The sequence below is a fragment of the Aegilops tauschii genome, chromosome 7 (genome assembly GCF_002575655.3).
Source record: "Aegilops tauschii subsp. strangulata cultivar AL8/78 chromosome 7, Aet v6.0, whole genome shotgun sequence".
NCBI lineage: Eukaryota > Viridiplantae > Streptophyta > Magnoliopsida > Poales > Poaceae > Aegilops > Aegilops tauschii.
In genome coordinates this window covers 116,792,599-116,864,687 of record NC_053041.3, presented here as the reverse complement: position 1 = coordinate 116,864,687, position 72,089 = coordinate 116,792,599, and the positions used below count along the sequence as shown (strand labels likewise).

The following is a 72,089-nucleotide window of genomic DNA, read 5'->3' as shown; positions in this document are numbered from 1 at the left end:
CCTCCATGTTGTTACCCAGGGTTCCCTCAATACCCTAGTTGCTAAACCAGATCTCGAGGACAGCATCAAAAGGCTACAGAAGTATGACTCTGAAGCCCACAAGATTAAGCGCTACCTCGCAGAAGGAAAGCCCTCATTCTTCACCATTGCTGAAGATGGCACCTTATACTTCAAGGGCCGCCTAGTGGTGCCATGTGCAGAGAAAAACCTGGATATGACACAGGAAGTTATGAAAGAAGCTCATGATACGCCTCTATGTATCCACCCTGGTAGTACAAAGATGTACCAAGACATCCGTCAGAGATTCTGGTGGTCTAATATGAAGCAAGCCATTGCTCGTTATGTTGCTGAGTGTGACGTTTGCCGTCGTATCAAAGCAGAACATCAAAGGCCTGCTGGAACTCTGCAACCTATCTCTATTCCTGAATGGAAATGGGACCATGTTGAGATGGACTTCGTCACTGGATTTCCCAAATCACAGAAAGGTAATGATGCTATTCTTGTCGTCATTGACCGGCTTTCCAAAGTTGCACATTTCCTGGCAGTCAAAGAAACGATCACTGCTAGCCAGTTGGCAACGCTCTATATGTCCAGGATTGTTTCACTCCACGGTATTCCATTGGTTATCAGTTCAGACCGTGGTAGCTTATTCACTTCAAGATTCTGGGCAAGATTCCAAGAAGCAATGGGAACTCATCTGTCATTCAGTACTGCGTTTCATCCTCAATCGCAAGGACAAGTTGAACGCGTCAATCAAGTTCTCGAAGACATGCTTTGAGCTTGTGTTATTTCCTTCGGCAAGAAATGGGAGGAATCTCTCCCGTATGCTGAGTTCTCTTATAATAATAGCTATCAAGCTAGTCTGAAGATGGCCCCCTTCGAAGTGTTATATGGACGAAAGTGCCGAACCCCTCTGAACTAGTCAGAAACTGGGGAACGTCCACTCTTCGGTCCGGATATTATCCAAGATGCCGAAGAACAAGTCCGCATTATTCGTGAGAATCTCAAGACTGCTCAGTCACGTCAGAAGAGTCAGTATGACCGTCATCATAAAGACATGGTCTATCAACCTGGCGAAAAGGCTTATCTTCGAGTCACACCTATGAAGGGTGCTCACCGCTTCGGGATCAAGGGCAAACTAGCTCCTCGCTATATTGTCCCATTCACTATTCTCGAAAGGCGTGGAAAAGTGGCATACCAACTGGAGCTACCGCCGAACCTTTCTCAGGTTCACGATGTGTTCCATGTGTCACAGCTCCGCCGTTGCTTCAAGGATCCAATCCGAGCTATGGATCATGAAGTGCTCGAATTGCAGCAAGACCTCTCCTATAAGGAACATCCGATCCGCATTCTCGACCAAGCTGAACGCCGCACACGTCAGAAGGCGATCAAGTTTCTCAAAGTCCAGTGGTCGCACCATTCGGAAGATGAGGCCACTTGGGAACGAGAGGATCGTCTGCGCGAAGAATACCCCGCACTGTTTCCTTCTACCTCCTAAATCACGGGACGAGATTTCTTGTAGTGGAGGAGATGTGTAACACCCTGAGGATCATGCTACAATAACCCTATGTGATTAAGCTAATCATGTTGCTAAACAGGGCTTGATCACATTTGGAACACATTTCTTTTCAAACTCCTAATTCAAACTTCAATTAAATTTAAAGTGGAAAATAAAAGTTTTCAAAAATTTAAACAAAAATGTTCGGGCACTGCCAGAAATTGCACTGATAATTGTTGTGGAGAAAACACATTTTTATAAAATACCTAAATACTTTTAAATGAAATAAAACAGAAAAGAAAATAAGCAAATAAAAAGAAAAAAAAAGAAAAAACAGGAGAAGGCCCTTCCCCCCCACTGGACCCCCGGCCCAAACTAGGCCGCCACCCCCGACCCCCCCGGCCCAGCCCACCTCTCCCCCGCGTCCCCTTCCCTGTTCCCCCGACCGGGGTCGGAACAGGGGCCGTCCCCGCCGCACCCCCTCGCCGGCGACGGGGAGGATAAGGGCGCCAGCACCCCCGCCTCCTCGGGCCTCTCTCCCACTCACCCCCGCTCTCCCTCTCGGCCTCTGCGCCTTCCCCCGCCAGATCCACCTCCCTCTCCCCTTCGATCCCCTCTGCCCGAGTGTGCTCGCCGCCGTTCACCGTCGTTCCCGCGGCCACCGTGCCCCGATTGCCCCAACGACGTGCCCGAACGGCTCCCCGCCGTCGACTACGTCGACTACGCCATCGGGAACGAGCCGAGCGCCTCTACACCGACCTCCTCGAGCTCGTCTTCAACCTTCGGGTCGCCGGCGTTCGTCGCCGATTCCGGCTACCCCGCGCCCTCCCCGAGCTCACTGCCACTCCCTACGGCTCCGCTGTGAGCTCCCGCTTCTCCTCCCCCTCTCCGTTAGCTCGCCCGCGTACCGTAGCCGCTGTTTCCACGCGCGCCCGAACGCCGCGCCGTGGAGCTCGCCGCCGGCGGGTCTCTGGTGACCAAATGGTCACGGGCGTAGGCCCGCTACTTCGACCGCATCGTGCCGCACCCGCCTAGCTAGATAGTTCGGCCGCTCGCGCGCTCTAACGCCGCACCCGCCCCAGCCCGTAGCACCTCGCCGCCGGCGAGCTCGTAGCGCTCGCCCCCGCCCGTTCCAGCCCCTCCGGCCACCACCGTTGGACGCGCGGCGCCGAGCCGCGTCGAACGCGCCCAGCCACGCCCCCGCAAACCCCCTGTGCGTGAAACCCGCACCCCTCCCGAGCCGCGCCGCCGCGTTTGGCTCGCCAGAGTTGCTCCGGCCGCCCTACTGACCTGCCGCCGACGTGGCTGGCCTGGGGCCACCCCAGTGCCCCTGCCAGTGGGCCCCGTGGGCCCCGTTGACTGGGTCAACGTGCTGACTGGGCAGGCCCAGTCACTGACATGCGGGCCCCGCCGCAAAAATTAAAAAAGAAAAAGAAAAAGAAAAATGTTTTATAAATAAAAATAATTAGATTAACTAATCACTCACTGACATATGGGGCCCACCCCTCTAATTAGACTGCTAGTTTAGTTTAAATTAATATTAGACTAACAGCGGCTGACATGTGGGTCCCACTGGACCCACCTGTCTGGTTTGACTGGTCAGCCGACCTGTTGACCTGCTGACGTCAGCATTGCCTCATGCTGATGTCATAATTCATTTTTGCTTAATTTAAATAATTCCAGAAATTCAAATAAACTTTGAAAATTCATATCTTTTAAACCGTAACTCGGATGAAAATGTTTTCTATATGAAAGTTGCTCAGAACGACGAGACGAATCCGAATACGCAGTCCGTTCGTCCACCACAACCCCCTAACCTATCGAACTAGCAACTTTCCCCCTCCGGTTCGTCTGTCCGAAAACGCGAAACATTGGGAATACCTCCCGGATGTTCCCCCCTTCGCCGGTACCACCTACTGTCGCGTTAGGGCACACCTAGCACCACTCATTATCATGTCACGCATCGTCATGCTTATGTTTGCATTGTATTTACTGTTTCTTCCCCCCTCTTCTCTCCGGTAGACTACGAGACCGACACTGCTGCTGTCCAGTTCGACTACGGAGTTGACGACCCCTCCTACTTGCCAGAGCAACCAGGCAAGCCCCCCCCCTTGATCACCAGATATCGCCTACTCTTCTCTATTCTACTTGCATTAGAGTAGTGTAGCATGTTACTGTTTTTCGATATCCTATCCTGATGCATAGCCTATCCTTGCTACTACTGTTGTTACCTTTACCTGCAATCCTACATGCTTAGTATAGGATGCTAGATTTCCATCAGTGGCCCTACATTCTTGTCCGTCTGCTGTGCTATACTATCGGGCCGTGATCACCTGGGCGGTGATCACGGGTATATACTTATATACTTTATACATGACACATGTGATGACTAAAGTCGGGTCGGCTCGTAGGAGTACCCGCAAGTGGATCTTTGTGGCGGAGCGACAGGGCAGGTTGAGACCACCCAGGTGAGAGGTGGGCCTGGCCCTGGTCGGCGTTCGCGGTTACTTAACACGCTTAACGAGATCTTGGTATTTGATCTGAGTCTGGACATTTGGTCTATACGCACTAGCCATCTACGCGGGAGTAGTTATGGGTATCCCGGCGTCGTGGTATCAGCCGAAGCCTTCTTGACGTCAGCGACTGAGTGGCGCGCGCCGGATTGGACTGGAACACCACTAGGCTAGGTCTGCTTCCGGCCGCGTATGCAACGTGCAGGTGCGCATAGGGCGACGGGCCCAGACCCCTGCGCGCTTAGGATTAGACCGGCGTGCTGACCGCTCTGTTGTGCTTAGGTGGGGCTGCGACGCGTTGATCTTACGAGGCCGGGCATGACCCAGAAAAGTGTGTCCGGCCAAATGGGATCGAGCGTGTTGGGTTATGTGGTGCACCCCTGCAGGGAAGTTTATCTATTCGAATAGCCGTGTCCCTCGGTAAAAGGACGACCCGGAGTTGTACCTTGACCTTATGACAACTAGAACTGGATACTGAATAAAATACACCCTTCCAAGTGCCAGATACAACCCGGTGATCGCTCTCTAACAGGGCGACGAGGAGGGGATCGCCGGGTAGGATTATGCTATGCGATGCTACTTGGAGGACTTCAATCTACTCTCTTCTTCATGCTGCAAGATGGAGGTGGCCAGAAGCGTAGTCTTCGACAGGACTAGCTATCCCCCTTTTATTTTGGCATTCTGCAGTTCAGTCCACTGATATGTCCCTTTACACATATACCCATGCATATGTAGTGTAGCTCCTTGCTTGCGAGTACTTTGGATGAGTACTCACGGTTGCTTCTCTCCCTCTTTTCCCCCTTTCCTTTCTATCTGGTTGTCGCAACCAGATGTTGGAGTCCAGGAGTCAGACGCCACCGTCGACGACGACACTTACGACACTGGAGGTGCCTACTACTACGTGCAGCCCGCTGACGACGATCAGGAGTAGTTAGGAGGATCCCAGGCAGGAGGCCTGCGCCTCGTTCGATCTGTATCCCAGTTTGTGCTAGCCTTCTTAAGGCAAACTTGTTTAACTTATGTCTGTACTCAGATATTGTTGCTTCCGCTGACGCTACTGTGATCGAGCACTTGTATTCGAGCCCTCGAGGCCCCTGGCTTGTATTATGATGCTTGTATGACTTATTTATGTTTTAGAGTTGTGTTGTGATATCTTCCCGTGAATCCCTGATCTTGGTCGTACACATTTGCGTGCCTGATTAGTGTACGGTCAAATCGGGGGCGTCACACATAAGTTAAACAAGTTTGCCTTAAGAAGACTAGCACAAAAGTAGCAACGATCGAAAAGGCAAGGCCTCCTGCCTGGGACCTCCTAACTACTCCTCGAAGCCGAACTCCATGTAGAATCATCCTCGGGATCTCTAGCTCCTGGACTCCAGCATCTGGTTGCGACAATCAGGTATAGGAAGGGGAAAAGAGGGAGAAAAGCAACCGTGAGTACTCATCCAAAGTACTCGCAAGCAAGGAGCTACACTACATATGCATGGATATATGTGTAAAGGGCCATATCAGTGGACTGAACTGCAGAATGCCAGAATAAGAGGGGGATAGCTAATCCTGTCGAAGAATACGCTTCTGGCCATCTCCATCTTGCAGCATGTAGAAGAGAGTAGGTTGAAGTCCTCCAAGTAGCATCGCATAGCATAATCCTACCCGGCGATCCCCTCCTCGTCGCCCTGTTAGAGAGCGATCACCGGGTTGTATCTGGCACTTGGAAGGGTGTATTTTATTCAGTATCCAATTCTAGTTGTCATAAGGTCAAGGTACAACTCCGGGTCGTCCTTTTACCGAGGGACACGGCTATTCGAATAGATAAACTTCCCTGCAGGGGTGCACCACATAACCCAACACGCTCGATCCCATTTGGCTGGACACACTTTTCTGGGTCATGCCCGGCCTCGTAAGATCAACGTGTCGTAGCCCCACCTGGGCTCAACCGAGAGGTCAACACGCCGGTCTAACCCTATGCGCGCAGGGGTCTGGGCCCATCGCCCTATGCACACCTGCACGTTGCGAGGGCGGCCGGAAGCAGACCTAGCCTAGCAGGCGTTCCAGTCCAATCCGGCGCGCGCCGCTCCGTCGCTGACGTCAAGAAGAACTTCGGCTGATACCACGACGCCGGGATGCCCATAACTACTCCCGCGTAGATGGTTAGTGCGTATAGACCAAATGGCCAGACTCAGATCAAATACCAAGAACTCGTTAAGCGTGTTATGTATCCGCGAACGCCGACCAGGGCCAGGCCCACCTCTCTCCTAGGTGGTCTCAACCTGCCCTGTCGCTCCGCCATAAAGTAACAGTCAGGGGCCGTCAGGAACCCAGGCCCACCTCTACCGGGATGGAGCCACCTGTCCTTTCAGCCCCCTCATCAGAATCACTTGCGGGTACTCAACGAGCCGACCCGACTTTAGTCACCACATGTGTCATGTATATAAAGTATATAGTATATACCCGTGATCACCTCCCGAAGTGATCACGGCCCAGTAGTATAGCATGGCAGACGGACAAGAGTGTAGGGCCACTGATGGAATACTAGCATCCTATACTAAGCATTTAGGATTGCAGGTAAGGGTAACAACTATAGCAACAATGACAGGCTATGCATCAGAATAGGATTAACCGAAAGAAGTAACATGCTACACTACTCTAATGCAAGCAGTATAGAGAAGAATAGGTAATATCTGGTGATCAAGGGGGGGGCTTGCCTGGTTGCTCAGACAACAGAGAGGGTTCGTCGGTGACGTAGTCGACCACAGGGGCATCAACATCGTCACGGGGTCTACCAAAGAGAAGAGGGGGGAGAAACAGTAAATACATAGCAAGAAAGTGCATAACAGGACAACAGGCAGAGCTAGACGTGTTCTAACGCGGTATGAGGTGATACCGGTGAAGGGGGGAGACATCCTGGAAAGTATCCCCGGTGTTTCACGTTTTCGGACAGATGAACCGGAGGTGAAATGTTGCAGGTTCACTATGCTAGGGACGCGTGGCGGACGAACGGACTGCGTATTCGGATTCGGCTCGTCGTTCTGAGCAACTTTCATGTAGAAAGTATTTTCATCTGAGCTACGGTTTAAAAGATATGATTTTCTAAAAATTTACTAATTTCTGGAATTTAATTAATCATTTAATTTAATTCGAAATCGTATTTACGACATCAGCATGATGTCATGCTGACATCAGCAGTCAACAGGGGTTGACTAAGTCAAACTGACATGTGGGTCCAGTGGGACCCACCTGTCATTCTCTGTTTAGGTTAATTAGGGTTTAGCTAATTAATTACTGTTTAATTAAATTAACTAATTAATTAGATTAACTTAAACAGGGTTAATTAACTTAATTAATTAACTAATTACTTTTATCCTTATTATTATTTTATTTATTTATTTATTTATTTATTAATTAAGTTATTATTATTATTATTATTATTTTTAATTATTTTTTTCTTTCGTTCTGTGGGCTGGGGCCTCCTAGTCAGTGGCTCCGGGGGAGGCTCACGGGCGCCGGGCATGCGGGTTTCGGGCATCGCCCGAACGACGCAGGCGCACGGTGCTGGCCCCAGGCGCGGACGCGCGGCCAGGCGGCGGAGCTCGGCCAGTCGGGCGGGGCTGGCGGCAGGGAGGCGGTGGCGCACAGCGGTTGATGCGGGGCGGTGAGGTCCGGCTGGCGAGCAGGGCAGCGGGCGTGGGGACATGCGCGCGCGGGCAGTGAACGGCGCCGACGACAGAGATCGAGGGGAAGAGGCCGATGGCCTCACCAGCGTTGAAGAGAAGCGTGGCGGCGAGGCTCGGGGGCGACCCGTGGGGAGGAGATGAGGAGGCCACGGTGAGGTCGATCCGGCGCAGGGCGGCGGCGGTGGGGCAGCACAGGCGAGGAGGCGCCTGGCGCCGGCGATGACGACGGGCGGCGTCGGGCTTGGCGAGGCGTCGGCGGGGAGGGTTCTGGCGCGGACGGTGTCGTGGTGGTGGCGACGTAGCTCGAGGGGGGGGGCAGCGGGGAAGAAGCGATGGGGCGGCGCCGGCGAGGTCCAGCGAGCGCCTGGCGTCGCCGGGGCGGCGGGGTAGGTAGCGGGGCGCCGCGGTCGTTGCCCCGATCCAGATGGGATCGGGGAGTGGGGGAGCGAGGGAGTGGGGAGGTGGGGGTTAGGGTTTCTGTCGGGGTGGGGATAAGGGGAGTGGGGTGGCCGGTTGGGCCTGGTGGGCCGGTCGGGTGGCCGTGCGGCCTGGAGGCCTGCTGGGCCGGTTGGTCCAGCGTGGTGGGGGGGGGGTTTGTTTCCTTTTTCTTTTCTTTTTTATTTATCTTTTCTTTTTTGGTTCTATTTAATTTTGTTTTACAAATTATAAATATTGCACTATAATTAGTGGTTTAAAATATGTCACTACCACAAAAGTTTGGCAACTTTAATTAAATTAGTTAGAATATTTTTCTATTAAAAAGGTATTTAAATAATAGTTTAAGCCTCTGATTTAATTGCTTTTGTGTATTCAAATTCTTTATAAAAAAATGATTTCTCCAACAATATTACTTATGAATTATTTGTCATAGTTTGTACTTTTTAGTTTTGATTTTTGAAAACTTTAAATTTTGACTTTGATTTAAATTTGAATATGAACCGGCTTTGACTCGAGTGAGATTAGTAACAGTAATGATGGTGACCTGGCATCATTAGCAGGGGATTACGGTAGCTTAATTATCCGGGCGTCACACTTACTTCTCGAGCATTTGAGTCATGTCCGCATAGTCCTGGGGATCTTTTCGTCTCGAGTCTAAGACGGTTACTACTCCCTGCTCAAGCTTAATCTCTAGGAGAATATAGTGAAAGCTGCACACGCATGCATAAGTCATCAAGTACATTACTATAACCAGGACTAATAAGGGAAACTGAATATGCACAAGACAGTAACACTCACTTGAAGTTGTAAGAGAAGAGTATTATATCTTTGTTTTCATTTATTACCAACGATCGTAGCAAGTTGGCCTCGGTATTTTCGGTATGATATTTAACCTCAGTTGCATATATGAGATTTGTGTTAATGAACCCATATCACCGATTTATCTTTTCTTCAATTCGGCGATCTTCAATCTGCATAATATAGTGAGGATAATTATAAATACATGCAATGAAAGATCTGACCTATATAGAGAGACTTAATGACAGAAGTAGTACTACTTATAGGCAGTAGCAAGTGACTGTTGATTTATCGAGGGCCTCTTGATTGAAAAACTGGAAGAAGTCCTCAAATGGAACATTCAACAGTTCAATTCCAACGAGGTCATGCTCCGGTTTAACTCTCAGCGTCAAAGTATCCCTCCCCCCAGACTCTCTGCAGGTTTTCATGTACCAATCATGTAATCTTCGCATCATCGTTTTTAGAGATCTTTCATCTTTGACGAGAGGCTTCCCGTAATGGTATTTGTGTTCGTCCACCTCCAAGATATCATAATGTACATTGTCGGGCAGGTAATCTCCAAGATTGCTATAACCGGGCACCATCCTCGGATCATTAGCGACGATGTCGCTAGACACCTTGAGCGGGGGGCACGATTGGTTCGCTTGTTCGCCGAGTTGGGCAATTTTTTTCCCAACTCGTCGTTCTTTTAACCTTTGATCACTGACAGTACTTCTCGACCTCTCCGCTTCGGCAAATGTCTTTGCAATAATGCGCTCATAGTTGCCTTTCGGCGGAGACTTTGGTGGTTTTGTCAGGGCAGCCAGAGTGCGCTTCGCTTTCACCGGATCTACCTTCTCCTCTGGAGGTGGATGTTTATTTGCTTTCACCCCTTCAAAGAAGTTCGTCACTTCGGCTCGCACGATCTTCCTGGTTTCCTCCTCGGTCCTCTCATATGGTAACTTCTCTGGAGTTTTCAGAGAAGGACCGAATCTGTATTGCCTCCCGCCTCTGGCTGTACTACTAGAGGCCGGCAGAGCAGACGGAGCGGCTGCGGCTGTCTTCTTTCCTTGCTTACGAGGCGGAGGAGAAGGACTACGACGCGCCGGAGCAGCCGGAGAGGCGGCGGGTCTCTTCCGCCCTTGCTGACGAGGCGGAGAAGGAGGAGGCTGGCTGCTCTGGTGCGCCGGCGCAGGCGGAGAAGGAGGCGGAGTGCCGCCACGCGCCGGAGAAGGAGGCTGAGTGCCCTGATCACTCGCAGAAGGAGGAGGTGGAGGAGGAGGCGGAGTGCCGCCATGCGCCGGAGAAGGAGGCTGAGTGCCCTGATCACTCGCCGGAGGAGGAGGCGGAGTGCCCTTACTCGCCGGAGGCGTCCAGTTCGGAAGGTTGATGAGCTCCTTCCGCCATAGGCATGGAGTCTTCCGAGCAGAACCCAGCCGAGTCTCCCCTTCACCGGTAGGGTGGTCAAGCCGGAGGTCCTCAAATCCCTCCATTATTTCATCCACCATCACCCTAGCATATCCTTCTGGAATCGACCGGCAGTGGTAGGTTGCGCCGGGTTCAGGAGGTAAAACAGAGCCAACAGCCGCCTTGACTTTGAAGTTCTGCCATTGCGTCATAAGGTGGCAATGTTGAGACTCCGTGATAGCATCCACGGGGTAGCTAGTAGGAGCTGTCAAGACATGCTCCGGCTGAAGCAGCTCGGTGGAAGCCACGCTGCTTCTCCGCTGAGATGGCGGGGTAGCTTCGGGGGTAGTTTCGGCATGTCGATTGGCGTCTCGTTCCTCTAGCGCTTGAACCCTTTCGTGCAGCTTCTGAATTTGGGTCTGCTCCACTTTTTTCCTCCTCTCCTGGCTTTTGTAACCGCATGCGTCCGGAAAACCAGCCTTCCATGGAACAGAGCCTGGGCGTGCCTCGTGTCCGTCCAGGGTGCTCAGGATTCCCGAGGGCCATTGTGAGCTCGTCGTTCTCTCTGTCTGGAACGAACGTCCCTTGCTGCGCTGCATCGATATAGTGCTGAAGCCTCTTGACTGGTATTCTCAAAAGCTCGTCCGTCCAAACGCACCTCCCTGATACAGGGTCCAATTTTCCGCCAGCCCCGAAGAACCAAGTCCGGCAACGGTCTGGCCAGTTCATTGTCTCTGGTTCGATCCCTTTATCAAGCAGATCATTCTCAGCCTTGGCCCACTTAGGCCGGGCTTTGAGGTAGCCACCTGACCCCGTGCGATGGTGAAGCTTCTTCTTCACAGCATTCTTCTTGTTTGTCGCTGACATCTTCTTACTCTTTTCTGATGTCTTGTGGGCCACAAATGCGAGCCAGTGATCTCTGATCTTCTCATACCGGCCGATGAATTCTGGTGTCTCTTCTTTGTCGACAAACATTTTCAGCTCATTCTTCCACCTTTTGAATAGGTCTTCCATCTTCTTAAGAGCATGAGACTTGATTAATTGCTCTTTAACTGGCTTCTCCGGATCCTCCTCTGGCGGTAGGGTGAAATTTGCCTCCAGCTCAGTCCAAAGATTATCTTTCTGCATATCATTGGCATAAAACACCTCAGGGTCTTCCTTCTTAGGCTTATACCATTGGTGGATGCTGATCGGGATCTTGTCCCTAACAAGAACCCCGCACTGAGCAGCAAATGCTTCCTTTGTCCGGATGGGTTCAATCGGTTGGCCGTCGCGCGCGATTGCTGTGATCTCAAACCTTTCATCCGAGCGCAACTTTCTCTTCGGGCCTCGTCTCTTTACCGAAGTTGTGCTCGATCTAGAGGGCTAGAAAAAAGAAGAAAGACAAGAGTTAATTAATATGTGTACATACCAAAACAATGAATGCATCAATTAGCTAGTCAGCACAGGCTTAACTAATATATTTACCTGGCCGGACTCTGTTTGGTCACCGGAGCCGTCACCACGGGCTCCTTCTTGCACCAGCATTGGGTCACCGGAGCCATCATAATCATGTCTTTCCTCCTCCACTCTTCGATCACCGTAGCCTGCTTCTTCACCCTGTTCTTCCGGACCATCATTGTCGTTAAGATACGACAAGATATCACCTCCGGCTAAGATTATGTCCCCCAACACCTCTTCTGCTTCCTCGTTTCGTCCGTGCTCCATTGTTTCTGCAAATATTACAACATGGCAATTATTACACAAACATGACAGCAGGTGTATATATTAGTGCAAACGTAGACCTAGCTTATTCCGGGTTTGGGGTGGCCTCGGCAACGCTTCAAGGGTAGGGGCGCGGCGGGAGGGGGTAGGAGACCGATATCTTTTTTTCTAGGGTTTGGGTGTCCTCGAGAGTTTTGGTCGAGCGAGAGGGCCGGGGGGTGCTCCCGTGGTATAAGTTATCACGGTCGAAGTTATCCGGGAGGGGGTTATATCGACAACGACATATCCGATAAAAAATAAGAAGACGAAGAAGAAATAAAAAGAGGAGAAGAAGATATTAATAGAGGAGAAGATTGAAGAAAAAGAAGAAGAAAAAAAAGAGGAGGAGAAGAAAGGAATAGAGGAGAAGATCGAAGAAAAAAAGAAGAAAAAGAAGAGGAGAAGAAGAAAGGAATAGAGGAGAAAAAGAAAAAATAGATTTTCCTCTTCTTTTTTATTTCTCCTCTTCTTCCTCTCCTCTTCTTCTCCTTTCTTCCTCTTCTTATTTTCGTTTTTCCTCTCCTTCTTTTTCTTCTTCTTCCTTTCCTAGCTAGATATATAAAACTTTTCTAAAAATGTAACTTTTGCATATATAAAACTTTTCCATGGATCATCATTTCTCATATATATCCATCTATAGCCACATACATATATAAATGGAAAAAAATGCTATGAACAAAAATACATATATACTTGGTAAATATTCTATGAACATCGTTTCTCATATATATCAATGCATACATCCATGGATCATCATTGCTCATATATCCATAGTCATATATAAAAACTTTCTGTATATGAACAAAAAACTTTCTATGAACAAAAAAATATTTTTGACATATTTAGCACATTCTAAATTTTCCTAACTCTTTTACAACCACAAAAATTAACATCATTAACTCTTTTACAACCACAAAAATCTAACCATCATTTTTGACATTTTTGACATATTTAGCACATTCTAAATTTTCCTAACTTTGATGTATTTTTTACAAACTTTTCTAAAAATCTAACTTTTGCATATATGTATTTTTAAAACATCATTACAATTGAAAAAATACATACATACATACATACATACATACAAAAAACATGTAAAAAATACATACATACATATATGAACATACATAAAAAAATACATATATCTAAAAATTACATCGGGCGAGGGCGCGGCGACGACGACGGGCGCGGGCGACGGGTGAGGGCGACGGGCGCGGCGAGGGCGAGGGCGTGGGCGACGGCGACGACGGGCGCGGGCGACGACGACGGCCGAGGGCGCGGCGACGGCGAGGGTGCGGGGCAGGGCGGCGCGCGTCGGGGCAGGGACGGCGCGCGGCGACGACGTCAGGCGAGGGCACGGCGACGGCGAGGGCGCGGGCGACGGCGACGGCGGGGGCGGCGGGCGGCGTCGGGGCAGCCTGGCGGCGTCGATGTCGTCGAGGGGTCGTCAGGGGCAACTGCGAGATGAAGATGAAAATTTTCACAAGTGTTGGTTATATACCCAGAGCTTTGGTCCCGGTTCATGGCACCAACCGGGACCAATGCCCCCTTTAGTCCCGGTTGGTGCCACCAACCGGGACCAAAGGTCTCTTTTCAGCAGCCCAAAGGGCAGGAAGCGAAGGCCTTTGGTCCCGGTTGGTGGCACCAACCGGGACTAAAGGGGGGGCATTGGTACCGGTTAGTGCCACCAACCGGTACCAAAGGTGTGCATTGGTCCCGGTTCGTGGCACCAACCAGGACCAATGTCCTGCGCCTGCCAAAGCCGTGGATGTTTAGTCCCACCTCGCTAGCCGAGGAGCGGCAGGACCTGTTTATAAGCCCTGCTCCGCCATCTTCATTGAACTCCTCTGAACTGCAGGCCTCTGGGCCTAATCTTGCACTGCTATGCCTGTGGGCCTGCTAGGCCTTCAGCGGGCCTGAATCCTGGCCCATGGATGGGTTTCTAGTCGTATTCAGGCCGTGGTGGCCCAGTAGGTGGCATTTTTTTCCCAGTTTTTTTGTTTTCTTTTTTGCTTTATTTTATTTTATTTTGTTTCTACTTACAACAAAATACTTATTTATTTTATTTTGTTTCTAATTACTTATTTATTTTACTTTATGATAATTCTTTTTGCTATTAAAGTTTCTATCAAAAAAGTTCTTTATGAAAATTCTTTTTGCTTTTAATGATTTTGAACAGAAAATACTTTGATAATTTTAGTTGCATCAATTATATATGATTTTAGTTTCAATAATACTAGAAGTTTCTTATAATGTTTTGAACAGAAAATACTTTGTTAATTCTAGTTTCATAAATTTTATTAAAGTTTATTTTATTTTGTTTCTACTCATATATTTTAATAAAGTTTATATTATTTTGTTTCTAATTACTTATTTATTTTATTTGTTATTTTTCATGCACCATTTTTCATGCATTTACTAATTATTTTGAGCTATAAGACCCTAAAATTGAAAAGCATTTCAAATGAACTCTGAAAAGGTTGAAAGTTGGCATGGTATCATCATTTCATCGACATAGCATGTGCAAGAAAGTTGAGAGGGTTACGACAAAAACTAGATGCACTTCGTGTACAAAACGGACAATGGTATCATACTCGTCTGTTACAAAGTTGGCATGGTATCATCATAATAGTTGCGGGATAAAGTTTTCACTTTTTCTTCGCTTGTGTCATTTGCTTATTGCGCCGTAACCATGGATAATCTTCATCGTTTATCAGGATGCTTGGGTCAGCCTTAACTTTGAAGGGAGGAATTTCATGAAACTTTTCATAATCTTCAGACATGTCTGTCTTGCCCTCCACTCCCACAATGTCCCTTTTTCCTGAAAGAACTATATGGCGCTTTGGCTCATCGTATGATGTATTCGCTTCCTTATCTTTTATTTTTCTCGGTCTGGTAGACATGTCCTTCACATAGATAACCTGTGCCACATCATTGGCTAGGACGAACGGTTCGTCAGTGTACCCAAGATTGTTCAGATCCACTGTTGTCATTCCGTACTATAGGTCTACCTGTACCCCGCCTCCTGACAGATTGACCCATTTGCACTTAAACAAAGGGACCTTAAAATCATGTCCGTAGTCAAGTTCCCATATGTCCATTATGTAACCATAATATGTGTCCTTTCCCCTCTCGGTTGCTGCATCAAAGCGGACACCGCTGTTTTGGTTGGTGCTCTTTTGATCTTGGGCGATCGTGTAAAATGTATTCCCATTTATCTCGTATCCTTTGTAAGTCAATACAGTCGAAGATGGTCCCCTGGACAACGAGTACAACTCATCACAAACAGTGGTGTCACCTCTGAGACGTGTTTCCAACCAACTGCTGAAAGTCTTGATGTGTTCACATGTAATCCAGTCGTCACACTGCTCCGGGTGTTTGGAGCGCAGACTGTTCTTGTGTTCATCGACATACGGGGTCACCAAGGTAGAGTTCTGTAGAACTGTGTAGTGTGCTTGAGACCAAGAATGCCCGTCCCTGCATATTATTGAGTCCGCTCCTAGCGTGCCTTTTCCAGTCAGTCTCCCCTCATACCGCGATTTAGGGAGACCTATCTTCTTAAGGTCAGGAATGAAGTCAACATAAAACCCAATGACATCCTCTGTTTGATGGCCCATGGAGATGCTTCCTTCTGTCCTAGCGCGGTTACGGACATATTTCTTTAGGACTCCCATGAACCTCTCAAAGGGGAACATATTGTGTAGAAATACGGGCCCCAGAATGACAATCTCGTCGACTAGATGAACTAGGACGTGCGTCATGATATTGAAGAAGGATGGTGGGAACACCAGCTCGAAACTGACAAGACATTGCGCCACATCACTCCTTAGCCTTGGTACGATTTTTGGATCGATCACCTTCTGAGAGATTGCATTGAGGAATGCACATAGCTTCACAATGGCTAATCGGACGTTTTCCGGTAGAAGCCCCCTCAATGCAACCGGAAGCAGTTGCGTCATAATCACGTGGCAGTCATGAGACTTTAGGTTCTGAAAATTTTTCTTTGCCATATTTATTATTTCCTTTATATTCGACGAGAAGCCAGTCGGGACCTTCATACTGAGCATGCATTCAAAGAAGATTTCTTTCTCTTTTTTCGTAAGAGCGTAGCTGGCAGGACCTTCATACTTCTTCGGAGGCATGCCGTCTTTTTCGTGCAAACATTGCAGGTCCTCCCGTGCCTCAGGTGTATCTTTTGTCTTCCCATACACGCCCAAGAAGCCTAGCAGGTTCACGCAAAGGTTCTTCGTCATGTGCATCACGTCGATTGAAAAGTGGACCTCTAGGTCTTTCCAGTAGGGTAGGTCCCAAAATATAGATTTCTTCTTCCACATGGGTGCGTGTCCCTCAGCGTCATTCGGAACAGCTAGTCCGCCGGGACCCTTTCCAAAGATTACGTGTAAATCATCGACCATAGAAAGTACGTGATCAGCGGTACGCATGGCGGGCTTCTTCCGGTGATCTGCCTCGCCTTTGAAATGCTTGCCTTTCTTTCGACATTGATGGTTGGTCGGAAGAAATCGACGATGGCCCAGGTACACATTCTTCCTGCATTTGTCCAGGTATATACTTTCAGTATCATCTAAACAGTGCGTGCATGCGTGGTATCCCTTGTTTGTCTGTCCTGAAAGGTTACTGAGAGCGGGCCAATCGTTGATGGTTACAAACAGCAACGCGTGCAGGTTAAATTCCTCCTGTTTGTGCTCATCCCACGTACGTACACCGTTTCCATTCCACAACTGTAAAAGTTCTTCAACTAATGGCCTTAGGTACACATCAATGTCGTTGCCGGGTTGCTTAGGGCCTTGGATGAGAACTGGCATCATAATGAACTTCCGCTTCATGCACATCCAAGGAGGAAGGTTATACATACATAGAGTCACGGGCCAGGTGCTGTGATTGCTGCTCTGCTCACCGAAAGGATTAATGCCATCCGCACTTAAACCAAATCATACGTTCCTTGGGTCAGCTGCAAACTCAGCCCAGTACTTTCTCTCGATTTTTCTCCACTGCGACCCATCAGCGGGTGCTCTCAACTTCCCGTCTTTCTTACGGTCCTCACTGTGCCATCGCATCAACTTGGCATGCTCTTCGTTTCTGAATAGACGTTTCAACCGTGGTATTATAGGAGCATACCACATCACCTTCGCAGGAACCCTCTTCCTGGGGGGCTCGCCGTCAACATCACGAGGGTCATCTCGTCTGATCTTATACCGCAATGCACCGCATACCGGGCATGCATTCAGATCCTTGTACGTACCGCGGTAGAGGATGCAGTCATTAGGGCATGCATGTATCTTCTGCACCTCCAATCCTAGAGGGCATACGACCTTCTTTGTTGCGTATGTACTGTCGGGCAATTCGTTATCCTTTGGAAGCTTCTTCTTCAATATTTTCAATAGCTTCTCAAATCCTTTGTCAGGCACAGCATTCTCTGCCTTCCACTGCAGCAATTCCAGTACGGTACCGAGCTTTGTGTCGCCATCTTCGCAATTGGGGTACAACCCTTTTTTGTGATCCTCTAACGTGTGATCGAACTTCAGCTTCTCCTTTTGACTTTTGCATTGCGTCCTTGCATTGACAATGACCCGGCGGAGATCATCATCATCGGGCACTGGTTCCTCTTGATCTTCAGCAGCTTCCCCCGTTGCAACATCATTGGGCACATCGTCTGGTTCCTCTTGATCTTCAGCAGCTTCCCCCGTTGCAGCATCACCGTATTCAGGGGGCACATAGTTGTCATCGTCCTCTTCTTCTTCGCCGTCTTCCATCATAACTCCTATTTCTCCGTGCCTCGTCCAAACATTATAGTGTGGCATGAAACCCTTATAAAGCAGGTGGGTGTGAAGGATTTTCCGGTCAGAGTAAGACTTCGTATTCCCACATGTAGGGCATGGACAACACATAAAACCATTCTGCTTGTTTGCCTCAGCCACTTCGAGAAAATCATGCACGCCCTTAATGTACTCGGAGGTGTGTCTGTCACCGTACATCCATTGCCGGTTCATCTGCATGCATTATATATAATTAAGTGTGTCAAAAACCATTACCGAACATCATGAATAGATAATTAAGTGACCAAATTAATAGAAGTTCATTATCACATTAAAACCAAAGTACATACATAGTTCTCATCTAACAACATATAGCTCTCCAGAGCATCTAATTAATTAAACCATACATTGAAACTATGTAAAACATTTCAATGCGAAAACAAATGCGATCATAATCGCAACCAAGGTAAGAATTGATCCAACGGCATAATGATACCAAGCCTCGGTATGAATGGCATATTTTCTAATCTTTCTAATCTTCAAGCGCATTGCATCCATCTTGATCTTGTGATCATCGACGACATCTGCAACATGCAACTCCAATATCATCTTCTCCTCCTCAATTTTTTTTATTTTTTCCTTCAAGTAATTGTTTTCTTCTTCAGCTAAATTTAACCTCTCGACAATAGGGTCGGTTGGAATTTCCGGTTCAACCATCTCCTAGATAAATAAAATCTATGACACGTTGGTCGGCATAATTGTCATAAACAATAAATGAACCAAATAGTATAAAAAGATAATATATACCACGTCCAAATCATAGACAAGACGAGGGCCGACGGGGGCGGATACCAAAACCATCGCACCATATAATAAGAAGGAATAATAAAAGTAACAAAATTAGACAAGTATCTATCTGAAGTAAGAATTTTTTTTCTTTCAGAAAAAAGATAAGAACAAGAGGGTCACCACAATGGTGCTGGCGACGAGATCGGCGCAGGTGATCGACGGCGGTGAAGACGGGGACAAGAAGTGACGGACCGCTAAACCTAGACAAATCTCGGGGAAAATGGAGCTCGGAGGTCGAGTTTCGAGAGGAGAAAGATTAACTACTGTGGCTCAGACATTTCATCGAACACCTCATGTGCATAGGAGGTGAGATAGAGCACCCAAATGCCCTCCCCTCGACGGCCAGAAAAAATAGAGCACTATGGAGTGCTCTGCTGCGGCGATGGGGTATATATAGGCAGCTCATTTGTCCAGGTTCGTGGCTAGAACCGGTACTAAATCCGGGCCTTCTGTCCTGGTTCATGCCAAGAACCAGGATCAATGGTTGTGGGTCAGGAGCGAGGCCTATTAGTCCCGGTTCGTGCCTCGAATCGGGACAAATGGTTCCATACGAACCGGGACCAATACCCACGAGGCCCCGGCCGGCCCCCTGGGCTCACGAACCGGGACGAATGCCCCATGGGTCCCGGTTCGTGACTGAATGGGCTTGCCATGCCCGAACGAAAGCCCTATTTTCTACTAGTGCATGTGAATGCTTAAGCTTGTCCCACACCTTAAGGTCACCATTAGGATCAATTTCCTTAGTTTGGGTGGACATACAAGAGTTGTCATGTCCAATCTCTACGAACCTTCTTGCGACGACGATTGTCAAACGGCTTGAGGCACGGGAGACGGCGGTGAGTAGCTATAGTGCCTAGCTTGATGGAGCTCGAGTGGAAGAGAAAATATGAAGCAAACATAAATTGAACATAAAGAGACTAGAGCAAGGGCGAAGGGAGTGCCCTGACTAAAGATTGAAGCATTTGATTTATTTTCTAAGTCGGATCGAGATCCTTGTATTAGTAGAAGATGAAAAATACATAAGTACGTACAGGGACTTCCACTCATAGGACTTCACTGAGATCCGGTATGCCTTGGTATACTGTCACCGGAAGAAACTAAAAAGTCCAGGTAAAATCTTCACCCGTGCACTACAAACTAAGTACTCCCAGTCAATCCCGTCATTGCTTGTCTCCCTTTCCCACTCAGAAGAACCGGGACTGGTACTTCGCGATATCTTGATGTAGCGATTCGTGTAGACTATAAAATCTCAAGAGGTACATCAGTAGACTAGTCATTGAGGAGTTAATTAGGATAACCCGAGCCGCCTCTTGGAGATCAATCTCCCTTGCCACGACTCCACCCAATATTGGACCTTGGTAACCGTTGGTCGGAGGTCCTTTTCTAGAATGCGGGTGTCACTAATGGGCATGCCCAGGTAAGACGTTGGAAAGTTCCTAGCCGGCAGCTAAGCCGGTTTGCTATCAGACATCTCTCCTCGTCAGAGTATACTAACACCATCACCTCACTCTTGGTGAAGTTAATCGTTAGGCCAGACATCTAATGTCCTCTTCAGACCCCTCAACCATCAAAATCATATCATCGGCATATTGGAGGTGGGTAATCCCGCCACCGCCGAGGAGGTGAGAACAAACACCCCTGATATGCCCCACCCTCTTTGCCAAATCCAAAATGGCGACAACAAGGTTAAATAGGAAGGGGGAGAGAGGGTCTCCTTGACGCACCCCTTGCGCCGTTTGGAAATAAGGGCCCACCTCCCCATTGATGTTAATAGCCGACCGCCCGCCCATCGCAAGTTGCATCACCCTCGCAATCCATTGAGGATCAAAGCCCTTCCTTGCTAACCTTCCCGAAGGAAGGACCAATGCACCGTATCATAAGCTTTGTGAAAGTCAATCTTGAAGAAGACAACTTTGAGGTGCTTCTTCTTGACTTCATGAATAATCTCGTGGAGCACAAGGATTCGATCCAAAATATACCGACCCTTAATGAAATCGGTCTGGTTCGGATGAGTAATCAGAGGAGCAAAGAAGGCTTCCCTATTGGCGTACCACTTGGCGAGGATCTGGAATATCACATTGATAACAGTGATAGGCCGGAATTGCCGATATCTGAAGCCCCCGGCACCTTGGGGATTAGCGACATAATCCCGTAGTTGAGCCGGGAGAGATCTAGCATACTTTGAGAGAATTCCCGAAACAACGCCAGGATTTTGCTCTTTATGGAATTCCAGAATACCTAGAAGAAACGGACCGGGAGGCCATCTGGGCCCGGGGTCGATGAGGGATTCATCCCCTATATTATGCTCGGTACCTCTTCTTCATCAAACACGGCCAGAAGCATGTTATTTTGAGATCTGCAAGTCCAAGGACCAAGGTGGCCTTGGCATTATCTCATCCGGATTAGCTTATGTTGCTTCGTGTTCTATTTTGGGGATTTTTTGTGCTATTCCCCCAGCAAATCTTCTATGTTGGCATTTTCGTACTTGTACTTGGACCATGTTTGAGCCCTGGTGGGGGTGTGTGAACCTTGCTACTGTTGTATTGTGCTCGTTGCTTTATAATGTAAAGTGGGGAAACCCTTTTACGTCTCAACCCCGTCATTTTATCAGTTGCCTAAAAATCTAGCTTGCGCCAGTCAATTCCGCATAGAGGAGCAGCGATGCATTCCCGAGGCCAAGACGGAGGTGACGCGGCGGCTGTGGCGTGCTGGCGAGGCTGAAGCATGATGTTGCGAGAGATGGGGTCGCGATATCGCTGGCGCAGGCGAGGACAAGATTTCAAAGGTGTGGATGCTTGGATGGTGGCCCTTTATCGAAAAAGGCTTTCGCCCCGTTTTATATATAAAGCATCAAACCACAAGCATCCAATATAACCACACGCCACGCCACCGCAACACACGCACATACCCAAGACAGGATACAAAGGCGCTGAGCGTAGCAACACCACTCCTAGCACTACCGCCCCGAAGATGAAGCTACATATGACGAACCATGCGCTCAAAGGCGGCGCCTTCAGGAAGGATACGACGCCGGAGCGCCGCCACCGCCCGATCCAAGGATTAGAGTTTTCCCCGGAGCCGCATGACGGGCAATGAAAGCCGCGACGACGCCTTCAAGAAGGGAACGATCTTCACCGCCGCCGGTCCGTCCGAAGATAGAGCAGGTTTTCACCTCGGCCAACAATCACCGCCACCGAACGCCACACCCCGGCAACCATGCCGCCCACACGACCATGGTGACTGGGCAGCACCAAGGCACGGGCTTTGTCCAAGAGCACCGCGCAACCACCACCACCAGGGCCGCCGCCCCAGCATCCAAGACCTCGACACCACCTCACCCGTGACCCGCCGCACCCCAACGAAAGAGACGAGCAGAAAGGTCCCACCTTTTGCGCCCCTGGGCGACCCCCAGCGTCGAGATCCAATAGGTCGGCCAGAACTGGCATCCACCGACCCATCCTGCTGCCCCAAGCGCAAGATGAGCTCGGTCCTGCAGCAACGAGAGGGGGACGAGGTCAGTCCTGCTGCATCGTGCGCGAGACGAGCTCGGTCCTGCTGCATCGTGCGCGAGACGAGCTCTGTCCTGCGGCATCGGGCGCGAGACGAGCGGTGGACTGCAGCTGGGAGAGGACCAACCCTTTGATGGGAGGAGCGCCCGGGAGACGAGGAGATGGGGTGAAGGTCGAGACGGCCTAAACGCAGACAAACCGACGCCGGAGAAGCTGGCCGTTGCCGCGGACAGATCCATCGAGCCACCGTGAAGCCGCCACGACACCGGTAGGCCACCGAGACCTACCCATGCCGTCGCCCACGGCCAGAGCAGCAGCCACGCCCGGCCGCTGCCCATCCGCGTCGCCCGGCGAGCTCCAAGCGTCGGAGCCGCCGGGCACGCACCACCGGAGCCACCGCCACTGCGCCGCCACCCCGACCAGCCGAGGGGGCCTCGGTCAGGGCCGCCCCCGCAGCCCTAGACGTCGTGGCCCGCACCGCCGAGAGGCCAGATCCGGAAGAGCCGCCACGGCCACCGTCTCCAACCTCCAGCCCGCACCACCACCACCAACTGCCGCGGTGCCACCACCACCACCCGCGGCCACGGCAGAGGTGGCCACCGGCAGCCCGCGCCGCCCGCAGCCCGTGCCGCCATGGGCCAGATCTGGCCGCGCAGGAGACGCCGCCGTCTCGGGCACATGCGCGCCACCCGCCTAGCCGCCCGCCGCGGGGGGAGGAAGGGACGACGGGGAGCCGCCCCAGCCCGCCGCGCCGCCATGGAGCCCGGCCGCAGCGCCACGACCCGGCCCGGGGCGCCGGCCCGCGCCAGCACCGCCCGAGCAGGGAGACAAAGGGGCCCCGCCGCCGCTGGCAGCAGCAGGGCTTCGCCCGGCCGTGCCCCTGGGCGGCAGCGAGGGAGGAGGAGGGGGGAGGAGGGAGCGGCGGCGAGGGTTGGGGATGGCCTCCGGGCCGCCTCGCGGGAGACGACCATGGTGGCCCTTTTGCCGGGAGAAAAAAAAAGGCGTGCGAGTTGTTGGATTGAAATCCAAGGTTCGAGCCAATTATCTAACGCATAAGTGCTCCCATTAAAAGTAAGTTTTAGCACCTTACATGTGCAGGGTTGAACAGAGTATAACTTTTCATCCATTTGCTTTGTCAGTTCAATGGAAAACGTGTTCCACAAAATGATGCATTCTGCTTGGCGGCGGGGTTAATCCCCTATACGCACAAATTGTACTATGTTTCTCTTGCGTCTACATATTATTAGCTGAAACATTATCACTGTTAAAATTTTCTACAAATCTTAATACATAAATCCACATTGAAAAGCTAGTCATTGACGTCCAATGGTTTGACGTTGAACTCTTGGTTTAGAATAAGTTATGTTCACTAATTCACTGGAGCAAAGTCCAGTAAACCAACCAGTCATGTGACTGCAGATTTCTACTAGGATTTGAGGACGTGCGCTGAACAAATTTAAAGTACAGCGTGATTCAATATAACAGCATATGGTTGCTCCAGACGCAAACCATGTGGCGACAGTCTCTTCATGGCTGCAAACCAGGACTAAATTAAAGAGGTTACTCACTCTCGGTTCTTCATATAAGTGCTAGGAGAGAAATGAGAGATTCAATGGGAGTAAGTGAAAGTAACCATAGAGATATATATAAAATATCAACATCTAGTGGTGCACAAGCAAGCTGGTGATCTGTCTGGTAGTCAAATTTGACACCACTATGAAATGGTGCACATTGTAGCATTAGGATTGTGAGATATCAAGAAACACAGCAATGCAATTTGGGCGGGCTTATCTCTGTGAAGTCCACAATTTTCTCTACCTATCCAGAATTGCTTTGACTAGCGTTGTCGGAGGAGGTCCTAGCGCAGTACGGTACAAAAAAAACTGGAATGGTGCCATTGTATAACACGAGGACAGCCAATTGGACGGGAGCGACTAGTATAGAATTTGGGATTGTGGTAGAAAAATAGAAAAAATTAATCCGGGCCATCAGATCAACCATGGATGGTACAGATTCCAGTGGAGGCTTCTCAGTCCCCTTAATGTACATTTTATGAAAACCCCCTTGATACTAGTTAGATATAAACCTAGACTTTTGCAGTAAACACCTCGACTTTCTTATATTCAATTGTTTTGTCATTGGTAATGAGATTAATTTTCAAACCTCACTACACTGATATCTCCTCTTCACAAATCAACTTACTCTGACCGTGTCCATGCAATATGTTCATGAGTGACCGAATTCCATCTCTTTCTTTGATTAAACGAATACTCACTCCGTCCAGAATTACTTGTTGCACAAATGGAAAAGTGGATGTATCTAGAACTAAAATATGTCTAGATACATCCAATTCTCCGACAAGTATTTCCGTACAGAGGGAGTACATCTTAATCTCATCCGAACTAACACGAGTGAAAAAAAAGGAAGTACACATCAACAAGTATTATCATTTGAATTCTGCATCTAGTTTGCTTGTGCATTTGGAGGTCATCGTTCACAATTTATATCATAAAGGTAATAAAGTTATATTTTTTTTTTTGCATCCATGAGAGAGCCAGTATCTCTACCTGACACACCAGACAAACAAACCTAAAATCATAACTCAGAACACCCATTACAGAGACAGGTCAAAACAGGAGCTCCGCACAACTCGGAAACGCCCAACTTGAATTGTAAAATGAGGCTATTATGAAGCACTTTTTAAGCGTGAATAGGAACACCAGCTACACTGAAAATCCAGCAGTATGTTTTTTCGCAGATGAAGCTTCCTTCAGTTCGCCGCTTTCGATAAGTCAAAGTACTGAAATGAACAGGAAAGTCAATAGCAGAAGCTATCCAATACATCTGTCCTTCTGCTGCTATGTCATTTGTAACTATTTAAGCCTGGGCATCCATTTGTAAAATCTACCTGCACCAAAATAAAAGCAGATGCTTGAGATAACTTCGCAAAGTAAAAACGAGAGAACAGAAATGTACAACATGGGTTTCTCTCAGGAACATGGGTGCTTTGCATCCAAATGTTCCTCACGACTTAGTATTTTTGCCACAACAAAGCTCTTTGATGAAAAGAAAATACTGCTATGGTTTAAGCTGATTTCAGGTTCCTGAGACTACTAGCTTGATGTATTGGAAGATATAAATAGTTGGTTTCTTGCATAATTAGATAAATCTGAAATAGATGGTTATCATGGATGAGCTAGCGGCACGGAATTATTTTCCACTACATAAAAAGGAAGCACGTTCATGTAAAGAAGCAATGCCTTCTCCAGCCTACATTGGTTAATTAGGACCTCTTACAATTCCAAACCTGGATCTTCTTTTCTAGACACCAAACCTGGATCTTCTTTTCTAGACACCAAACCTGGAACATCGAAGAGCAAACGATTTAGTCAATGGACGAACCTACAGGAGAGCAACATGCATCCAGTGTTTATGAACCTAGTACCTGGTACAAAATATTAAATGGAGTTGCTCAGTGACAAATTGAATTCACAAAGGGCACCAATTAAAAGGTGATGTTGCAAGTTGATATGGGTTGCTTCAAATAGTGTCTCGGAGAAGCAGAAGAAGACATGAACTGTATTTAGTATAGGAACTGAAGCTTCATATCAAATACCAGAAAAGCAAAATATGGACAGGAACTGTAGCTTCATATAAACTCCTTGTCTTTAATTTTTTTTGTACATTCCTGTTATAGCTTTTTAATTCTAACATTTTTCTAAATTGATACCCTAAGGTAATATTGGAAAAACACTACTTTAACATAGTTGGCCAAACACTACTGTATGTTCGATCAAAAGGTCCACTTGTCAGCCCATAGAGCAGCTTTCAATAGAGAGTAATGGACACACTGACAAATGAAAAGGATATACCAAATGATTAGATTGCGAGAAGTGTAGCGTACCAAATATCGTTTCTCTATCCTGGTCTGAACTATCCATCGTGCCAGAGCAGAAAGTGCATTCTACACCAAAATCCCGATAGCTGAATTTCAGTCGCCTAAAACATAACAAAGCATAATATGTGGTTCGGCATAAAATGCAACCATGGTACCAACCAATGCCAACTGAAAACAACAATGATATGCTCACTCTCAAAGTCCTACTTGTCTTACAACGACAACAACTCCCTCCGTTCCTAAATATTTGTCTTTCTAGAGATTTCAACAAGTGACTACATACGGAGCAAAATGAGTGAATCTACACTCTAAAATATGTCTATATATATCCGTATGTGGTAACCATTTAAAACCTCTAGAAAGACAAATATTTAGGAACGGAGGGAGTATATCTCAGTCAATGAACATAGAAATGAAAAATGGAGACAGGCGAATATCTATTGCTCCTCCATGATTTACTGAACTTGTTCAACAACACATCACCTACAAGTGTATTTATGGAGAATCAGCTAGTATAGTTGCAACAAGTAGAAATTATTTCATCCCATACAGAAAATGAAAGAGAGTTGGATAGGTGCATTGTTGTAATTAGAGATAAAAAAAGTCATGCGAATTATCTAATTAAAGAGGTGAACGCTAATTGAGATTGATGTAAATTTGAGTCTGATGAAAGGGGTTGTGATTGCCTAATAAAGTTCAAGTGGCAACTATGACTCTGGAATTAATATCCAGAAAATAGGAATCCGACGAACTAAACGTCATCCAGGAACGAATCCCTCACCGTCCGGGTCAAGGAAGAAGACCTAGGGCGTGCGGCGGTCGGGATGCGTATTCCCGAAAAAGTGCGTGCAGCAGGTCTTCAGCTCGGTCGCGAAGCCGTCGGAGTTCGGCACGAAGAAGGCCATTGGTGCCTCCTGGGCAGCTGCGCGGTTTGGATGCCCGCAGCCACCGGGAAGGACGAGACCATGGTGGCGCCGGCGGGGTCCAGGTCGATGATGCGCAGCGCGACATCGGGGATGTCTGGGAGGAGGCATGGAGCAGCAGCACCGGATCTAGACTGGCCGCCACCATCGACGAATGATAGGGAGATGGGCCGCCACCGGATCTGTCTCCAGAAGCAGGGGGTGTCGTCTGAAGGACAAGGACCTGGGGCAAATTAATGAGGAGCAATGGGACGTTTTAGCACAGAATTGTGTAACTATGAGTACGAAACCCTCCAACTGGATCTGCATCGTTCATTTCTATTCCCACGGTCCAGATTCGGTTTTTCTATTTTTGCAACAGATGCTCAGATTCTATGCTAGTCGCTCCCCAATTGGACCAATTTATTTTTAGGGGCTTGCTGCTTTGATATTCTATAGACCCCATGAAGATTTGAATCATGTCAGATTTACCTTCACTAGTAGAAAACGGCACATTCGTCCCGGTTCCAGAGGGCCTTTAGTCCCGGTTCTGGAAGCGGGACAAAAAGGTCGGGACTAAAGCCCAAACCCTTTAGTCCCGGTTCGCTTACGAACCGGGACAAAAGGGGCTCCATGTGGCCCCTGCGGGGCGCCCAGGCAGGAGGACCTTTAGTCCCGGTTGATAACACCAACCGGGACCAAAAGGCATCCACGCGTCAACAGCTGACAGGAGCTGAGGTTTTTGTTTTTTTAAAGGGGGTGGGTTTTGGAGGTTTTAGGGGGTTAATTTAGGGTGTTAGCTAGCTAATAGAGAGAAGTGTCCTCTCTTATCTCCGTGCTTGGTCGACGCTAGCTACTATACGTATAGAAAAAACTCGACACACTAGCTAGTAAGCAAATGAAGAAACCATTAATTACAAGATCATCATGAACATATACAGAGAGGAGTGACCTCTCATTCTCCGAGAGATTGGTCGAACAATAAGTTTCCGTATATCTATCCGACGCTACTAGGTACATATATACAATATAAGATCTCTTACAATCCCTAACATCTCATGTCTATCTCAATTTTCACATGGTATTCTTCGGCTTTATTGATGACGTGGTCCAGAAAAAATCCCGCCAATTCCTCTTGAATTGCATTTATGCGATCATGTGGTAGGAGTTCATCCTGCATCTGCCAGACCTAATTTGAAGAAGGGGGTCAATACATGTATATGAATGAAACTCAACACAAATGATGGTAATAAAATAAAATTGTGAATATTTTTGCTTACGCACATCGGGCCAGTTCTTTTGGGCGATTCTCCCAGAATCGCCCCCCTCCCCAGCTTCCCCAGAATCACCACTTCATATTTTTTGTAGAATCCTAGCTAATTAGACCTTAACTAGATAGGATTGTAAAAATAATAATATGGTGTGACGGTTCCGAGAGAAGCTGGGTAGGGGGGCGATTCTGGGAGAATCGCCCAAAAGAACTAGCCCATCATATTGTTTTTTAGAGTAGCCCCGCTTATTAGAGATCATCGCGTTGTAGATGTACTCGCAAATGTAGTATCCACAAAAATCATTCCCGGCTTCCTGCCACAACCACTTTACGAGAAATAGAGTTCAATCAAACTGATAATCAAGCATAATAAATGGTATTGATGAAACTAGAATCAATGGGAGATGCGCGAAACTAGGTAGTAGTACTTACTTTCGGATGTGTAAATCGCAGCTCCTTCGACAGTGCCGGAACAATTACAGTGAACTCTTTTTAAACCCTGCCAGACAAAGAAAATAATCATTTGATATCAGGATCAAATGAACAAAGTTGCCGATATGGTGCGATAATGATCGATTGAACTTACTTCTGGAGCATTGCAGTCATGTTTGCATAGTCCTGGGGATCTTTTCGTCTCGAGTCAAGACGGTTACTACTCTCCACTCAAGCTGAATCTCTAGCAGAATAAAGTGAAAGCTGCACACGCATGCATAACGTTAATTGTTGCTTTCAGCCATAGTACAGTTGGAGAAATCGATCAAATAAACGCCGACATTACATTGTTTAAAGAAGGTTGGTGAAACGAGATAGGCAAATACCCCTATATATTGCTAGTAGTGATCTAGCATCACCGCTAGTCGTTGTGTTGTTTCTTTGGCACTGACAGACTGAATCCCGGTGCCGTTCGAAAGAAGAGCTTTGCGCACCAATAGCCTAACTAGGAATGGAAGGCATTAGGGAATGCAGCAATGAGACAATTGTTTCTAGCTCATGTATCTCCATCGGCCATATCCACGGTGGATTTGATTGATCTGCTGAACGTTTGCTGCAGTGATCAAGCACGGACCACAAGAGCCTCCTCCAAATTTGATGCGTTACGTCACTTCATTGTCGACCTTCTTTCTGTTCGTTTTTTGCCTTAATTTTGCCGTGCGCTAGCGCATGGACACGGTGATGCTAAAATGGCAGAATCAGATTTAGTAGGATACTAAATAGTCACATTATGGTGCCAACTTGTTCTCGAAAAGGAATATTATGGTTGAAGTTGGATCATTGGTTGTCCTAGTACATACTCGAGTGTTACATACTGCGAAATAGTATTTCTGCACAAATTTTTCCATATTTTTCTTAACCTGAATTCTTAATCGCGCAGCTGCGCCGGATGGATGTCGTGAGCGCACACGCGAGCCGTCCGATGCTTGCGCACCTGCTACGCGACAAAACTGCTAAGAAAACGGCATCCTTCCTCCTCGCAATGTACCTGGCGTTGTCAGGTGGTGGATGGTCACTGAAGATTACCTGCATGCATGTGCTGAAGTCATCCCACTTTATTCCGTCTCAAGTTTTTAAAAGCTATAACTTTTGAACCGAGTGTCGAAATGAAAATCCGTTTTCATCATTAGGTTTCTCGCGACGAGATCTTCAAAACTAGATCCCATATGTATATGTTTCGATGAATTTTTTTAAAGCAACTTGGTCTAGTCGAGGCAATTTTAGTAATAAACAGAAGCAACTTCCTTGCATCATGTGTACTAGTGAATTTACCTATCATGTATATCGTAGACAACATAAAAACCATGTGGGACAAATTTTCATCGTATGTAGGCAACTGAGTATCATTCGTAGGCAACTTTAAAATTACATGGAGGCAACCTTCAGCAGTAAAGAAGCAACTTGCGTTCAACATATATTATGCATACATTGTCCTATTATCGCCTATCCATATTTTGCACAAGGAGGTAAAACATTTCTCCCTAGTTGCCAACCATTGTTATGAAGTTTCCTGTTATGAAAAAACCACGGGCCTTGCCCAGATGCATGTCATTTTTGTTTGAATTAGTGGGACAATTTTTTGCAATCAATAGATTGGCAACTATGTGAATTATGGGGACAAATAAGTCGCTTGGATTTGCTAGAAGAGTTGCATCGTGTCGTGATGCAATTGCTTGGTTCGGTTAGGGAAGTTGCTTGGTTTTTGCTTGGACAGTTTTGCACGGTGTTTTTTGGTAATGCAATTGCTTGGATTTTCTAGGACAGTTGCTTGGTTTTGCTAGGACAGTTGCTTAGAATAGTTTTGCATTGTGTTTTGGAATTACAACTACTTGGATTTGCTAGGATAGTTGCTTGAATTTTTATTAGGGATAGTTGCTTTGAATCTTGCTAGAACAGTTGTTGAATTTTGCTAGGGGGACAGTTGCATTGTGAATTTTTCGAAAGCAACTTCGATGCTAGATGAGGCAATTTTAGTGCTAAACAGGAGCAACTTTGATGCTAGATGAATTGCATCGTGTGTATTTGTGAATTCACCTAGTAGCCTATTAATAGTTTTGTGCAATATTCTAATAGATGGTTACCATGGTTGCTAAGTTGCATACATCGAAAACTAATTTGTAGATAGTTTAGTTGCCAATGATACTATGAATGTTGTTTACCATAGAGTGGAAAGTTGTCTGACATGGCTTCTAAGTTGCCTGCCACAGAAATCAAGTTGCCTATATTGCTATGAAGTTGCCTACGGATGATCACCAACTGCCTAAAATACTATGGAAGTTGCTTATCAAGGGATATAAGTTGCCTACAATGTCGAAAAGTTTTTGTGGGATATAAGTTGTCTATCATGATTCCAAATTAGGAAACTATGTGGGGATGAATGGTATGAGAGCCTTTTTCTTTCCTTTTCTAGGGTAGACTGCCCCCCTACGCAAATGAGCGTGTGTGTGTTGGCTAGCTAGTTTGCGGGTGTTGGCTAGTTGAGAAAGTGGGGATAGATGAGAAGTTGCATAGGGGGCGATGAGAATTTCATAGGGGGTGGATCAGATAGTTGCCCGTAAATTACACAAGTTGTTCATAATTTTGGCACGAGTTGCCAGCAAAAATAATTTGAATCTCTAGATATAATGATGGAAAACACACATGAGTTGCTTGTTGAATACACTGGAGTTGCACAAAAACACCCTAAAAGTTGCTAACTTTTTTGTGTGATACTCGTGTGCATAACGATCTTAAAGTTATTGTTCTTGTTTTGCCTCCAATAGCCCCATCAATGGTGAACTTAGACTTTTCCACATGTGGTTGCTTTTTTCTAGATACCAACTCAGAGTGCACATGAGTTGTCTGGTGAGTGCACTATAGTTGTATAAACACACCCCAAAAGTTGCTAACTTTTTTTGTGTACCGCTTGAGTGCATAACAATCTCAAAGTTTTCTACCACAACCACCAAGTATATTCTACCATAACTAGCTTCATCTCCAAATTGATAGTGCTATAGGAAACTTACTTTCCGAGGTAGCCTATCCTAAGTTGCCTGCCATGATTAGTGAGTAGTCTAATCTTATCCTATGTTGCATAGAATACCTTTTCGATATGGTAAACAACTTAGTTTCATATAATGGCAACTTAACAACATTGACAGACAACTTTTTAATATATTTTAGGCAACTGAAATAGTAATGGCAGTCAACTGAGCATCCCTGATAGGCAACTTCATAGTGTTTTTAAGCAACTTAGAAAAATAATAATGATAAGCAACTTCATAATATTATAGTGAACTATTACAAAGTTAGACAACTGAGCAGCAATGGTAGGTAACTAATTACCAATAGCAGGTAACTGGACATCAATGGTAGGCCAGTTTCATAGTATTGTAGGCAACTGGACATCAATGATAGCCAACTAAACATCTAGGGTAGGCAACTGAGCAGCTATGGTAGCCAAGTTGCGATAATGTTAGCAAAATTCATTGATACACGTAGTGCAATGAAGTTGCTTATATGTAGCACTAAAGGTGCCTCATATTTTGTGTGATTTTCTCATTTTTACACTAACCAACCTAATAGGTAGTCCTACTAGGAAGAAAAATGAAGTTGCCTTCCTATAGCACTAAAGTTGCCTCCATCGGACCTAAAGTTGCCTTGAAAAAAAGTTCGACGAAACCTATCGATATGAGATCTAGTTTTGAAGAAATCGCCGCGAGAAACCCAAATGTGAAAACAAAACTAAATTTCGACGCTTCAATCAAAAGTTACAGTTTTTTAAACTTTTTGAACACCCAAATAAATGAGCGTGCAGACAAGATTCCTTTTTTTGGTGGATGACATCAGACGCGTCGGCTGCTCCTTCCATATTTGGAAGAGCGCTTGATCCCACCAGCGGGCGCTCGGGCGCCCGCTAGCCACGTCCTTTTTTAAACTATATTTTGTTTCTTCTTTTAGGGTAATGCCAATACCCTCATTTGATTTTTCTTTAGGAAAACTTCAGTTTTCATTTTTCTCTTAGTTTTCTTATTTTGTACTTGAACTACTCAAACCTCTTATATTTAGAAACGAAGGGAGTAGTTTATGTTTTTGTTTATGGAAAAGCAAAAGACCAGTTGAGTGATCGGTAAAAAAATGCCATTTGTCCAACTGAGGCTCCCTTTTGAGAAACCATAGAGAAATGATATGTCCTTGCTTCCATTGAGATTTACTGGTGAAATTATGGTTTGACACAGTCGCCGTCTATGGTTGCAGGCACTCTAACCATTTGAGTAGAGAAGCAATCAATCAAATCAAAGCATGCAGTTATCGAACAACTTTACTGGTGGCGAAACCCAAAGGAGCCCTCTCACTCTCAGGATGCGTATTTGCCAACAGGCTTATGATATTTTATTTCAATATAAAAGGTGGATTTTATTGACTAAAAAATGAAGCATCAAGTCGATGTAAACACAATGAACACACATCTTATCTGTGCATAGCTATGTGAGTTGCACACAGCCAATACCAACACACACAAAGAAAAAATAAACATGCCGGCAAAGAGCGTCACGTAAGACCAAAGTTATTCCTAAGCGACAAAAAAGAGCAAACAAAATAGCGATTGGCAAACTACACTAGTAGAAAACAGGGCTTTAGTTGGGGCCTGGCCAGCCCATTAGTCCCGGTTCTGTCACGAACCGGGACCCATGGGGGCATACGTCCCGGTTCGTGCGCCCACGGGGCCGGGCGGGCCTTGGAAGGCATTTGTCCCGGTTCGTGTGGACCATTTGTCCCGGTTCTAGGCACGAACCGGGACCAATGGTCCTCGCTCCTGGCCCATAGCCATTGGTCCCGGTTCGTGCCTAGAACTGGGACAGAAGGGTGGCCTTTAGTCCCGGTTCCAGCCACGAACCGGGACCAATGAGTTGCCTATATATACCCTATCGCCCCAGCAGAGCACTCCACAGTGCTCTATTTTTTTCTGGCCGGCGAGGGGAGAGCTTTGTGGTGCTCTAGCTCACCTCCTATGCACATGAGGTGTTCGATGAAATGCCCGAGCCACACTAGTTAAGCTTTCTCCTCTCGAAGCTCGACCTCCAAGCTCCATTTTCCCCGAGATTTGTCTAGGTTTAGAGGTCTGTCACGTCCCGTCCCCATCTTCACCGCCGTCGATCGCCCGCGCCGATCTCGTCGCCGGCACCCCGTGGTGAGCCTCTTGTTCTTATCTTCTTTCTGAAAGAAAAAAAAATTCTTACTTTAGATAGATACTTGTCTAATTTTCTTACTTTTATTATTGCTTGTTATTATATAGTGCGATGGTTTTGGTATCCGCCCCCGTCGGCCCTCGTCCTGTCTATGATTCAGATGTGGTATATATTATCTTTTATAACTATTTGGTTCATTTATTGTTTATAACAATTATGCCGACCAACGTGACATAGATTTTATTTATCTAGGAGGTATGTGAACCAGAAATTCCAACCGACCCTATTGTCGAGAGGTTAAATTTAGTTGAAGGAGAAAACAATTACTTGAAGGAAAGAATAAAAAAATTGAGGAGGAGAAGATGATATTGGAGTTGCATGTTGCGGATGTCGTCGATGATCAAAAGATCAAGATGGACGCAATGCGTTTGAAGATTAGAAAGATTAGAAAATATACCATTCATACCGAGGCTTGGTATCCTTATGCCGTTGGATCAATTGTTACCTTGGTTGCGATTATGATCGCATTTGTTGTTGCATTGAAATGTTTTACATAGTTTCAATGTATGGTTTAATTAGATGCTCTGGATAGCTATATGTTGTTCAATGAGAACTATGTATGTACTTTGCTTTTAATATGTGATGATGAACTTCTATTAATTTGGTCACTCACTACAGGAATCAACTACTTTGTTGTCTACCACGGCAGACGGCAAAGGCAAGGATGGCGGACGGCAAAGGCCTTTGCCGTCTGCCGCGGACGGCAAAAGGCTCTGGCAAAGTAGGCTACGGTAAAGAGCTTCTTTGCCGTCTGCTTTCTGAAACGGACGGCAAAGGGGCCTTTGCCATCAGCGGCTGACGGCAAAGAAAGCCGACGGCAATAAATGTGCTGTTAGTCCGTTAGGCGGCTAACGGCAGCCTTTGCCGTCCGCCGCTGATGGCAAAGACTGCAGGCTCTTTGCCATCTGCTGGCAGATGGCAAAGAGACCAAATAGGCATTAATTCTGTTTCTTCTTATATCCATACATTTTCATAGAAAATCAAACACACACACACACACACACACACACACACACACACACACACACACATATATATATATATATATATATATATATATATATATATATATATATATATATATATGACCAATATAGGATATCCAACACATGTTACCAATAGTAGCAAGTTTCATCCATACATATACATAGTTTCATCAATATTACACAGTTTCATCCATAGGTACCAAGTTTCACAAAGTCAAAACAAAAACTAAAGACAAGCACTCCATATCTGAAATTACAAGAAATGACCTAAAACTAAATATCTACTTTAATAAAAACTATCTTATTACTAAGATCTTCTCTGGATCTTCTTCTTTTCTTCCAACCTGCATAACAAAAACACTAAGAAAAGGAGAATGGGTTAGGAGTAGAAATGTAGCATTTCACTTGGAGAAAATTTCATTTCAGAAACATTATTACTAATTAAAAGTCAGTATAAGTCTTCATAATTTGTCTACGATAATTGTATCAGTCAAACATGCAACAAATTACTGGGAGGGGCGCTATAGCAAGGAAATCAGACACCACCATCATTATCGGTATTTTTCTACAAAATTTTAGTACGTGTATTTAGGAAATAAATGTTAAATATAGATATATACCAACCCTTATTATAAACAGAATCACATGCACGCGGATCAAAATAGGTTGCACTCTAACTTTAAATTTCCAGCTTACTGTCCATTAGCTGTACTTGAACTTTCACCTCGCACAAATAAGTTCAATATTCCATCGTCCAACCAGGCATATGCAACATATATATAGAAAGTGAGTACATATTTTTCAAATGAAAATAGTTGCACATCATGAAAAATTGTCTACTCAGCATTTCAAGTTACAGCAAGAAATCAATGGAAATATCACCATAAGATACAAATCTAATTTATCTAATTAATTATTTCGTGAATGTTTTGAATATTCTATGTATCCTAGAATTGGCAGTGGCGGGTTCCCATAGCATATATTAATATAAAAATCACAACTTCTTCATGTACCTATACATGTTATTACATAATATTGCTAGTCTGACATAAGATTGATACTAAGCACAAACTCTCCAAGGGAAATTGAGAAACTCCACTATGTCATGTTGATATATCAGTGGAGATGGTAAAATTAGTAGTGATGAAAAAATTGGGATCTCCCTCATGCATCACCGGTCCTTAAGATTACAGTATGTGTATCTAGGAAATAACAAAAAAACATAACATAGGAGAAGTCTAGATGGATCAGTAGAAATTATGTATGAATTAGCTACCGTGTGTCGAGGCACCAACTATCAGTACGTTGTTTTTTTGGGTGCAGTATTGAGTGTTCTAACAGTAAGCGCAGTAATTTGACAAACATGTAAAACACATCTAAAACCTCATAATCAGATAAATGTGTTTACTGTGAAGTAATAGGCTGCTGCTGTTACAGGGAAAGCTGTAGACGTACATATTAGTAAGAAAAAAATTATCTAGCTACCATTACAGAATGTCTTCAAGGGCTGTAGACGTACTTTAAATCAGAGAAACAAATACAGGCAGTTCACAACCCAAACTCTAATGGACTAAAGAACACACAGTGGGATAGCTCTGCTCAGGATACACCTACGCACCAACTGTCAGATCAAAAACCATGCACAATTAAGCCCCATGGGTGGTGATGCATCCTAGCCGGCCGCCATTCGGTGCAGGAAAGACATCTTTGTTCATGGCGGCCATTGACCCAGATGCCATTTTTTTGGTTTCTGAATCTAGGGGATGAGTGACGATGTACCTTTTTTTTCGAGGCAACTGTCGTGCTCGCGGCAGCACGCATCGAGGTCGTCGTAGGGGTCCTCCCCTTGCACCCGCTCCACCCCCACGCCGCAGAACTTGCCGTACCGGATCCCCACCGCTGCCACCCATCCATGGTCAGAGCATGCTCAGATCAGAAAGAAATCGACCAGATCAGGGGAGGACGAGGAAAGGAGGCTCACAGTCGCAGTTGAGCATCGCGCACGACCGGCTGCACGGCGGCGGCGGCAGCTTGGCCGCGCACGCGGAGCCCCCGGCGAGCAGGAGGAGCACGACCAAGACCGAAACCCTAGCAAGACATAACTGAAGGGGGCGACCACAAGGAGCAGAGGAAAACAAATCGATGCGGAGGAATAGACAGAGCTCATCGAGGAGCAGCCGTAGGTGTGCTGGGCGGCGCTAGAGCTCACCGGAGCGGCCGGAATCGGCCAGCGTCTGTGGCGGCGGCGCAAGGGGATCGAGAGGACCAGACATGAGCGAGAGAGATGGGCGCGTGCGTTTGTTCTGGTCTAGCCCAGCCAGCGTACGTGTGTGATTTATGTGTTAGGCTAAGTCCTACCTGCAAAAAAAAGATAGCCTCACCTCTTTGCCGTCTGCCAGCAGATGGCAAAGAATCTTTGCCGTCTGCTGGCAGACGGCAAAGAGGTGGGGCTGGTGCACCGTTACACCACTGGACCCCTCCCACCTCTTTGTCGTCTGCCAGCTGATGGCAAAGATTCTTTGCCATCTGCTGGCAGACGGCAAAGAATTGGCTGATGGCAACCAGGTTCTTTGCCGTCTGTCAGTTCTTTGCCATCTGTTTTTTGTAAGCAGACGACAAAGACCTTCTTTGCCGTCCGCTAGCAGACGACGAAGAGTTGACAGACGGCAAAATCTCTGATTCCAGTAGTGACTTATCTATCCATGATGTTCTGTAATGGTTTTTGACACACTTAATTGTATATAATACACGTAGATGAACCGACAATGGATGTACGGTGACAGACACACCTCCGATTACGTTAAGGGCGTGCATAATTTTCTCGAAGTGGCTGAGGCAAACAAGCAGAATGGTTTTATGTGTTGTCCATGCCCTATATGTGGGAATACGAAGTCTTACTCTGACCAGAAAATTCTTCACACCCACCTGCTTTATAAGGGTTTCATGCCACAGTATAATGTTTGGACCAGGCACGGAGAAATAGGGGTTATGATGGAAGACAGCGAAGAAGAAGAGGACGATGACAACTATGTGCCCCCGGAATACGGTGGTGCTGCAACGGGGGAAGCTGCTGAAGATCAAGAGGAACCAGACGATATTGTGCACGATGATGATCTCCGCCGGGTCATTGTTGATGCAAGGAGACAATGCGAAAATCAAAAGGAGAAGCTGAAGTTTGATCGCATGTTAGAGGATCACAAAAAGAGTTGTACCCCAATTGCGACGATGGCAACACAAAGCTCGGTACCGTACTGGAATTGCTGCAGTGGAAGGCAGAGAATGCTGAGCTTGACAAAGGATTTAAGAAGCTACTGAAAATATTGAAGAAGAAGCTTCCAAAGGATAACGAATTGCCCGACAGTACGTACGCAGCAAAGAAGGTCGTATGCCCTCTAGGATTGGAGGTGCAAAAGGTACATGCATGCCCTAATGACTGCATCCTCTACCGCGGTGCGTATGAGGATTTGAACGCATGCCGGTATGCGATGCATTGCGGTATAAGATCAGACAAGATGACCCTGGTGATGTTGACGGCGAGCCCCCCAGGAAGAGGGTTCCTGCCAAGGTGATGTGGTATGCTCCTATAATACCACGGTTGAAATTTCTGTTCAGAAACGAAGAGCATGCCAAGTTGATGCAATGGCACAGAGAGGACCATAAGAAAGACAGGAAGTTGAGAGCACCCACTGACGGGTCGCAGTGGAGAAAAATCGAGAGAAAGTACAGGGCTGAGTTTGCAGGTGACCGAAGGAACGTATGGTTTGGTTTAAGCGCTGATGGCATTAATCCTTTCAGGGAGCAGAGCAGCAATCACAGCACCTGGCCCGTGACTCTATGTATGTATAACCTTCCTCCTTGGATGTGCATGAAGCGGAAGTTCATTATGATGCCAGTTCTCATCCAAGGCCCTAAGCAACCCGGCAACGACATTGATGTGTACCTAAGGCCATTAGTTCAAGAACTTTTACAACTGTGGAATGGAAACGGTGTACGTGTGTGGGATGAGCACAAACAGGAGGAATTTAACCTGCATGCATTGCTGTTTGTAACCATCAATGATTGGCCTGCTCTCAGTAACCTTTCAGGACAGGCAAACAAGGGATACCACACATGCACGCACTGTTTAGCTGACACCGAAAGTATATACCTGGACAAATGCAGGAAGAATGTGTACCTGGGGCATCGTCGATTTCTTTCGACCAAGCATCAATGTCGGAAGAAAGGCAAGCATTTCAAAGGCGAGGCAGATCACCGGAAGAAGCCCGCCATGCGTACCGGTGATCACATACTTGCTATGGTCAATGATTTACAAATAATCTTTGGAAAGGGTCCCGACGGACTATCTATTCCGAATGAAGCTGAGGGACGCGCACCCATGTGGAAGACGAAATCTATATTTTGGGATCTACCATACTGGAAAGACCTAGGGGTCCGCTCTTCAATCGACGTGATGCACGTGACGAAGAACCTTTGCGTGAACCTGCTAGGTTTCTTGGGCGTGTATGGGAAGACAAAAGATACACCGGAGGCACGGGAGGACCTGCAACATTTGCACGAAAAAGACGGCTTGCCTCCAAAGCAGTATGAAGGTCCTGCCAGCTACGCTCTTACCAAAGAATAGAAGGAAATCTTCTTTGCATGCCTGCTCACTATGAAGGTCCCGTCTGGCTTCTCGTCGAATATAAAGGGAATAATAAATATGCCAGAGAAAAAGTTCCAGAACCTAAAGTCTCATGACTGCCACGTGATTATGACGCAACTGCTTCCGGTTGCATTGAGGGGGCTTCTACCGGAAAACGTCTGATTAGCAATTGTGAAGCTATGTGCATTCCTCAATGCAATCTCTCAGAAGGTGATCGATCCAGAAATCATACCAAGGCTAAGAAGTGATGTGGCGCAATGTCGTGTCAGTTTCGAGCTGGTGTTCCCACCATCCTTCTTCAATATCATGAAACACGTCCTAGTTCATCTAGATGATGAGATTGTCATTCTGGGCCTCGTATTTCTGCACAATATGTTCCCCTTTGAGAGGTTCATGGGAGTCCTAAAGAAATATGTCCGTAACCGCGCTAGGCCAGAAGGAAGCATCTCCATGGGCCATCAAACAGAGGATGTCATTGGGTTTTGTGTTGACTTCATTCCTGGCCTTAAGAAGATTGGTCTCCCTAAATCACGGTTTGAGGGGAGACTGACTGGAAAAGGCACGCTTGGAGGGGACTCAATAATATGCAGGGACGGGCATTCTTGGTCTCAAGCACACTACACAATTCTACAGAACTCTACCTTGGTGACCCCGTATGTCGATGAACACAAGAACAGTCTGCGCTCCAAACACCCAGAGCAGTGTGCTGACTGGATTACATGTGAACACATCAGGACTTTCGGCAGTTGGTTGGAAACACGTCTCAGAGGTGACAACACTGTTTGTGATGAGCTGTACTCGTTGTCCAGGGGACCATCTTCGACTGTATTGACTGATACGTCTCCAACGTATCTATAATTTTTGATTGTTCCATGCTATTATATATTCTATTTTGGACGTTTAATGGTCTTTATTATACACTTTTATATTATTTTGGGACTAACCTATTAACCGGAGGCCCAACCCAAATTGCTGTTTTTTTGCCTATTTCAGTGTTTCGAAGGAAAAGGATATCAAACGGAGTCCAAATGGAATGAAACCTGTGGGAACGTGATTTTCGGAACAAACGTGATCCAGAGGACTTGGAGTGGACGTCAAGCAATCAACGAGGAGGCCACGAGGAAGGGAGGCGCGCTCCCCAATCTCGTGGGCCCCTCGTAGCTCCACCGACCTACTTCCTCCTCCTATATATACCTACGTACCCCGAGAACATCAGAGGCAGAGCCAAAACCCTATTTACACCGCCGCAACCTTCTGTACCCGTGAGGTCCCATCTTGGGGCCTTTTCCGGCGCTCCGTCCGAGGGGGCATCGATCACGGAGGGCTTCTACATCAACACCATAGCCTCTCCAATGATGTGTGAGTAGTTTACCTCAGACCTTCGGGTCCATAGTTATTAGCTAGATGGCTTCTTCTCTCTTTTTGGATCTCAATACAAAGTTCTCCTCGACTCTCTTGGAGATCTATTCGATGTAATCTTCTTTTGTGGTGTGTTTGTCGAGATCCGATGAATTGTGGGTTTATGATCAAGATTATCTATAAACAATATTTGAATATCCTCTGAATTCTTTTATGTATGATTGGTTATCTTTGCAATTCTCTTCGAATTATCAGTTTGGTTTGGCCTACTAGATTGATCTTTCTTGCAATAAGAGAAGTGCTTAGCTTTGGGGGCAATCTTGCAGTGTGATACGTCCATTTTGCATCATGCTTTTATATCGATATTTATTGCATTATGGGCTGTTATTATACATTATGTCACAATACTTATGCCTATTCTCTCTTATTTTACAAGGTTTACATAAGGAGGGAGAATGCCGGCAGCTGGAATTCTGGGCTGGAAAAGGAGCAAATATTAGAGACCTATTCTACACAACTCCAAAAGTCCTGAAACTCCACGAAAGTTATTTTTGGAAATAATAAAAAACACTGAGCGGAAGAAATACCAGAGGGGGCCCACACCCTGGCCACGAGGGTGGGAGGCGCGCCCTACCCCCTGGGCGCGCCCCCTGCCTCGTGGGCCCCCTGTTGGCCCTCTGGTGTCCATCTTCTGCTATATGAAGTCTTTCGTCCGAAGAAAAATCATAAGCAAGCTTTCAGGACGAGACTCCGCCGCCACGAGGCGGAACCTTGGCGGAACCAATCTAGGGCTCCGGCAGAGCTGTCCTGCCGGGGACACTTCCCTCACGGAGGGGGAAATCATCGCCATCGTCATCACCAATGCTCCTCTCATCGGGAGAGGGCAATCTCCATCAACATCTTCACTAGCACCATCTCCTCTCAAACCCTAGTTCATCTCTTGTATCCAATTCTTGTCTCTAAGTCTGGGATTGGTACCTGTAGGTTGCTAGTAGTGTTGATTACTCCTTGTAGTTGATGCTAGTTGGTTTTGTGGAAGATCATATGTTTAGATCCTATATGCATATTAATACTCCTCTGATTATGAACATGAATATGCTTTGTGAGTAGTTACGTTTGATCCTGAGGACATGGGAGAAGTCTTGTTATTAGTAGTCATGTGAATTTGGTATTCGTTCGATATTTTGATGAGATGTATGTTGTCTCTCCTCTAGTGGTGTTATGTGAACGTCGACTACATGACACTTCACCATTATTTGGGCCTAGAGGAAGGCATTGGGAAGTAATAAGTAGATGATGGGTTGCTAGAGTGACAGAAGCTTAAACCCTAGTTTATGCGTTGCTTCGTAAGGGGCTGATTTGGATCCATATGTTTCATGCTATGGTTAGGTTTACGTTAATACTTCTTTTGTAGTTGCGGATGCTTGCAATAGGGGTTAATCATAAGTGGGATACTTGTACAAGTAAGGATAGCACCCAAGCACCGGTCCACCCACATATCAAATTATCAAACTACCGAACGCGAATCATATGAACGTGATGAAAACTAGCTTGACGATAATTCCCATGTGTCCTCGGGAGCGCTTTTCTCTATATAAGAGTTTGTCCAGGCTTGTCCTTTGCTACAAACAGGATTGGGCCACCTTGCTGCACTTTATTAACTTTTGTTACTTGTTGCTTGTTACCAATTATCTTATCACAAAACTATCTGTTACCTATAATTTCAGTGCTTGCAGAGAATACCTTGCTAAAAACCGCTTATCATTTCCTTCTGCTCCTCATTGGGTTCGACACTCTTACTTATCGAAAGGACTACGATAGATCCCCTATACTTGTGGGTCATCAAGACTCTTTTCTGGTGCCATTGCCGGGGAGTGAAGCGCCTTTGGTAGGTGGAATTTGGTAAGGAAAAATTTATATAGTGTGCTGAAATTTACTGTCACTTGTTACTATGGAAAGTAATCGTCTGAGGGGCTTGTTCGGGGTATCTTCACCCCGACCAGTAGAGCAAAGAGTTGCTCCTCAACCTACTGAACCTATTGAAAATGAAAATGTCTACATTGAAATTCCTTCGGGTATGTTAGAAAAACTGCTAGCTAATCCTTTTGCAGGAGATGGAACAATGCATCCTGATGAGCACCTAATATATGTGGATGAAGTTTGTGGATTATTTAGGCTTGCAGGTTTGCCCGATGATGTTATTAAGAAGAAGGTCTTCCCTTTATCTTTGAAGGGAGATGCATTGACATGGTATAGGCTATGTGATGATATGGGATCATGGAACTACAAATGATTGAAATTGGAATTTCATCAGAAGTTTTATCCTATGCATCTTGTTCATCGTGATCGCAATTATATATATAATTTTTGGCCTCGCGAGGGAGAAAGCATCGCTCAAGCTTGGGGGAGGCTTAAATGAATGTTATATTCATGCCCCAATCATGAGCTACCAAGAGAAATAATTATTCAAAGTTTTTATGCTCGACTTTCTGATAACAATCGCACCATTCTCGATACTTCTTGTGCCGACTCTTTTATGATGAAGACTGTTTAATTCAAATGGGATTTATTGGAAAGAATTAAACGCAACTCTGAAAATTGGGATCTCGATGAAGGTAAGGAGTCAGGTATGACACCTAAGTTTGATTGTGTTAAATCTTTTATGGATACCGATGTTTTCCGTAAATTTAGCACTAAATATGGACTTGACTCTGAGATAGTAGCTTCTTTCTGTGAATCTTTTGCTACTCATGTTGATCTCCCTAAGGAGAAGTGGTTTAAATATCATCCTCCCATACAAGTAAAAGTAGCTGCACCTATTAAAGTTGAAGAAAAGATTATCACTTATAATGATCCTATTGTTCCTACTTCTTATGTTGAGAAACCACCTTTCCCTGTTAGGATAAAAGATCATGCTAAAGCTTCAACTGTGGTTCGTAAAAGCAATATTAGAACCTATACACCCCCTGAGCAAGTTAAAGTTGAACCTAATATTGCTATTGTTAAAGATCTCTTGTCTCATAATATTGATGGGCATGTTATTCATTTCCGTGATGAAACTGCTAGAATTGCCAAACCTTGTGCTAAAGATAAACATAGACCTGTGGTAGGCATGCCTGTTATTTTTGTTAAAATAGGAGATCATTGTTATCATGGCTTATGTGATATGGGTGCTAGTGCTAGTGCAATACCTATTGACTTATACAAAGAAATTATGCATGATATTGCACCTACTGAGTTAGAAGATATTGATGTCACAATTAAACTTGCCAATAGAGATACTATTTCACCAATGGGAATTGTTAGAGATGTTGAAGTCTTGTGTGGGAAAAACTAAATATCCTGCTGATTTTCTTGTTGTTGGTTCCCCACATGATAGCTTTTGCCCCATTATATTTGGTAGACCCTTCTTGAACACTGTTAATGCTAAGATAGACCGCGAAAAGGATGTTGTTACTATAGGTTTGGGTGATATGTCTCATGAGTTTAATTTCTCTAAATTTCCTAGACAACACCGTGAAGAGGAATTGCCTAGTAAGGATGAAATTATTGGTCTTGCTTCTATTGCTGTACCTCCTAATGATCCTTTGGAACAATATTTGCTAGACCATGAAAATGATATGTTTATGAATGAAAGAAGGGAAATAGAGGAAGTGTTCTTTAAACAGGAACCCATCCTGAAACACAATTTGCCTGTTGAAATCTTAGGGGATCCTCCTCCACCCAAGGGTGATCCCGTGTTTGAGCTTAAACCGTTACCTGACACTCTTAAATATGCTTATCTTGATGAGAAAAAGATATATCCTGTTATTATTAGTGCTAACCTTTCAGAGCATGAAGAAGAGAGATTATTGAAAACTCTGAAGAAGCACCGCGCTACTATTGGATATACTCTTGATGATCTTAAGGGCATTAGTCCCACTCTATGTCAACATAAAATAAATTTGGAGAAAGATGCCAAACCAGTTCACGATCATCAACGACGGCTGAATCCTAAGATGAAAGATGTGGTAAGAAAGGAAATACTAAAGCTCCTTGAGGCAGGTATAATTTATCCCGTTGCTGATAGTCAGTGGGTAAGTCCTGTCCATTGTGTCCCTAAGAAGGGAGGTATTACTGTCGTTCATAATGATAAAGATGAATTGATTCCGCAAAGAATTATTATAGGTTATAGGATGGTAATTGATTTCCGCAAATTAAATAAGGCTACTAAAAAAGATCATTACCCCTTACCTTTTATTGATCAAATGCTAGAAAGATTATCCAAACATACACATTTTTGCTTTCTAGATGGTTATTCTGGTTTCTCTCAAATACCTGTGCCAGCCGATGATCAATCAAAGACCACTTTTACTTGCCCTTTCGGTACTTTTGCTTATAGACGTATGCCTTTTGGTTTATGTAATGCACTTGCTACCTTTCAAAGATGCATGATGGCTATATTCTCTGACTTTTGTGAAAAGATTTGTGAGGTTTTCATGGACGACTTCTCTGTCTATGGATCCTCTTTTGATGATTGCTTGAGCAACCTTGATCGAGTTTTGCAGAGATGTGAAGAAACTAATCTTGTCTTGAATTGGGAAAAGTGCCACTTTATGGTTAATGAAGGTATTGTCTTGGGGCATAAAATTTCTGAAAGAGGTATTGAAGTTGATAAAGCCAAGGTTGATGCTATTGAAAAGATGCCATGTCCCAAGGACATCAAAGGTATAAGAAGTTTCCTTGGTCATGCCGGTTTTTATAGGAGGTTCATTAAGGACTTCTCAAAAATTTCTCGGCCTCTGACTAATTTATTACAAAAGGATATACCATTTATCTTTGATGATGATTGTGTAGAAGCATTTGAAATACTTAAGAAAGCATTGATCTCTGCACCTATTGTTCAGCCACCTGACTGGAATTTACCTTTTGAAATCATGTGTGATGCTAGTGATTATACTGTAGGTGTTGTTCTAGGGCAAAGAGTTGATAATAAATTAAATGTTATTCAATATGCTAGTAAAACTCTAGACAATGCTCAGAGAAATTATGCTACCACTGAAAAAGAATTCTTAGCAGTTGTATTTGCTTGTGACAAGTTCAGACCTTATATTGTTGATTCTAAAGTAACTATTCACACTGATCATGCTGCTATTAAATATCTTATGGAAAAGAAAGATGCTAAACCTAGACTTATTAGATGGGTTCTCTTGCTACAAGAATTTGATTTGCATATTATTGATAGAAAGGGAGCTGAGAACCCCGTTGCAGATAACTTGTCTAGGTTAGAAAATGTTCTTGATGACCCACTACCTATTGATCATAGCTTTCCTGATGAGCAATTAAATGTCATAAATCCTTCTCGTACTGCTCCATGGTATGCTGATTATGCTAATTACATCGTTGCTAAATTTATACAACCTAGTTTCACATACCAGCAAAAGAAAAAGTTTTTCTATGATTTGAGACATTACTTTTGGGATGACTCACATCTTTATAAAGAAGGAGTAGATGGTGTTATTAGACGTTGTGTACCTGAGCATGAACAGGAACAGATCCTACGCAAGTGTCATTCCGAGGCTTATGGAGGATACCACGCTGGAGATAGAACTGCACATAAGGTATTGCAATCCGGTTTTTATTGGCCTATTCTCTTCAAGGATGCCCGTAAGTTTGTCTTATCTTGTGATGAATGTCAAAGAATTGGTAATATTAGTAGACGTCAAGAAATGCCTATGAATTATTCACTTGTTATTGAACCATTTGATGTTTGGGGCTTTGATTATATGGGACCTTTTCCTGCCTCTAGTGGATACACACATATTTTAGTTGCTGTTGATTACGTTACTAAGTGGGTAGAAGCTATTCCAACTAGTAGTGCTGATCATAACACATCTATTAAAATGCTTAAAGAAGTTATTTTTCCGAGGTTCGGAGTCCCTAGATATTTAATGACTGATGGTGGTTCACATTTTATTCATGGTGCTTTCCGTAAAATGCCTGCTAAGTATGATGTTAATCATAGAATTGCATCTCCTTATCACCCGCAGTCTAGTGGTCAAGTAGAATTGAGCAACAGAGAGCTCAAATTGATTTTGCAAAAGACTGTTAATAGATCTAGAAATAATTGGTCCAAGAAACTTGATGATGCATTATGGGCCTATAGAACTGCATATAAAAATCCTATGGGTATGTCTCCGTATAAAATGGTTTATGGAAAAGCATGTCACTTACCTCTCGAACTAGAACATAAGGCTTATTGGGCTATTAAAGAGCTCAATTATGATTTCAAAGTTGCCGGTGAGAAGAGGTTATTTGACATTAGCTCACTTGATGAATGGAGAACCCAGGCTTATGAGAATGCCAAATTGTTTAAAGAAAAAGTTAAAAGATGGCATGACAAAAGGATACAAAAGCGTGAGTTTAATGTAGGTGATTATGTATTGCTATACAACTCTCGTTTAAGATTTTTTGCAGGAGAACTTCTCTCTAAATGGGAAGGCCCTTACGTTATCGAGGAGGTCTATCATTCCGGTGCCATAAAAATCAACAACTTCGAAGGCACAAATCCGAAGGTGGTGAACGGTCAAAGAATCAAACATTACATCTCAGGTAATCCTATAAATGTCGAAACCAATGTTATTGAAACCGTAACCCCGGAGGAATACATAAGGGACACTTTCCGGAACGTTTCAGACTCCGAAAAGGAATAGGTATGTGGTACGGTAAGTAAACCGACTCCAAAACAGTTCTAATGGCAACTTTTCTTCGTTTTGGAATATTTAGAAAATAAAAAATAAGAAGCAGTCCGGGAAGGACACGAGGGCTCCACGAGGGTGGAGGGCGCCCCCCCCTGCCTCGTGGGCACCTCGTGCGCTCTCCGGACTCCGTCTTCTTGCACGATACGTATTTTGGTCGGTAAAAATTCATTATATAATCTCCCGATGGTTTTGACTCCTGTATCACGCAATTGTCCTCTGTTCTTGTTTGGAGCTATTTTCTGTAAGGGTTGTCAAGGCCAGGCATCATGTCATCCCCCTCCTCCAACAATGGTGACAACGATGCTTGGCTAATGAAGATAGAGCTGAAGAGGGAAGAACCCATGGAGATCAACAAGGATGAAGGGATCAAGAAGGCCACGGAGGACCAAGCTCCTGAAGACAACCTTCAACTTGATCACAATCTTCTTACCCCAACTGAGATCGAAGCTTTCAAGATGATTGAGTTAGCTCGTATACAAAACAAGTATCTCACACGTGAAAATATTTTGTTGAAGGAGCATATCGTTGCACTCAAGGGCATTATCCGCAAGTTGGAGGACCTCTTACGCTCCATGTGCGACTATCTATCATCACCTCCACCTTCTTCACCAACAAAGGAGACATAATCATATGGGTATGGGCACTCCCCTTGGCAACTGCCAAGCTTGGGGGAGGTGCCCCGGTATTGTATCACCACCACACTCCTATCTTTACCGTTTTTCTTAGTTCGATCCTTTTAGTAATATCTTGATCTAGTAGAATAATTTTTTTAGTATGATCCAGTTTTGAGTTTTGCTTTATGACCCCTCTATGTAGTCGAGTCCGTGAGCTATATATAATAAAGATTAGTGTTGAGTCAAGGGCTTGATTATTTTGCTATGATCTTGAGTGAATAAAAGAAAAGAGAAAAGAATAAAAAGAAACAAAGAGGTCATATTGATCTTATTGAGAGTAATGACTTCACATAGAAAGAGTATGATGATTAAAAGATGTTGAGAGTTGACAAACATAGCTTTGGTCATCGTTGCAATTAATAGGAAGTAATAAAGAAAGAGAGATTTCACATATAAATATACTATCTTGGACATCTTTTATGATTGAGAGCACTCATTAAAATATGACATGCTAAAGAGTTGACGTTGGACAAGGAAGACAACGTAATGGGTTATGTTTTCTTATATCTGAGATAAAGTATATTGTCATGGATCATCCAACATGTTGAGCTTGCCTTTCCCCCTCATGCTAGCCAAATTCTTTGCACCAAGTAGAGATACTACTTGTGCTTCCAAAAACCCTTAAACCAGTTTTGCCATGAGAGTCCACCATATCTACCTATGGATTGAGTAAGATCCTTCAAGTAAGTTGTCATCGGTGCAAGCAATAAAAATTGCTCTCTAAAAATGTATGATTGATTGGTGTGGAGGAAATAAGCCTTATACGATCTTGTGATGTGGAAGAAATAAAAGCGACAGACTGCATAATAAAGGTTCATATCACAAGTGGCAATATAAAGTGACATTCTTTCGCATTAAGATTTTGTGCATCCAACCCTGAAAGCGCATGGCAACCTCTGCTTCCCTCTGCGAAGGGCCTATCTTTTACTATTATCTTCTACCTTATGCAAGAGTCATGGTGATCTTCACCTTTCCACTTTACATTTTATCCTTTGGCAAGCACAATATGTTGGAAAGATCCTGTTATATATATCTAATTGGATGTAAGTTAGCATGAGTTATTATTGTTGACATTACCCTTGAGGTAAAAGGTTGGGAGGCGAAACTATAAGCTCCTATCTTTCTCTGTGTCCGATTAAAACTCCGTAACCACAAGTATTGCGTGAGTGTTAGCAATTATGAAAGACAAAATGATAGTTGAGTATGTGGACTTGCTAGGAAGCTCTGACTAGACTCTTTCTGATGTTATGATAAATTGCAATTGCCTCAATGACTGAGATTATAGTTTGTTAGTTCTCAATAAAGTTTCTGATTCATACTTTGCATTGTGAATAGATTATTACTTGAGCATAAGAAATCATATGACATTATCCATATATGTTGCTGTTATGAGAATAATCATGACACCCTCATGTCCGTATTTTATTTTATCGACACCTCTACCTCTAAACATGTGGACATATTTATCGTTATCGGCTTCCGCTTGAGGACAAGCGAGGTCTAAGCTTGGGGGAGTTGATACGTCCATTTTGCATCATGCTTTTATATCGATATTTATTGCATTATGGGCTTTTATTATACATTATGTCACAATACTTATGCCTATTCTCTCTTATTTTATAAGGTTTACATAAGGAGGGAGAATGCCGGCAGCTGGAATTCTGGGCTGGAAAAGGAGCAAATATTAGAGACCTATTCTGCACAACTCCAAAAGTCCTGAAACTCCACGAAAGTTATTTTTGGAAATAATAAAAAATACTGAGCGGAAGAAATACCAGAGGGGGCCCACACCCTGGCCACGAGGGTGGGGGGCGTGCCCTACCCCCCTGGGCGCGCTCCCTGCCTCGTGGGCCCCCTGTTGGCCCTCCGGTGCCCATCTTCTGCTATATGAAGTCTTTCGTCCGAAGAAAAATCATAAGCAAGCTTTCGGGACAAGACTTCGCCGCCACGAGGCGGAACCTTGGCGGAACCAATCTAGGGCTCCGGCAGAGCTGTCCTGTCGGGGACACTTCCCTCCGGGAGGGGGAAATCATCGCCATCGTCATCACCAACGCTCATCTCATCGGGAGAGGGCAATCTCCATCAACATCTTCACCAGCACCATCTCCTCTCAAACCCTAGTTCATCTCTTGTATCCAATTATTGTCTCTAAGTCTGGGATTGGTACCTGTAGGTTGCTAGTAGTGTTGATTACTCCTTGTAGTTGATGCTAGTTGGTTTATTTGGTGGAAGATCATATGTTCAGATCCTATATTCATATTAATACACCTCTGATTATGAACATGAATATGCTTTGTGAGTAGTTACGTTTGATCCTGAGGACATGGGAGAAGTCTTGTTATTAGTAGTCATGTGAATTTCGTATTCGTTCGATATTTTGATGAGATGTATGTTGTCTCTCCTCTAGTGGTGTTATGTGAACGTCGACTACATGAAACTTCACCATTATTTGGGCCTAGAGGAAGGCATTGGGAAGTAATAAGTAGATGATGGGTTGCTAGAGTAACAGAAGCTTAAACCCTAGTTTATGCGTTGCTTCGTAAGGGGCTGATTTGGATCCATATGTTTCATGCCATGGTTAGGTTTACCTTAATACTTCTTTTGTAGTTGTGGATGCTTGCAATAGGGGTTAATCATAAGTGGGATGCTTGTCCAAGTAAGGACAGCACCCAAGCACCGGTCCACCCACATATCAAATTATCAAAGTACCGAACGCGAATCATATGAACGTGATGAAAACTAGCTTGACGATAATTCCCATGTGTCCTCGGTAGCGCTTTTCTCTATATAAGAGTTTGTACAGGCTTGTCCTTTGCTACAAAAAGGATTGGGCCACCTTGCTGCACTTTATTTACTTTTGTTACTTGTTGCTCGTTACCAATTATCTTATCACAAAACTATCTGTTACCTATAATTTCAGTGCTTGCAGAGAATACCTTGCTGAAAACCGCTTATCATTTCCTTCTGCTCCTCGTTGGGTTCGACACTCTTACTTATCGAAAGGACTACGATAGATCCCCTATACTTGTGGGTCATCACGGTGCTCGATCCCAGTGACAGTAGGGGAAACGACACGTACTGTATTGTTGCCATCGAGGATAAAAAGATGGGGTTTATATCATATGGCATGAGTTTATCCTCTACATCATGTCATCTTTCTTAAAGCGTTACTCTGTTCTTATGAACTTAATACTCTAGATGCATGTTGGATAGCGGTTGATGTGTGGAGTAATAGTAGTAGATGCAGGCAGGAGTCGGTCTACTTGTCACGGACGTGATGCCTATATACATGATCATACCTAGATATTCTCATAACTACGCTCAATTCTATCAATTGCTCGACAGTAATTTGTTTACCCACCGTAATACTTATGCTATCTTGAGAGAAGCCACTAGTGAAACCTATGGCCCCCGGGTCCATTTTCCATCATATTAATCTCCCGTCAACAAGCTATTTCTATTACCGTTTATTTTGCTTTCTTTACTTTTAGTCTTTATCATAAAAATACCAAAAATATTATCTTATCATCTCTATCAGATCTCACTTTTGCAAGTGGCCGTGAAGGGATTGACAACCCCTTTATCGCATTGGTTGCAAGGTTCTTATTTGTTTGTGTAGGTGCGTGGGACTTGAGCGTGGTCTCCTATTGGATTGATACCTTGGGTCTCAAAAACTGAGGGAAATACTACGCTACTTTACTGCATCACCCTTTCCTCTTCAAGGGAAAACCAACGCAGTGCTCAAGAGGTAGCAAGAAGGATTTCTGGCGCCGTTGCCGGGGAGTCTACGCACAAGTCAAGACATACCAAGTACCCATCACAAACTCTTATCCCTCGCATTATATTATTTGCCATTTGCCTCTCGTTTTACTCTCCCCCACTTCAACCTTGCCGTTTTATTCGCCCTTTTTTTCCGTTTGCCTCTTTCCCTCTGTTTTTCTTGTGCCATGGCCGAATCAAAAAGGGCCAAGGGCTCTCTTCATGGTTTTAATACTTTGGATAGTCCCTCTGTCCTCTCTAAGCTCATAAATAATGATGCTATGGAAAGACCTACCGGGGTTGTCAATGAGGGTTTGAATAATTTCGATGAAGCTGATCCCAGAATTTTTCGTTATTTACTTGATGAGTCTTTGAAAGATGCGTGGGATAGGCTTTTAAGGATTCGAGCTAGCTATGTGCCCCAATATCAAATTGAGGTATACCTAAAAAGCTTTTATATTGGGTTGCCCGCTTCGTTCAAGCAAGTTTTAGATTCTATTTTTGAAAAGGGTTTTGTTGAAGGGGATCCCATAGATACCTATGAAAAGATGAAAACTATATTTGGGCACCCTATGAGTGAGAAAGTTCAATCCACCTCTCTTTTGTGCTTTTACCAAAACGAAATTATCAAAGAGATGAAAACTAGCTTAGATGTGAATTTCCGTAGCGTGCTTAATCTTTCTTCCACCATTAATGGCCACATGCTTTATCAAAATAGAAATAGAAATGCTATAGATAATAAATTTTCTCTTTTCTTTCCCAACACCAAAGTTGATAATACTTAGATCTATCCTTGCTTTAATGCCTAGCTAGGGGCGTTAAACGATAGCGCTTGTTGGGAGGCAACCCAATTTTATTTTAGTTCTTTTCTTTTTGCTCCTGTTTAGTAATGAATATTTGATCTAGCCTCTGGTTAGATTTGTTTTTATGTTTTAATTAGTGTTGGTGCCAAGTGAAACCTATAGGATCTTCTTGGATCATAGTTATTTGATCTTGCTGAAAATTCCAGAAACTTTCTGTTCACGAAAACAATTGTTTAATATCACCAGAACGTGATAAAATACTGATTCCAATTGCAGTAGATCAATAAACAAATTATCTAGGTCGTATATTTTGGTAGATTTTTCTGAGTTACAGAAGTTTGCGTTTGATATAGATTACTACAGACTGTTCTGTTTTTGACAGATTCTGTTTTTCGCGTGTTGTTTGCTTATTTTGATGAATCTATGGCTAGTAAAAGAGTTTATAAACCATAGAGAAGTTGTAATACAATAGGTTTAACACCAATATAAATAAATAATGAGTTCATTACAGTACCTTGAAGTGGTGTTTTGTCTTCTTTCGCTAACGGAGCTCACGAGATTTTCTGTTAAGTTTTGTGTTGTGAAGTTTTCAAGTTTTGGGTAAAGATTTGATGGATTATGGAACAAGGATTGGCAAGAGCCTAAGCTTGGGGATGCCCAAGGCACCCCAAGGTAAAATTCAAGGACAACCCAAAGCCTAAGCTTGGGGATGCCCCGGAAGGCATCCCCTCTTTCGTCTTCGTCTATCGATAACTTTACTTGGGGCTATATTTTTATTCACCACATGATATGTGTTTTGCTTGGAGCGTCTTGTATGATTTGAGTCTTTGATTTTTAGTTTACCACAATCATCCTTGCTGTACACACCTTTTGAGAGAGACACACATGATTCATAATTTGTTAGAATACTCTATGTGCTTCACTTATATCTTTTGAGCTATACAGTTTTTGCTCTAGTGCTTCACTTATATCTTTTAGAGCACGGTGGTGGTTTTATTTTATAGAAATTATTGTTCTTTCATGCTTCACTTATATTATTTTGAGAGTCCTACAAAAAAGCATGGTAATTTGCTTAAATTGTGAAATTAGTCCTAATATGATAGGCATCCAAGATTAGTAAAAACTTTCTTATAAGTGCGTTGAATACTAAGAGAAGTTTGATGCTTGATGATTGTTTTGAGATATGGAGGTAGTGATATTAAAGTTGTGCTAGTTGAGTAATTGTGAATTTGAGAAATACTTGTGTTGAAGTTTGCAAATCCCGTAGCATGCACGTATGGTAAACGCTGTGTAACAAATTTGAAACATGAGGTGTTCTTTGATTGTCCTCCTTATGAGTGGCGGTCGGGGAGGAGCGATGGTCTTTTCCTACCAATCTATCCCCCTAGGAGCATGCGCGTAGTGCTTGGTTTTTGATGACTTGTAGATTTTTTGCAATAAGTATGTGAGTTCTTTATGACTAATGTTGAGTCCATGGATTATACGCACTCTCACCTTTCCATCATTGCTAGCCTCTTCAGTACCGTGCATTGCCCTTTCTCACCTTGAGAGTTGGTGCAAACTTTGCCGGTGCATCCAAACCCCGTGATACGATACGCTCTATCACACATAAACCTCCTTATATCTTCCTCAAAACAGCCACCATACCTACCTATTATGGCATAGCCATTCCGAGATATATTGCCATGCAACTTTCCACCGCCCTGTTTATCATGACACGCTTCATCATTGTCATATTGCCTTGCATGATTATGTAGTTGACATCGTATTTGTGGCAAAGGCACCATGCATATTATTTCATACATGTCACTCTTGATTCATTGCCCATCCCAGTACACCGTCGGAGGCATTCATATAGAGTCATACTTTATTCTAGTATCGAGTTGTAATCATTAAGTTGTAAATAAATAGAAGTGTAATGATCATCATTCATAGAGCATTGTCCCAAAAAAAGAGAAAATAAAATAAAAAGGGGCAATGCTACTATCCTTTTTCCACACTTGTGCTTCAAAGTAGCACCATGATCATTATAATAGAGAGTCTTTTGTTTTGTCACTTTCATATACTAGTGGGAATTTTTCATTATAGAACTTGGCTTGTATATTCCAACAATGGGCTTCCTCAAATGCCCTAGGTCTTCGTGAGCAAGCAAGTTGGATGCACACCCACTTATTTTCTTTTGTTGAGCTTCCATACATTTATAGCTCTAGTGCATTCGTTGCATGGCAATCCCTACTCCTTGCATTGACATCAATAGATGGGCATCTCCCTAGCCCGTTGATTAGCCGCGTCAATGTGAGACTATCTCCTTTTTTGTCTTCTCCACATAACCCCCATCATCATATTCTATTCCACCCATAGTGCTATATCCATGGCTCACGCTCATATATTGCGTGAAAGTTGAAAAAGTTTAAGATTACTAAAGTATGAAACAATTGCTTGGCTTGTCATCGGGGTTGTGCATGATGAGAGCATTCTTGTGTGATGAAAATGGAGTATGACCAAACTATATGATTTTGTAGGGATGAACTTTCTTTGTCCATGTTATTTTGAGAAGACATAATCGCTTAGTTAGTATGCTTGAAGTATTATTACTTTTATGTCAATATTAAAATTTTATCTTGAATCTTTCGGATCTGAATATTCATGCCATAATTGAGAGAATTACATTGAAAATTATGCTAAGTAGCATTCCACATCAAAAATTCTGCATTATCATTTACCTACTCGAGGACGAGCAGGAATTAAGCTTGGGGATGCTTGATACGTCTCCAACCTATCTATAATTTTTGATTGTTCCATGCTATTATATATTCTGTTTTGGACGTTTAATCGGCTTTATTATACACTTTTATATTATTTTTGGAACTAACCTATTAACCAGAGGCCCATCCCAAATTGCTGTTTTTTTGCCTATTTCAGTGTTTCGAAGGAAAAGGATATCAAACGGAATCCAAACGGAATGAAACCTTCGAGAACGTGATTTTCGGAACAAACGTGATCCAGAGGACTTGGCGCGCCCCCACCCTCGTGGGCCCCTCGTAGCTCCACCGACCTACTTCTTCCTCCTATATATACCTACGTACGCCGAGAACATCAGAGGTAGAGCCAAAACCATATTTCCACCGCCGCAACCTTCTGTACCAGTGAGATCCCATCTTGGGGCCTTTTCCGGCGCTCCGCCGGAGGGGGCATCGATCGCGGAGGGCTTCTACATCAACACCATAGCCTCTCCGATGATGTGTGAGTAGTTTACCTCAAACCTTCGGGTCCATAGTTATTAGCTAGATGGCTTCTTCTCTATTTTGGATCTCAATACAAAGTTTTCCTCGGCTCTCTTGGAGATCTATTCGATGTAATCTTCTTTTGCGGTGTATTTGTCGAGATCCGATGAATTGTGGGCTTATGATCAAGATTATCTATGAACAATATTTGAATCTTTTCTGAATTCTTTTATGTATGATTGGTTATCTTTGCAAGTCCCTTTGAATTATCAGTTTGGTTTGGCCTACTAGATCGATCTTTCTTGCAATAGGAGAAGTGCTTAGCTTTGGGTTCAATCTTGCGGTGCTCGATCCCAGTGACAGTAGGGGAAACGACACATATTGTATTGTTGCCATCGAGGATAAAAAGATGGGGTTTATATCATATTGCATGAGTTTATCCCTCTACATCATGTCATCTTGCTTAAAGCGTTACTCCGTTCTTATGAACTTAATATTCTAGATGCATGCTGGATAGCGGTCGATGTGTGGAGTAATAGTAGTAGATGTAGGCAGGAGTCGGTCTAGTTGTCACGGACGTGATGCCTATATACATGATCATACCTAGATATTCTCATAACTATGCTCAATTCTATCAATTGCTCGACAGTAATTTGTTTACCCACCGTAATACTTATGCTATCTTGAGAGAAGCCACTAGTGAAACCTATGGCCCCCGGGTCTATTTTCCATCATATTAATCTCCCGTCAACAAGCTATTTCTATTACCGTTTATTTTGCTTTCTTTACTTTTAGTCTTTATCATAAAAATACCAAAAATATTATCTTATCATCTCTATCAGATCTCACTTTTGCAAGTGGCCGTGAAGGGATTGACAACCCCTTTATCGCGTTGGTTGCAAGGTTCTTATTTGTTTGTGTAGGTGCGTGGGACTTGAGCGTGGTCTCCTACTGTATTGATATCTTGGTTCTCAAAAACTGAGGGAAATACTTACACTACTTTACTGCATCGCCCTTTCCTCTTCAAGGGAAAACCAACGCAGTGCTCAAGAGTTAGCATTGACTTACAAAGGATACGAGGTAAATGGGAATACATTTTACACGATCGCCCAAGATGAAAAGAGCACCAACGAAAACAACGGTGTCTGCTTTGATGCAGCAACCAAGAGGGGAAAGGACACATATTATGGTTACATAGTGGACATATGGGAACTTGACTACGAACATGATTTTAAGGTCCCTTTGTTTAAGTGTAAATGGGTCAATCTGTCAAGAGGCGGGGTATAGGTAGACCCACAGTACGGAATGACAACAGTGGATCTGAACAATCTTGGGTACACAGACGAACCGTTCGTCCTAGACAATGATGTGGCGCATGTTTTCTATGTGAAGGATATGTCTACCAAACCGAGAAAAAGAAAAGATAAGGAAGCGAACACATCATACGATGAGCCAAAGTGCCACATAGTTCTTTCAGGAAAAAGAGACATCGTGGGAGTGGAGGGCAAGACAGACATGTCCGAAGATTATGAAAAGTTTCATGAAATTCCTCCCTTCAAAGTCGAGGCTGACCCAAGCACCCTGATAAACGATGAAGATTATCCATGGTTACGGCGCAATAAGCAAAGGACACAAGCGAAGAAATAGTGAATAATTTCTCTCCACAACTATTATGATGATGCCTTTGATCTAGAATATCATTGCAATTACATGTGATGAAATGAAATGCCTGTTGTAACAGACGAGTTTCCGTATGAAACCCTAATACTTCGAATAATATTGTCCGTTTTGTACACGAAGTGCATCCAGTTTTTGCCGTAACCCTCTCTACTTTTTTGCACATGCTATGTGGGTGAAATGATGATACCATGCCAACTTTCAACCTTTTCAGAGTTCATTTGAAATGCTTTTCAATTTCAAGGTCTTATAGCTCAAAAAAATCAGTAAAATCATGAAAAATAACAAATGAAGTCACAAAGGGTTGAAAATTGATGATGTGGCTTTGAATGGTGCATTTTGAACACACATGAAGTCTGGAGTTCAAATAAGTTCAAAAAAATGAAATCCCTTTGTAAGAGACGAGTTTATGTCTAAAACCCTGATACTTCGAAAGAGATTGTCCGTTTTGTACACGAAGTGCATCCAGTTTTTGAAGTAACCCTCTCAACTTTTTCTCACATGCTATGTGGGTGAAATGATGATACCATGCCTACTTTTAACCTTTTCAGAGTTTATTTAAAATGCTTTTCAATTTCAGGGTCTTATAAGTCAAAAAAATCAGTAAAAGCATGAAAAATAACAAATGAAGTTAGAAAGGGTTGAAAATTGATGATGTGGCTTTGAATGGTGCATTTTGAACATAAAAGAAGTCCGGAGTTGTAATAAATTATTTAAAATAAAAGAGAGGCGCAATGCTCACATGCACATTGCTTAGCTTCAGGCCTTGAGGAAATAGTGTAGACTGCACGGAGCTATGTGTAGTTTTCGTCTGAAACCCTGATAGCTCCGTGCAGTCTACACCATTTCCTTCATCGTCTCTGCACTCAGGGCTTATAAACCGCTGCGAGTGCCTCTCGCTTGGCGAGGTGGGACTAAAAAACAGCTGCAGAAAGAATCAACTAAAAATCTCTATTGCCGGTTCATGCCACGAACCAGTACTAAAGGTGCTCGTGGGGAGCCTTAGAACCAGTACTAAATGAAATGCCTTTGTAATAGCCTTAGAACCGGTACTAAATGAATCAACTAAAAAGCTTTTATAAACCTCTAGTATTATTGAAACTAAAATTATATAAAATTTGTGCAACTAAAATTATCAAAGTATTTTCTGTTAAAAACATTAAAAGAAAAAAGAATTTTCATAAAATAAATAAAAAAGCAAAAAAGAAAAGAAAATAAATAAGTAGAAACAAAATAAACTTTAATAAATAAGTAGAAACAAAATAAAATTTAATAAATATGTAGAAACAAAATAAAATAAAATAAAATTTAATAAAATAAATAAGTAGAAACAAAATAAAATAAAATAAAATAAAATAAACTTTAATAAAATAAATAAATAGAAACAAAATAAACTTTAATAAATTAAAATAAATAAACTTTAATAAAATAAATAAAAATAGCAACAGTAAGTATTTTGTTGTAAGTAGAAACAAAATAAAATAAATAAAGCAACAAAGAAAACAAAAATAAAATAAAAAAGTGCTACCTACTGGGCCACCACGGCCTGAATACGACTAGAAACCCAACCATGGGCCAGGATTGAGGCCCGCAGCATGCCCAGTAGGCCCACAGCAGGCCCAGTAGGCCCACAGCAGGCCGAGTAGGCCCACAGGCACATAGTGACAGATTAGGCCCGAAAGCCTGCAGTTGAGAGGAGCTCGAGAGGGTGGGCGCAGTAGCGCTTATAAACCACTCTTGAGCTCTCTCAACTAGCGAGGTGGGACTAAACTTTTGGCCGCGACGCGGGCTGCAACGGTTGGTGCCACCAACCAGGACCTATGCCCCCCTTTTAGTCCCGGTTGGTGCCACCAACCGGGACCAAAGGCCTCTGCTTCCTGCCCTTTGGGCTGCTAAAAAGAGACCTTTGGTCCCGGTTGGTGGAACCAACCGGGACGAAAGGGTGGCTTTGGTCCCGGTTGGTGCCACGAACCGGGACTAAAGCCTTTGCTATATAAGCCATCACTTAGCATTTTTTCAGATTTCATCGCCAGTTGCCGCCCGACGACGCCGAGGTCATCGACGCCGCCAGGCTACCCTGCCCTCGTCCGCCGTCCGCCATCTCCGTCATCGCCGTCGCCCCTGCCCCGGCCTCGCCGCACCCTGCCCCGACCTCGCCGTCGTCGAGCCCTGCCCTGACCTTGCCGCGCCCTGCCCCGACCACGCCGTCACGCGCGCCGAGTCCTGCCCCGACCTCGCCGCCGCTCCCCTGCACTGTGAGCCTCACCGCGCCATTCCCCTCCTCTCCCCCTCCCCGCCCCGCGCCCCAACGCCGCCGCCCGCCGCGACGCCGACGACGACCCTGTTCATAGATTTTTTTCTGTTCATATTGTAGTATAGTAGATGATGATGATGATGATGTATGTATTGTAGTAGTAGATGATGATGATGTATGTATGTATTGTAGTAGTAGATTTTTTTCTGTTCTCATAGATTTTTTTGGTGATATAATTGTAGAATATGGAAATGTTTGTATGTTCGTATGCAAAGAATATGTCATTTTTTTCATAGAATTTTTATGATTTTTTTCTGTTGTAATTTTGTTCATAGAATTTTTATTTTGTTGATAGAATTTTTATGGTTTTTTTTCTGTTGTAATTTTGTCCATAAAGTTTTAGGATGAAAAAAAGAAGAAGAAGAAAAAAAAGGGAGGAGGAGAAGTTTTGTTTTGTTTTAGGATTATTTTAGTTTATGTTTAGTTTAGGAAGAAGGAAAAGAAAATGGAGAAAAAGAGGAGAGGAAGAAGAAGAGAAATAAATAAGAAGAGGAAAAAAGAATAAAAAAAGAGGAGAAGAAGAAAAAAATAGAGGAGAAGAAGAAAAAAATAGAAAATATTCTATTTTTTCTTCTTCTCCTCTTTTTTTTTCTTCTTCTTCCTTTTCTTATTTTTTATCGGGTATGTTGTTATCGATATACCCCTCCCCGATAACTTCGCGCGGGGGGGGGGGGGTCGATATACCCCCTCTCCGATAACTTGGACATGAGGGGGGGGAGGGGTCGCCGAGGGTTCGAGGGGCGAGGGTCGGGAACTAGCTCGGGTAGAGGGTCGAGGGTCACCGAGGGATCGAGGGTCGCCGAGGGTTCAAGGGTCGAGGGGTCGAGGGTTCGAGGGTCGTTGAGGGGCCGAGGGTTCGAGGGTCGTCGAGGGGTCGAGGGTCGAGGATTGCCAAGGGGTCGAGAGGTTGCCTAGTGTCAGAGTATTGAAGAAATCCATGCCTTCATCATTTGCCGGAAGTAACCGGGGCATGTTGGTACGAAGTTCTGCAAAGTTGTTCTAGAACGGACTCCCGGATAGGATAATCCGCCTTTTGGTACGAATTTCAGCAAAGGCCTTCCAAATAGCGATATTCGGAAGGCTCTTGCTGAACTTTGTACAAAAAAGCGAATTATCCTATCTGGGATTCCGTTCCAGAACAACTTTGAAGAGCTTCGTACCATCATGCGCGTGTTACTTTCGCCTAATTATGAAGACATGGTTTTGTTGAATCCTTTGACACTAGACAAACGTGAGATGAGGGGTTCGAGCGTCGGGAACTAGGGTAGAGGGTCGTGGATCGCCGAGCGGTCGAGGGTCGAGGGTTGAGGATCGCCGAGGGGTCGAGAGGTTGCCTAGTGTCAAGGTATTGAAGAAATCCATGGCTTCATCATTAGCTGGAAGTAACCGGGGCATGATGGTACGAAGTTCTGCAAACCCTAGAAGCACTGCCGAGGCCACCCAAATTTACCAAGTTAAAAGAGCGTTGTCGAGGATCCGGAGAAGCCAACTATTATAGATCCATTGGTCAAGGCTCATGCTCTTAAGAAGATGGCAGATCTATTCACGAGGTGGAAGAATGTGTTGAAAACAACGTTTGTTGACAAAGAAAAGACTCCAGAATTCACCGGCCGGTTTGAGAAGATCAGAGATCACTGGGACGCATTTGTGGCCCACAAGACATCGGAGAAGAGTAAGATGTCAGCTAGAGGAATGAGACGCAGTTCACAGCAAGCGACCTGCCGAAGCTACCCCGCCATCTCAGCGGAGAAGCAGCGTGGCTTCCACCGAGCTGCTTTAGTAGCCTGTCTTCACGGCTCCTGCTAGCTACCCCGTGGATGCTATCACGGAGTCTCAACATTGCCACCTTATGACGCAATGGCAGCAATTCAAAGTCAAGGCGGCTGTCGGCTCTGTTGCACCTCCTGAACCCGGCGCAACTTTTCACTGCCGGCCAATTCCACAAGGATATGCTATGGTGATGGTGGATGAAATAACGGAGGGATTTGAGGAGCTCGAGCTTGACCACCCTACCGGTGAAGGGGAGACTCGGCTGGGTTCTGCTCTGAAGACTCCATGCCTATGGCGGAAGGAGTTCATCAACCTTCCTAACTGGACGCCTCCGCCTCCTCCTCCTCCTCTGGCGAGTCAGGGCACTCCGCCTCCTCCTATGGAGAGTGATCAGGGCACTCCGCCTCCTTCTCCGGCCTCTCAGGTGCATGGCGGCACTCCGCCTCCTTCTCCGCCTGCGCCGGCACGTCCGAGCAGCCCGCCTCCTCCTCCGACTCGTCAGCAAGGGCGAAAGAGAGCCACCACCGCTCCGGCTGCTCCAGTGCGTCGTAGCACCCCGCCTCCTTCTCCGCCTCGTAAGCAACGAAAGAAGACTGCCGCAGCCGCTCGGCCTGCTCTGGCGTCTAGCAGTACAGCCAGAGGCGGGAGGCAATACAGATTCGGTCCATCTCTCAAGCCTCTAGAGAAGTTACCATATGAGATGATCGAACAGGAAAACGCGGAGATCTGTCGAGCCGAAGTGGAGGACTTCTTTGAAACGCAAATAGCTAAGAAAGATCCACCTCCGGAGGAGAAGATAGATCCGGTGAAAGGGAAGCGCACTTTGGATGCCCTGAAGCGACCACCACCGTCTCCGCCGCAAACCAACTATGAGCGCATTATTGAAAGGACATATAAGGAAGCGTCCCGGTCAGGAAGTACTTGTAGTGATCAAAGGTTAGCATAACGAAGAAGTGGGAAAATAATTCCCCAGCTCGGCGAACAAGCGAACCAATTGTGCCCCCCACTCAAGGTGTCTAGCGTCATCGCTAATCATCCAGGGATCTTGCCCAGTACCAATCATGCAGATTACATGCACGACGATGATGCACATTTTGATATAATGGAGGTGGACGAATTCAGATACCAGTACGGGAAGCCTCTCGTCAAACCTGGTCATCCTCCTCTAACAACGATGATGCGAAGATTCCATGATTGGTACATGAAAACCGACAGAGACTCTGGGGGGGGGGAGGATACTTTGATGCTGAGAGTTAAAGAGGAGCATGACCTCGTTGGAATTGATCTGTTGTCTGTTCCTTTTGAGGAGTTCTTCAAGTTTTTCAATCAAAAGGCCCTCGATAAATTAACGGTCACTTGCTACTGTTTGTAAGTACTACTTCTGTCATTAAGTCTCTATATATAGCTCAGCTCTTTCATTGCATGTATATATAATTATCCTCACTATATTATGCAGACTGAAGATCGCCGAATGCAAGAAAAGACAAATCGGTGATATTGGGTTCATTAACACAAATCTCATAGATGAATTTACGGTTAAATTTCATGCCAAAGAAACCGAGGCCAACTTGCTATGATCGTTGGTAATAAATCAAAACAACGATATAATACTCTTTCCTGACAACTTCAAGTGAGTGTTACTGTCTTGTGCATATTGGGTTTCCCTTATTAGTCGAGGTTATAGTAATGTAATTGATGACTTATGCATGCGTGTGCAACTTCCACTATATTCTCCTAGAGATTAAGCTTGAGCAGGGACTAGTAACCGTCTTAGACTCGAGACGAAAAGATCCCCAGGAGTATGCGTACATGATTGAAATGCTCGAGAAGTAAGTTAAATTGATCATTATCGCACCATATCGGCAACTTTGTTCATTTCCTGATATCAAGTAATTGTTTTCTTTGTCTGGCAGGGTTTGGAAAAAATTCACCGCACAAGCTCCGGGACTGCCGGGGAAGCTGCGATTTACACACCCGAAAGTAAGTACTACTAGCTAGTTCCGCACATCTCCTAGCACTACAGGAATCAGCTATTTTGCCGTCTGCCATGGCGGACGGCAAAGGCATGAACGGCGGACGGCAAAGGCCTTTGCCGTCAGCCGTGGACGGCAAAAGGCTCCGGCAAAGTAGGCTACGGTAAACAGCTACTTTGCCGTCTGCTTCCTGGCGGCTGACGGCAAAGGCTCTTTGCCGTCTGCCGCAGACGGCAAAGAGGGCGGACGACAATAATTGTGCTCTCAGTCCGTTAAGTGGCTAACGGCAGGCCTTTGCCGTCCGCCGCGGATGGCAAACTTTCTAGTGCCTTTGCCGTCTGCCAGCGGACGGCAAAGTTTCTACTGTCTTTGCCGTTCGCCGTATGATGTCACCTACACGTCACTACATGGCAGGCCTTTGCCATCCGCCGCTGACGGCAAACTCTTTGCCGTCAGCCACTGTAGGCAAACTGACCAAATGGGTCAGCTCCCAGGAAGCACAGCTGGATGCCACGTGTCCTCTTTGCCGTCCGCGGCAGACGGCAAAGAGGCCGTTGCCGTCCGTGGCAGACGGCAAAGAGCCTACATATTGTGTCTTTTTTCTGTTTTTTATTAAATCCCACAATTTTCACAGAAAATATATATGACATATATAGATATATTTCACAAGGCAATTACAGAGCAAACATATAAGATATCCAACATGCATAGTTCCATCATACATAGTTCCATCACATAACTTCATAACATAGTTCCATCATACATAGCAAGTTCAACATAGAGGCATCCAACCATATATATTACAATAGTTTCATCCAACGATACATGCATAGTTCAACGATACAAAAGAAACAGAGAAAGGGATAATGAGCACTCCATCTATGCAAGCTTTCGTCAAGTGAATGAAATCTGCAAAATGAAAAATAAGAAAGTTAGAAATAGGTGACTAGAATAAGAAGACTAGAACAAGAAGAGCAGAACAAGAAGAAGACTAGAACAAGAAGAGTATGTCATTTATGAGCTAACTTACGTGAAATGGATCATATATGAGCTAACTAAGTTGAAATGGGTCATTTATGAGCTAGCTAAGGTGAAATGGATCATTTATGAGCTAACTTAGTTGAAATGGGTCGTTTATGAGCTAACTAAGGTCAAATGGATCGTTTTTGAGGTAACTAAGGTGAAATGGATCGTTTTTAGCTAACTTAGGTGAAATGGATCATTTATGAGCTAACTTAGTTGAAATGGATCGTTTTTGAGCTAACTTAGGTGAAATGGATCATTTATGAGCTAATTTAGTTGAAATGGATCTTTTTGAGCTAACTTAGGTGAAATGGATCATTTAAGAGCTAATTTAGGTGAAATGGATCATTTTTAGCTAACTTGGTGAAATGGATCGTTTATGAGCTAAATTAGTTGAAATGGATCGTTTATGAGATAACCTAGGTAAGATGGGTCATTTTGGAGTTAACCTAGTTGAAATGGGTCATTTTAAAGCTAACGTAGGTAAAATGGATCATTTAGGAGCTAATCTAGGTAAAATGGGTCATTTTTGAGCTAACTTGGATGAACTGGATCATTTATAAGCTAACCTAGGTAAAATGGGTCATTTTAGAGCTAACTTAAGTAAAATGGATCGTCTATGAGCTAACTAAGCTAATTATGCAATTTTTTACATAAGTAAGCTAAGTACAGATCGTTTTAGAGCTAACTTAGGTAAATGGATGGTTTTGGAGGTCAGTAAGCTTATTAAGTCATTTTGGAGGAGAAGAAGCTAAGTCTAGGTCATTATGGTAAGCATTGGAGGAAATAAAGCTAAGTCTAGGTCTTTATGCATGTGTTAAGCAAAACACTAGATAAACTTACCAAGATCCAGGAGGTGTAGGAGCGGGGTGGCTCGTGTTGGTAGCTGGAGAAGGATCGTGCGATGCTTGTCTGGAGTTACGCTGCACCAAAGATCATTTCCAATGTCTTGTTAGCATGATGACACTCAAATGTTAAGACTAGCAAGTAATGTCCATTCAAATAAAACTCACCGTGGTCCCAGGAGCAATCACTGGCATCGGCGGAGCGGTCTGACCTGTCTTCTCGCACACAGACTGCACATTTGGTTTTGACGACTCAGTCATACTAGTTAGTAATGAGACAAACACTACATGAATGTTTTGGCTAATCTGCAGTAGAAACTTACCACAAGGATCTCGTACATGGCCCTTGCCTGCATGTCATTCCGTGCCCTCTCCTCCTCCATCATCTTTGTCGTCCTCTCCTCCAACTCCCGCTGCCTCTCCGCCACCTCCGCCAGAAGTTTCTCCGTTCTATCTCTCTCACTCTGTATAGCAGCCTGCAACACCACTCACATGACCATTTGTAATCATTGATGGAAGCGCACACAATGTAATGGAGAAAGATAACTGAGTACGTATCACTAACCTTGATGGCGAGTTGCACTGGCCGTTCACGAGGCCTTATCTCAGGAGCGGAGCTCGACTGGCGCGCCTTGATCTCCGGGAGAGTGCTAGGACAACGGATAAGTCCATCTCCAATGGCTATGGAGCCATGGGACCTCCCGCCACCAGATATCATCACCAGCTCTGGATCAATGGGACCCTGGCTCGGGTTAAAGTCCTCCCCTTTCCTCGCCTTCCCCTCATCTCTATATCTCACGAGCTTGTTGTGGGAGGAGATGTTGGTCAAGTTGTTTGCATCATCGAGGTCAGACTGAGAGAAAGCCTTGACTTTCTTGAAAGAGGCAGTGTGGGCCATGGCATACAGGTCGTACACCTCTGGCACCTTATCCGCCTTATTGTAGCGTGCCTGAAAGAGAGAAACAATGAAAATTAGTAATTAAAGGGCTCAAGCTAGCATGATGAATGAATTGCATGAATCATGAAGCAAACCACATACCCAGTTGCGCCCGAACTGATATAAGTTGGATCTGCCTTGATGGTGTGGCACACCTTCCATTTGGGCACGTTTGTCCTTGGCCTCGTTGTGGAGGGCTAGCCATTCTTTTGAGCACCACTCATCGACCAACACCTCCCAACAATCCATCTGATCCGCACACCATCTCGGAGGCGCCTAAGTTAGCAAATAGAAACTTGAGCGCTACGGCTAAGAATTACTAAATGAAGGAACTTAAGTAGAAGGCCTTAAGAATTACCTTCATGTACTGCTCCTTATTCAGGAACTTATCGCGGCACGCCGGCTTGGTCTTCTTGATACCACGCAAGGCGTAGTAGTCTCGAACAGCCTGCACCCGAGCCTCGTGCCGTAAGTTCTGGAGTAGGCGCTTGCAGACGTTCTCGATAACATGTGCCGCGTCCTCCTCGTATCCCTCCTCACACCTGTAGAATTTCTGCAATCAAATGAGACAATATTGATTAGTACAATTAATAACTAGCTAGTTGAAGATTTTTAAATGTGTAAAGGAGAAATTACCCAGAAGTTTCTGATCACCATGTCTGCCCTCGTGTCGCACACGACACCGTCGATAATGACATCCGGCGGGGCCGGGGCAGCCACGTAGTGCTCCCAGCTCAATCCAAGCTCTGGAAGCCGACCCTCACCAGGCAACGTGACAAACCCCGGGAAGTTTTGCCGGCAAAGAACTCCAAGGACGGAGTTGGGCCGGCGGACACTATGATGGTGGTCCCAACCCCTGCAGCATGACAAGGCCAACGCATTAGTTATTTGAAGAAACGTGAATGCACAAGGTACAAAAATATTAAATGCACTTACGTACCTCTCCCCATCAGGGAAAATCAACCACCTCTGCTCGCGGGTCGCCGGCACGGACGGGATCCGTGTAGCACCACACTGGTAGACGGTGCCCCCTCCTCCTCAAGATCAGTCGGCTCCCCGCCATCATCAGCATGGCCACTCGGCTCCTCGGGCTGATCCGGCCAGGTACCCCATCCGGACGTGTGCTCCTCCGGGGTCTCGTGGGCCGAACTCTCGTGGGCCGAAGGCCAGTCGACCCGAGGCTCGTGGGCCCAAGACCCGTGGACCGGAGGCTCGTGGACCGGAGTCTGTGTAGCCTCCTCCTCGGACGAGTCCACCCTAGCAGTCATGTGCTCGGGTGAAACAGCTGGGGGTGGCGGCGAGGAAGGCGCCGTAGCAGTCACCCTACCTCCTCTCCCACGACCACATGCCCCACCTCCTCTCTTCCTACCTCGTCCCCTGCTGGGCACCGCGGTCGACGAAGAAGGGCCCGGCGGTGTGGCCATACTGTCCAGCAACGCTCAACGGAGAGGTGCGTCTGGAATGGAAGACCTCAGACCACGCGCCGACGAAGAAGGGGCCTTGGCGCGCTCCCGACCACCGCCCACCATCTTTCAACACCTGCCATAACAAACAGTAAACGAAATTAGTACAACATAAAAAAACACCGACATGAATAATAATATGTGTATCACTTAAGTGTATCATCATCAAGTACAACATAAAAAAATTTAATACCTGACACTACTAATAATCTCGATCAGTATCATCAATAAATGCATAATCATCATCATCACTATAATCAATGACGGGCTCATAGGGTTCAGTGGCATCAACATGTGGAAGGCCACCTTGACGTAATCGGTCAAGCAATGACAGGTCATCCGCAGCAGTAACCTCTTCTTGTTCCGGCTCTTCTTGTTCCTCCTCTGGGGTGATGTCGGATTCACTGTCGCTGTCTACTTCAATGTTTTGGGGTGAAGTATAGCGGTTCTTGAAACGCTTTTTGGAAAGACGTGTCTCTTGGAAGAATTCTCCTTCATATGTGTCTGGGTTAATGTGAGGTTCATAATCCTCTTCCTTTGGGGGAGATAGTCTAGCACGTGGCGGCACTTCATAAACGACATCCCAACCTTTCAGATTTGGATTAGTTTGGCAGGCCCACAGTAGATAGAATACTTGGGTCGCCTGTTGAGCCGTAATATAGACATCAGGAACATCTAAATGGGTGCTTTGGTTGATTTCAACTAGCCCTATATGTTCATGAGTCCTTCTAGTCTCCTTCGGCTGAAACCAATAACATTTGAAGACTACGACATTCGGTGGGTTTTCACCATAGAATAGAAGTTCATAAATTGCTTCAACTCTCCCATAATACTCGGTACCTCCTTCGCCGATAGCAGATACACAACAATTTGTAGACTTTCGGTCGGCCATAGATAGCTCTTTGCCATAGGTACGAAAGCGATACCCGTTGATGTCGTATTTGTCAAATGAACGGACCTTATAGTCAAAACCATTAGCGACTTGTCTCAATTCGGCGTCCATAGACTCTGAATTAGCCTACAAGTTTAATATGAAAGGATTGTTGCATTACGCACAAATTAGCGAATGAAACCGGGATAGCCGCCTACAAATTAGCCTACAAGTCTAATAGAAATTACCGTTTGTTTGAACCAAGAGATGAAACCGGGATAGCCGCCTCCTTGCTTTGCGAGAAGCTCATACTCTTCGACAGAATCCTTTTGGATCACCGCTCCATACGAGAATAAGGCGACGTTTCGACTGTATGAAATATCCAGGAATAAGAGCACTTCAAAGGAAATAGAAGTTGCGAAACTATGTAACGAGAACTTACTCGATGTACGGCCGCACTTCTATCAGGTTGTTGAAGATATACAACGAAATGGTCCGCCATTGTTCGTTATCCAAAGATACTGGATTTGAAACACTGGCTGGTGCGAGATTCCCTTTGAATAGGCTGAGGTTGGATACACCCTTTTTAGGGTCGTCAGCATTGTACCGAGGCTTCGGATTATGCAAATGACGATTTTTGGCTTCGTAGTGTGCTGTCACGAAGTTTGCCGCCTCCTCAGTGATGAATGCCTCAGCCATCGATGCTTCAATTCTACGTTTATTTTTACATTTTTGTCGAAGCGTCTTCTGCATCCTCTCAGTTGGGTAGCACCAACGATTTTGCACGGGCCCCCCAATCTTGCCTCGGTCGGGAGATGCAAAATCAAATGTTGCATTGGATTAAAGAAGCCCGATGGAAAGATCTTCTCTAACTTGCAGATCAACTCCGGCACCAACTCTTCCATTTCTTCTAGCACGCCAGGCGATAGTTCTTTCGCACAAAGAACACGGAAGAAATAGCTGAGTTCTGCCAGTACTAGCCATTCATCCTCAGGGATGAAGCCACGCAACATCACCGGCATTACCCGCTCAATCCATATGTGCCAATCATGACTCTTGAGACCAAATATCTTCAATTTATCAAGACTGGCTCCCCTCTGTAGATTCGCTGCATACCCATCGGGGAATATCAACTGCATTTTCACCCACAAGATAATTTCCCTCATAGCTGGCCTTCCAAGATTGAACCATGCCTTTGACTTCGTCCAGTTCTGCTTTCCTTTCGGTTCTTTCATGTTTTGTAACGGCCTATCACATAGCGCCTCCAGATCGACTCTAGCCTTAGTATTATCCTTTGACTTCCCATCTATGCCGAACAATGTACCAAAATGTGCCTCGGCGATATTCTTCTCAGTGTGCATCACGTCGATGTTGTGTGGGCAAAGGAGGTCTTTGAAGTAAGGCAGATCCCATAAGCATGTTTTGTGAGTCCAGGCGTGCTTAGAATTATACCCCTTGAAGGACCCTGGACGCTCTGGATCTGGCTCGAGAGCGTTTAACTGATCCAGGGTCTGTTGGCCTGTCAATGCAGGTGGTGCAGTGTTTTTGACAACTCTACCTCTGATGAAGTTCTTCTTGTCTTTCCTGAACTTATGGCGAGGATTCAGGAACTGTCTATGCATGTCGAAGCAAGAAAACCTGCGACCGGCCTGAAGCCAACGAAACTCAAGAGCTCCCTTGCATGTGGGGCACGGGAACCTTCCATGCACACACCAGCCAACGAATAGCGCATATGCCGGCAAGTCATGCATCGAGTACATGTACCAGACACGCATTATGAAGTTCCGTTTGCTATAGGCGTCGTATGTCTTGAACCCATTATCCCAGGCTTCTTGCAATTCGTCCTTAAGCGGTTGCATGTACACATTCATATTTTTCCCCGGATAGTTGGGCCCTGGAATTATCAACGTCAGGAAAATGTTCTTTCTTTGCAGAATTTGTCCGGGGGGGGGGATTGAGTGGAAAGACAAATACGGGCCAACAACTGTATTGGGCTGCCGTCATACCAAACACACTGAACCCATCCGTGCTGATGCCGACTCGAGGATGCCTCGAATCTGCCGCTTTGTCACCATGTAATTCATCAAACTTTTTCCACGCAACACCATCCGATGTGTGTACAATCATCAGATTCCCATATGAATCTAGTTCGGTTCTTTTGCCCGTTTTGTGCCATGTCATCTGTCTGGCCGTCTCTTCGACCATGAAAAGACGTTGAAGTCTTGGTACGATTGGCATATACCGAAGAACACTAACGGGGATTTTGGTCTGTGTCTTCTCACCTATACCGTTGTCTACCACAACATACCTGGAAGACTTGCAAATGGGACAATAGTTCAAGTCCGCATAGTCAAGCCTAAACAAGACACATCCTTTCTCACAGGCATGTATCTTATCATAGGGCATCTTCAGTGCACGGAGGATTTTGTCCGACTGGTACAGGTTTGCAGGCATTACATGGCCTTTGGGTAGAAAGAGTCCAAATACTGTCATCATTGCATCGTAGCATTCTCTGCCCAAGTTGAACTGAGCCTTCAGAGCCATTACTTGTGAGATGGCATCCAACTGACAAAGCTCAGTGTGCTCATGGAGTGGACGTTTTGAAGACTCCAACATTTCATTGAAGGCCTTTGCAGATTCCTCCATCTCCTCGTCCGAATCCCGAGCATCATCGAAGTCTTGCACCATGTTTTCCATCCCGGTACCATGCTCGTCGGTGCGACGACGATCCACCTCAGCTCGGTCACGTTGGGCAGATTCACCATGAAATGTCCACACCATATAATTGGGCGTAAAACCACTCTTCTGCAGGTGTTTGCCCATTTCAGCCTCTGTCCTCTTTTCCCAATTGCCGCACCGTAAACAGGGGCACCAGGTTTTCCTCTGGCCATTTGCAAATGTGGCTCGCACAAACCCCTTGGTTTTTGTGAACCATTCAGTGCTCCATTTGTTCTGACCAGTGTGACCGGTGTACATCCACGCACGATCACTCATCTTGACTTTCAGAGCTACTAGACACACAACAAATATATATATATATATATATATATATATAAT

The 72,089-nt window shown here is 44.9% G+C and overlaps 2 long non-coding RNA genes across 3 annotated transcripts; both read right to left on the bottom strand.

The window, feature by feature from the left end:
• Positions 1 to 24,682: 24,682 nt before the first annotated feature.
• LOC109749537 (uncharacterized) lies at positions 24,683 to 27,217 on the bottom strand. Of its 2 annotated transcripts, XR_006666017.2 has the most exons (4): positions 26,862 to 27,217; positions 25,628 to 26,146; positions 25,480 to 25,543; positions 24,683 to 25,090 (listed from the first exon to the last, which is right to left on the bottom strand). It is a non-coding gene; the product is annotated as an uncharacterized lncRNA (long non-coding RNA). The 2 variants fall into 2 exon arrangements; XR_002229674.4 differs by having other exon boundaries at positions 24,688 to 25,090; positions 25,628 to 27,217.
• Positions 27,218 to 35,053: 7,836 nt separating this feature from the next.
• LOC141026554 (uncharacterized) lies at positions 35,054 to 37,291 on the bottom strand. The gene is made up of 2 exons (XR_012188811.1): positions 36,940 to 37,291; positions 35,054 to 36,857 (listed from the first exon to the last, which is right to left on the bottom strand). It is a non-coding gene; the product is annotated as an uncharacterized lncRNA (long non-coding RNA).
• Between the last annotated feature and the right edge of the window lie 34,798 nt (positions 37,292 to 72,089).